Source organism: Amblyomma americanum, chromosome 1 (assembly GCF_052857255.1).
Source record: "Amblyomma americanum isolate KBUSLIRL-KWMA chromosome 1, ASM5285725v1, whole genome shotgun sequence".
Taxonomy (NCBI): Eukaryota; Metazoa; Arthropoda; class Arachnida; order Ixodida; family Ixodidae; genus Amblyomma; species Amblyomma americanum.
Window position 1 is genome coordinate 270,806,933 of NC_135497.1, and position 71,419 is coordinate 270,878,351.

General features: G+C 50.1%; 1 protein-coding gene and 3 long non-coding RNA genes across 4 annotated transcripts; 3 read left to right on the forward strand and 1 right to left on the reverse strand.

The window, feature by feature from the left end:
• Window positions 1-30,614: 30,614 nt before the first annotated feature.
• LOC144115070 (uncharacterized) lies at window positions 30,615-31,625 on the forward strand. The gene is made up of 3 exons (XR_013311232.1): window positions 30,615-30,832; window positions 31,008-31,164; window positions 31,310-31,625. It is a non-coding gene; the product is annotated as an uncharacterized LOC144115070 (long non-coding RNA).
• Window positions 31,626-32,016: 391 nt separating this feature from the next.
• Window positions 32,017-34,462, forward strand: LOC144117722 (uncharacterized). Its single transcript, XM_077651249.1, has 4 exons — window positions 32,017-32,405; window positions 32,508-32,750; window positions 33,956-34,127; window positions 34,456-34,462. Exons 1-4 carry the CDS (start codon window positions 32,246-32,248, stop codon window positions 34,460-34,462), a joined length of 582 nt encoding a protein of 193 aa, XP_077507375.1. The 5' UTR covers window positions 32,017-32,245.
• A 264-nt stretch (window positions 34,463-34,726) lies between these two features.
• LOC144115072 (uncharacterized) lies at window positions 34,727-36,368 on the forward strand. Its single transcript, XR_013311234.1, has 3 exons — window positions 34,727-34,829; window positions 34,909-35,107; window positions 35,600-36,368. It is a non-coding gene; the product is annotated as an uncharacterized LOC144115072 (long non-coding RNA).
• Window positions 34,899-38,637, reverse strand: LOC144115071 (uncharacterized). Its single transcript, XR_013311233.1, has 4 exons — window positions 38,138-38,637; window positions 36,739-36,951; window positions 36,515-36,681; window positions 34,899-35,036 (listed from the first exon to the last, which is right to left on the reverse strand). It is a non-coding gene; the product is annotated as an uncharacterized LOC144115071 (long non-coding RNA).
• Window positions 38,638-71,419: the final 32,782 nt, after the last annotated feature.

The following is a 71,419-nucleotide window of genomic DNA, read 5'->3' on the forward strand; positions in this document are numbered from 1 at the left end:
TAGAACCACCGAATCAATTTTTACTAGCAACAAAAATTGAATGGAGTGTTCTTCGGCGACTCTTTAAGACTGGTCTGTATTGAGAAAGGTATCTAATGGAAAAAGGAACAGCACCGCAGTAGTTCCTGTATGTCAAGCTGTTAGACGTGCTCTTTAGATGGCAAAAACAATAATGGGACGAAAGGAATTCCGCTATCGTATTCTTTTCTTTTTTGAAGCATAGAGCATATCTAAGGCGAATGCGATCACCGTCGCTTACCGTCAAGAATTCAACCACCTTCACTGCTTGAAAAAGACTCCTTGGATTGGATTGAAAGATTGGAAGAAGTTGGATTGCTTTAGCTGAGAGCACACACTAATACGAATGACACGCTTTAATGCGTCGAACGGTGAAGTTGCATCGGTCAACGATGAACAAAGTGCGGGCGCATTTCTTTCGCTTCGACGACTTGACTAGCTTACACGAAACAAGAATAGCGTTCACCAAAATGGCGTAAAAAGTTAATAAATAACAAATAAGTGAAATAAAGGTTCCATGTCATTTTTTCTCAACAAAGCGTAATGCCGAGCTGGACATTACTCAATTAAAAGCGGCAGGGGGCACTCCGCCTTAGGGCTATGGCGCGATAGCTCTAATAGGTTAATGCCAACATGTGCGGAAATAAATCGTTCTCTATTTTACTTTCATAGATCACTGGGAGTCATACCGCTCCTAGCTGTCACAGTGGTCCAGCGGTGAAGCGGTGCGTCACTGCCCAGGCAAGTGGCTGTTTCAAGCAGCCATCGGTGGGGCTTGTGAGGCCCAGGTTGCTCGTCCTGAGTAACCTCTCGCGACCAATAATTAATTTAACTGCCACAGGCCACGGTGGGCAGGTTGTGATGACGTCACAGGGTCACGTGTGCCAACTGTCGACTGCACTGCGTTGGTTGTCTGCGGATTTTTCGTGTATATTTCGCGCACCGCCAGCAGCGACGACGCCGGTTTTTGTGCGACACGGGTCCCCTAACACTACCGCGTTAAAATTCGACACTATGCAGCGAATTGGCGCCAACTCAAAGGCTTGCTCTCAATCAGCAAAAAAAAAAAAAAGAGAGGAACCCGACATAACCGCATTGCATACATGTTTACAAGGCGTACTGCGGCGTGCTTGTAAACCCGCATTTTGATGAGTAAAGGCAATTATTATTTACGAACAGCATGCGCGTTTCATTGGTGTTGCAGGAACTTTCTCTGTTACCAACGTTTATTCTGCTGGTCTAGCAAGTAACGGCTGGTCTCCTATTCAACGCTCGTGAGCTCGATCCCTGGCAGATGCGCCGTTCTATAAATGCCCTTTTGTGATGGATATCATATTGCCAAAGGAGGAGGAGGTTCTGAAGAAAGAGGAGGCCCGGCACTGTTGTCCCTTTGAGTGGACACCCAAGCCGTGCTGTGAGAGAAAACGTGAAGGGGTGAAACAGGAGAGAGAGGAACAAGTGTAGGCACACACGGTGTCAAAAATGCACCGGGCAAGCAAGTCGCTCAAAATCTGGTATTTCCGTCAAGCAAAGGCGAAAAGCCTGAAAATGGGAAGCACCTTGCATGCCCCATTCCCGCACTGTAGCCCAGCATGCTTCGATTTCAGGTTACATGCGATGGCTGGTACAAAATTTCATTCTATAGTTACTCGCGTGCCCCTTAAACTCTTGACGCTGGTGTACACGCACAACGTAAGGCCTTGGGAATGCGGCGGTACCCACACATGCTGTCGACTGTGGCGTCGCAAATCACGATTCTGTGGACTCTGTCGACGCTCCTGCGGGCTGATATTCCATCTCGCAATTTCTTGCAGTGAAGAGGAGGCTACGAACCCGCAACGTGGTTTTCAGGCCTGTATGTGGTTAGCTCGGGTTTGCGTGAGAATAACACACCTGGGGAAGCCGTTGCGGCTTCTACTCTACCACTGGAAGTAGTGACATAAAATAATCATATAGCCGAAATAATAGGGTCAACCTTCGATCATGCCTCCGATGTGGAACACATTGATATCCTGTGCACATTAACGGTAACTTAAATGCATAGCGTTAGTATAGTGCATGTGAAAGCAGGGCTGAAAGGCTAAAGAACAAAGCTCAAAGCTATCAAGGACTCTTAGAGAGCTCGGGACTGTTTAATGAGCATGCGTACGGTGTCTCACATTTAAATACGTGTATATCAGTAGTGGACTGCATGAAGGACTGGACCAAAAACGGTTCAATATGGCGTTCAACGCGTAATTTCAGTAAGAGAAGTTGTGCCGTACGCGGCTGCAGGTGGTCATTACTGCGCTAAAGTAAAGGGCTGATTTACCCAGCTTGAGTCTAGCTCATTACTCACCAAAGATAATTAGCGTCACCGATCACAGAACTCCTTTCGCGTTTCTTTTCAGGCGCGCTTCAGGCAAAGGGAGGCTTGACAAATGAAATGTTTCTCAGCAGAGACAGGTGCCGGCAAAGCAAGACTCTCAGAGCTCGGATTGCACGGCGCTCTTTGATTTATGATTTGTTTGCAAACACTGTGCAAACAGCGGGACGCCTGCAACATCCGTACTCGACCAAAAACGAGGCGACACTACTCCTGAACAAGCGCAGGCTTGAGACACGCTTTGGGGCTTCCAGCCCTCCAGAGACGAAGCCAAAATGCAACTAAGAGAGATCAGGCCTGTAGAGGATTTTCACACTATACGCTGCTTATAATACCGATATAAAATTGTTCTAAAATAGTGATATATACTACACCAAAGCACAGTGTTGCTGCGTGGTCCGAATGCCGGTTTAGAAAATGTTTTTCAAATTTTTTCTTGCTGCATTTTCAGGAGCTGCTCGGTGAAGGTAGTGCTCATGCACAGTTGTACTACAGAAATTGCTTGAAGTAATTTTTTTTTTATCGACGTAAATGTATTGCCAAGGCATGATCTCCTGAATAACTGCATTGTTTTTCGTTCACTGAAGCTGGCAACAGCGGAATATTAATTTGTATATTTGTAGATGTTAGAAAAAATACATGACCTGGCGGCGTGTAAAAGGGAGAGGTACTGAATAGTTAGTTGTGTCTAATAGCTGTCATCTATTAACTTCGAGCCAACTTATTGCGCACTGGTTTCGCCGTCACCCAACGCTGCTGGCCTTCTACGCCTCGAGTAGAATGCGAATGCTGCAGGATGAAGCCCCGCATGTTCTCGTCTTTGGCTTGACCTTGAAGTCAAAGCGAGTTAGTCGTAGTACGTGAGTAAGACGCATATATATATATATATATATATATATATATATATATATATATATATATATATATATATATATATATATATATATATATATATATATATATATAATCAATTGCGCCATTGATGGCACATTTAATAAATCCTCTCCCCTTCTCGGCCTTCCTTTCCTTCCTGAGTAGGCACTTTTTGACCCGCGGCCGTTTACAGTAACGACCGATTCCGAATTCGATTTAATTCGGCCGTGACGTGAGTGTGCGAAAGCAGCAGCAGGCAGGAAAGCAAGTGGCCAATCGCAGGCACAGCCGGTCTGGTCGGAGCGCCGCTGCTAGCCAGCCTCGTGCATTCAGTCCGCGGCCGAGCCACACCGACAAGGATGCGCCAATTCGCACCACAAAAGACGCCCAGTTTCTTTGCCGAGACTGTTCAGTCACTCGCGGGCGTCGGCGCCAGTCGGCCAATGCTGCACAGTCTTGAGACCCGTTTATTCAAGCAAGGAGCGCCACGGCCATGTTTCTGTCAGGACCAGCGTGGCATCTGCTCTAACGCCCTACGGCATTGGGAGCAGCGGCCAATGGGAGAAGTCCAAACTAAATGGAAAGGAAACGGATCGTTACAGAATGCGACCCCTGGTCTGATGGACGCTGCGTGCAGGAAGATGTAAGTGCAGCTATGTCCAAGCTGGACATTGCAGGGACCCCTCCAACCATCCTGCGGTATGTTCCCGCGTGATTGGCTTTCCCCAACGAGCTGTCTTCGGCTCGTGCGATTGGCCGGCGCGTCAGCTGTCATGACGACGGCCAATCGCGCGAGCCGAAGCCAACTGGTTGGGGAAAGACAACCACTCGAGAATCCGGCCCTGCTGACTCCACGCTGTTGTTCAACAATTATGTACGCAAACCTGAAACTTATCCGCTATGCCATTTGCTTCCTCTTTTTTGTTTCTGGGGTATGGCACTGGATTTTCATAACGCGAGGGCAGCTTGGCCAAAGATCGTCATGTCACAAGGTCTTTTTTTTTTCTACATAAGATGGGTGAGAGACACAGTTTCTGAGCATTTCATCCCAGAGAGGAGGAGCACCTGGCTAGCGGAAAAGGTTGTAAGATCTCGAGATTTCTTTGACTTTGTTGCTAAACCCAAGCAATCTTCGAAATGATGTGATTTTCAAGAATGTAGCTGAGAAGAATTGCGGCGAAGTAAATGCATGCTTTGTCCGCTGAAAGCCTTTCCAGAATCAGAGAAACGCTGGAGAACGCTGCATGGCCTTAATCAGAGGTAAAGTGCTTCGAAAAGTGAAGCGACAGAAATATGCTCGCAGAAACTCTTTCTTTATCTACGATCCCTCGTAAACATAGAGCGCACATCGACATTTGAACGAAATATTGAAATGGACTGCTTGAATTTACATTTTCATTTACATTTTTCTGTTTACTGAGAAGTTCATTCTAGTGATTGTTCTCCGTCTACTGAGGAACCTGTTACTCCGCTTTCGAAGCTAGGCTGTAAATACCGAAGCTCATATAGCAACTGCAGTGATAGAGAATGAATGAGAATAAAGAGTGATGGAAAGATTCCACCACACCCAGAAAGGAAAGCCAAGCGATCAGGGCCATCGTTGGGCGCATATTCGAACGAAGATGCACACTTTCTCTTGTGGTTGGCTTCTTGAGGTGCTTTCCTCTTGTTTAATTCATGTGGTCGTGATATGTACATCTTGAACATTTTTTTCTATTATTGCAGAGGGTTTAAAACAGTGATCTGGATTTGTGTATCGCCGCAGTACTGACGGGTTCATTGCTGTTTCTCATTTGGGTTTTGGCGTAATGCTGGCAACTGTTTCATGTTCTCGAAATAAATTTATGAATTCCCCGGGTGGAAAAGTGTCATGGATTCAGAGATTATTGATGCCTTCTCTACTCTAAATTAGAAAACAGTCACTTCGGGCTACCGGCGCGGAAATGACTCATGCGAGCCTGACTTCGCTCTATGGTGCGAAGGCAACTTGCGCACTACCGCACTGACGTATGCCGTTCACCACCATCTGCGCTCCATTAATGCCGGGGACCGCTGAAGGGCAGGCGCCCACAATTATGGCGCGCGTTGGACGTGTAACGAAACGCAATTTCTAGAAAGGTGCATTGGCCTGTCAGCACCATCTCAGGTGCGCTGAAAGATGCGGCGCTAAACACACGCTTGGAGCAGGCGCTTGCAGAACCTAAATCGCGTCAAGAACGCGGTGGACGTCATGTTTGCGATAAGGAACGTGACGGCGCTTCATTTCAGAGGACGGCAGCTGCCAATCGCGAAGGACAGTGCTGAATACTCGTCGGGATCGCGCAAATAAAAACGGGTACGCAAACAAGTCAACCAAGGCGCGTTGCATGCCCACTTGCTCGGGCCGCCCATAGTCGTCAGGGGGCTCCAAAATGGGGACTAAACGCGCAGGTGACCGCGCGAGTGGCGGCCGTGAAAACAGGACAGCTTTGAAAGACGGATCAACCGATTTAAAACAAAAAAAAAAGGAATGAACAGTGACGTCGAAAACGCGATGTGAGCCAAAGATGAAACAGGCATCTGCGAAAGATGGGGAAAAAACGACGAAAAACTAAACATTCGAAAGTGTGTGCGTGCGCGCGCCCGCGTCTGGGCGGCGAAAATGGACAACTGATGCATGCCCGGCTGTGTCGGCAGCACTGGACAGGTCACCGCAGCAGAGCGCGGTTTTTACGTCACGCATGCGGCTGCCGGAAAGAGAGGGGAAAAAAAAAAGAGAAGCCTGCGGACAGCCTCTTCTGACCTGCGAAAATAACACACCACCGCTGTCCGGCGAAGGTCGGTGCAGTGTGCAGCGAAGAGCTGACGGCGCGCCCGCAGGAGCGGAGAAATCTTTATAGGGGCAAGCCACAGAGAACACGCCCGCGTTGTCAGGGGCGTCACTCGGGCCGACAGGAACCTGCTGAAGACGATAATTACGGCGCCAACCGAAACGTCGCTAGCTTTCTAGTCGCCTGCCCTGACGGCTGACACATAGGGAGCGCCCGCGTCGCGGCCGCCGCTTTGCACTCGGGATGACGGCGCGGCCTGTGCAGCAGCGCGGAGGGGGTACGTCAGTCTCCACTCGCGACCCCCCTCCCCCTTCCCACCCTGTATACGCGACGCTCAAGAGCCGAGAGAGAGGAGGGCGTATGGTTAGCTGCGCGGTGACCGGTGGTCGTTGGGTTATGAGCTGTGTGCGCGATGGACATGCGGTTCCTCCGCCGAGGCGCGGCATACTCTAGCAGCCACGCTGATGGCGACACGCTGGCGTTAAAAGCGCACGAACGTGTTGTTCAGGCTTCTGACGAGGCTGGCTGCCGCACCTATAGGATTGCGGCCATGTCGAACGAACGGGTGCTTTTCCTGTACCTCGCGCCAGCAGCAGTGAAAGATGGAAAAGGAGCCATTCCGAAGGAGGTCGCTTTGTCGCACGGGAAGCGCTTGCCATACGTACTGCGAAAGCTTCCAGTGAGCTGGTGACAGAGCTGTCCTCCTTGCAAGGATTGCCTGGTAAAACAAGGCTTAAATTTAACAAATGAAGGAAAAGCGACACACGTGCAATACTGCGGAGCATGGCCACCGACGCCATCTGAAATGTTCTAACATGCACTTTCTGCTTCTCGCCGGCTTTATCCATAGGTTCTCATTTGAAATGGAACGCATTTTGTACAAAAGAAGAAAATAGTCACCCATGCTCATTAACAGTGCAGCAATTACGCGACGGATCCACCGGCACCTGTTTGCAACAGCTGACAGTAACGCCTCCCGCATCCCGATTTGCAGCGGCCACTCGTCAGCACGTGAAAGGCAGGATGAGCTGCTGCGATTTGGACACGTGGAGCATAGAAGATTATCAGTGAACTAATTTATTCTCAAGTCTCGAAATCAAACGCAGAACAAACAGTTTGATAATGGAGCCGGAGCCTGCTCAGGTTCCTGCATGAGAATAGCCTGCACGAATAGTGTATCGCTGGTGTTGGTGTGTGGGGTTTAACGCCCCGAAGCAGCACATGGGTTTGAGGGACGCCGCAGTGGGTGGCTCCGCATTAATTTAATCTCCCTGAAATTCTTTAACGTGCGTTGACATAGCGCAGCACACGGCCGCTTTTTGTACTTAGTCTCCATCGAAATAGTGCGATCGCGGCTGGTGTCGAACCAGTTACTTTGGGATCACCAGATGAAGGCCCAGGCCACTCAGCAATCGCGGCGGGCTCTCGTATATCGCGAGGCCCAGCTTACGTTATATGGCAAACGTAACAGAAATTGGTAAAATCCTCAACTTCGCGACAGAGTAAACTTACGCACATCTAGTGATATGGCGTTGCAACAGTTAAAAAAACGTGGTCCCATAAGGCTTGCTCGCACAAAAGACAGCGACCGGAAACGCTATGCAAAAACAGTGCCCAGCACTGAAACTACACCAGTACGTGAACTTCGCCGCTCAATAACAAAGGGGCTCAGCGCGATACGGATGATGACAGCCGTACAACATCGTTATCGCTTAATTCGGCTGCAACAATATTTCTCAGAGAAGCGAAACCGCTCAAGCGCTGTGCTCATGACCAATGCGTTCTGCGTTTTACTTCAGGAGCGGGCACAATGTTGGGAGAAGCCGCCGCCAGTGGCACCAAGCTGTCAAGAGCACGATGCCACGGCAGATGTCAGGAGCAGCACTACTTCCGATTCCGCCCTGGGTGCTGTGATTTCGGATGCGCATCGCCGCATGCACTTTTCTTCCTCGATTCAGGCACCGCACAGTTGCCTGCTGTCCAAAAGGTATGCGGGAAAACGAAGCTGTCTCGTGAGGGAGGCGCAAAGCTAGAAATTTAAAGCGCGCACAAGGCGACGTACTACTCTCGACGGAGAGGCGGGGGGGGGGGGGGGGGAGCGACGGGCAGGCAGAGACAGCAGAAAGCAATTGAAGCTAGCTCGATCGTCTTGGTTCGACAGCGGGGCCAATGCAAAGATGACGGAGCCGGCTCCGACATCTTTCCCCGCCGCGTCCTCTCTCGGCAGCGAGCGCTCCTACCGCGCCCAGCCAGTTTCCCTATTTGTTTCCATTCGCTTCTCGCTCGTGTATTTGGTGCGCAGAAGAATGCACGCCGTTAAGTACAAGTAGCGCCACTCTCGCAGGGCGTTTCTGGAAAGGCAAATAACGATCCGATAAGCTCGGGCTGCCAAACAGGGCTCCAGCGCAGAGAGAGAGAGAGAGAGAGAGCGGGGCAACGCGCGTATGACGGGCAGCGCAATAAAGGCGAGCCAACGAGCCTGACAAGACGGCTTGCGATGACAGCCGAAGTATACACGCGTGCCGTGGGAGCGCCGCCACAGCCGCTGCTTCGAGTGCGGATAGGTGCTGGGTGGGTAGAGGCGCTTTCAGCCACGCGCCCCAGCGCGGTTATGTGTGCGTCTGTGAGCGCGTTGTTTGATGCGGTAGGCGAGGGCTTCGCCTGGCCAAGCGTTGCATGCGAGCCTTGCGGTGCGCGCGCGAATGTGTGTGTGTGTGTGTGTGTGTGTGTGTGTGTGTGTGTGTGTGTGTGTGTGTGTGTGTGTGTGTGTGTGTGTGTAGGAAAAAAAGAGGGAGGGAAGAAGAGAGAGAGGTACGAGAGGCTCGTCAGCTAGGAAGCCTTTACGGCACGCGCTTTGCCGGCAGCCTCGTCCTTTGAGAACGACGCCCGCGCTTTCGAGATTCACGTGACGGGGCCAACCTCCCATTTTCGCTTCGTTTCGCTCCTCGCGCGTACGAGGCCTTCGCTCTCCTTGATGCCTGTCACGGTGCGACGGGTGCCTGCAACGAGCAGCCGCGTCACTGGGCGAGAGACCGCCGCGTTCCCTCCGGAGGGCGCTGCCTTGCGCACCTGCTCCAGAGGAGCGATTTCGGAGGCACGCTGTTCAATGGCTCTGATGCTGTAGCTCTCTTTTGAAGACCACGACGTCGTGGGTTCGACCCGCGGCGGTCGCGTTTCATCCCCGGTGAGATGGAAGAGTCATGTGTTTTTGGATGCCGGCGCACACTGATGGAACCCGGGTTGAAGTGCGAGGGACGTAATCTTCATCAGAGTGACTCCACTGCATAAGAAAGACCTCTCGCATCGACCTTCAAGAATCATGTTTTAAAGGATCAGTTTAGTTGCATGAAGAGAGGGGTAGGAGGATGTGGACAACAACTGGAGAACCAAGGTTAAAACCTGTAGAGGGTTAAATCGTGCGGCGTCCTGTCCTGATAAATGTTAGCCAGATCGTGTTCTGGTCAAGCAGTGCTTTTCTTGTTTCCCAAAGAAACTTTTTTTTTCCGGGTTTGATTAGCACACCCTCCCTGGTCCTCGGAGTTCCGAAACTGTGCTGCACCCGAGTCATGGTCTTAAAATGTGGAACGCTTCACGATTTTCCGTACATCGGTGCACGTTGCAGAACGCCAAAAACATAGTCGGCCTCCTTGTCGTAGGTGTCATGCAGCCGCACCCACAGGCCCTCCTCATAGACGAGCATACCGTTATAAGCTAAATGGTGGCACAAAGCAATTCCGCCAAAACAACTACCGTATCCTTATTGAGAGCGATGGCATTCATTGGCTCGTAACGGGCCGCTGTGGCACAGTGGCTATGACGTTCGGCTGCTGATCCCATGGAGGTGGATCGAATACCGGCTGCGGCGGCCGCATTTGTAGGGAGGCGAAATGCAAATACGCCCATGTGCTCTGCGATGATAGTGCACGTTAAAGAAACCCAGGTGTGGCCGAAATAACCGTGAGCCCTACACTACGACGCCCCATAGCCCATGAGCAGCTTCGGGCCCCGGGCATAAACACCGCATACAATGCCATTTATTGACTCTTCGCGGGGCATGGTTAAGGTGCGAACGTTAATGCTATGGCCCGAGAATGTGCTCCATGATCTTTATCCGGTAAGTTAAACGGCCTACTGCTAACGGTAAGCAGACAAACTGGCGCTGGTCGGCTGCCATTTTCTTGATCACGCGAAAAGGGCCAACGTCGGTCCTGGGTCTGCTGCCACATGTTGGCTAAACGTCGGCCAACGACGATCAAGCAACGGTTGGCACAATCCTCAGGTGCTGCAAGGGAATGCGGAAAAGATTACAGTGGCCACTCGCTCGCGCTGCACCTAGAGTTGCCGCTCTTTATTGTAACCATCTTTTGCTGTCGCTGCATCAGTGATATATTGACTATATCACATTGTTAGTGTGCAGTTTTCTCTCCTTCGATCTTACAGGGCTGCGGCACGTTACCGTCTGGCCCATTGCGACTCGGGTTACGGGGGCTCTAATTGTCCAAAGGGCGGAGCAGCGCCTGGGAAGCGGGTGACGAAGAGAGAAAAAAATATATTTTTCACTCTGCTTACGTTCACGAGCAGCAGGAGATGACAGAGATCCAGTCTGGAGTACTGTGGCCAGAACTCTGAGAGCCCACCGAAACATCCCCCTGGTTAACCTTCCCGCCTTCCATTTTCTATTTTTCTCTCCATCTCTGACAGCGGTACTGATTTCACTCTTTCGTAGCGCCTGAAAACAACCCCTGTTGTCCACACTCTCAAGCCGTGTTCTCAAGATGGAACTTGCTACACCATCCGAAACCCACGTGACAAGACCTTGGTATGCCTTCTGTGGTTGACCAGATCAAGGCCGGTGCTGCTAATTAGGGAAAAGATGAAGAGTGTAGGGGGCTAAGCGGCCTGGGTGGCAGGGTGTGGCGCCCCTGTCGCGGGACTTGCGTACTGGTTTGGTGCACGCGGGACCGGAAATTTGTTCTCCAGGCTAGGTCGCACGGAGGGATGGTCTACTGGAGCGACGACCTTCATGGTTGGCGGACACTGGAACTACTTCCGAGGTGGCACTACGGGTGAGGGGTGCAGTAGAAGCCACCTAGCTTGCTTTCGATAGTGGTGTGGCTGTTTCCTCAAAAGGACAAAATTCTCCAAGTTCTTCTCAACAACACGCAAGAGAGTACTAGCCCAGAGCAGGGCGTGGATAAACATGGCTACAGAGCGTTTGTCTGTAAGTTCAACGAGAGAAACAACCCAAAGGTTGTAACACTAAAAGTAATTCTGTGGAAAATATCTTTAGATACAGAGTTCGCAACGAGAAAGGGCTTTCGCAGCGAGGCACGTCTGTGGCGTCTGAACGATTCATCCCTTTAAACAAGATCCGGAAAGCTGTGCGTTAGCCGACGCCTGCCGGGAGCGCAGAAAATGTTAGAGTCAGTGTAGTGTCGCAGAATTTTTTTTTTAAATTGGCATATTCTGGCAAATTTTGTGATGATAGAAATGAATGCAGAGTTGGTGGTTTTATCATGATCTTATATCTTAAATTAGCGGAGACAGCAAGTCCAGAACTGACGGTTGCGGTTTGCTGTGGTCAACTTTGATGCTGTGCTGCTAGGCAAGTTATACATTTCTTTAAGTTAATACAGTGAAATACGACTTCGACGAACGCCACCTGAACGAAACTCTGCAAAATCCCTCGGCTAAACGTCACTGCATCTAATGCGAATGGGTTTTAGTTGAACGAATTTCAGCAGTATGCAACTTACAGGGCAGCGAACACTGTTTTCGGTGGTTCAGAATCATCATTTTTCAAGACGTGCAGGAGACTTCGCCCGCGGACATCCTGTCACTGTAAGTAACAAACTAAGCTGCGCCACACTGTCGCTATCGAAAGTGCGGGCTGTCCTATACGCTTGAAGTTGGTAAATACGACGACACAGCACACTTGTGGCCTGCATGAGCAGCAACCGCACAAAATTTGTTTAGTGCGCCTGTTTTTTAGTCGTATCCAGTTAGCAATCGAGTTTCTTGGAGCGGTGCAATGACCTTCAGGTTGGGAACAGCAGACTATTTAGGCTGCTTTTATTTGGAGATGTAGTGCGGGGAATAACGCGACGAGTATAGTTGGCTAATAACGTGTGGCTGCCGTGGATTCCAGGCAACAGAGGTATACTCAAGTAGACCTCACAAACGATCTGGAGAAATTATCCTTAGAACCTTCATCTTTGTTATTTTCGTTCAGGGGACGTATATGCATTCGTTAAATACTGACTAGTGCAGTTACTTACATGAAGAAGGCAAAACAAGTCGACCGGATCGACTTACAAAATCTTGATTATAGCGGACAAGAAAAAGTTATTGTGTGTGATGCAGACATCATCATTTTGTGTAAACAGAATGTTAGCTTGACAGAAGCGCATAGCGGTGATAAATAAGCGATGTTTCACCTTCAATTCACTGAGACATAGCGATATTTACGATGTGAAAGGCAACATCAGTACATGGAAAGGAGGGAATGGTGTGTGAACAACCTGAATGTGAAATCTTGTAGCGTGTTTCGTTTAGGAGGTGGCTTCATCGCGCAAATCTATGCCCTGTTGAATATTCTCAACTCCAGCATTTTTGGACGTCAATTTTAATTCTGAGGTAACTGTGATATATTGTAAGGTATTGTTAATGGTCCATTCTTCCTATGCGTAGCAAAATGTTTCTTTTAATGGTTTTCCATGCATCGCTCGCATCAAGCAGTGAATACTGCCGTAGAAAACCAATGGGGAACGTTTTTGACGACAGTAAAATCGTTAATAGCAAAGAAAATGCAAGTCTGCCGAGAAAATATCTGCGGATATATTTATTATTATAGTAGAATATTACGACATATGAAAAAATTGCTTTCATAAACAACTTCCAGTTGAAAACTGAGCTTGTCCAGAATTTCTGGCTTTGTGCGCATTTATTGCACAAGTCCATACTCCAGGAATGGATGCAGGACGTCTATTTGCACTTTGATATTAATTTACTCCGGAAAGCATTTTGCTTTGAAATGAATATAAGTGCATAAAGCAAGAAAATAAGGGTGCGATGCAAACGCTATGCGCCAGGCAAGACGTACTGGGGCATATTTTTCCTCCCAGTATTTTATAGAAGAGAGGAAAGCTGCCTTGTTGACTGCAAAAAAAAAGGGGGGGGGGGGGAGGAACAAAAGACAGGAGAGGATAAGTGAGAGGGATATATACATGCAGGCAAGCATATCAAAACAAATGATGGTCCTTGTTTTTCGTAGTGTCTGGTGCAGGGAAGAATGTGCTTACACTCCAGGTTTGTTATTTACCACTAGTGTCGACTGACCACGTGCAGCACTTGTCATGCATTATTCAGCGTCTCTCGGGACTCTGTCTCCGTCCGGCTTTCGGCATCACATTTTCCATTTGCTCCGTCAGCGTCATTAAGTGGCGGCCAATCAGACTTTCTCACTTTGCATAGCACGTGCATGGGCGAAAAAGGAAAGGGAGAAAATAAATGACACCGAAGAAAGGCGTCTAGGCTTGTGTCGGCTGTTCAGCGAGTATTTCGCCGCCCAACTTCGTGCTTACCTTGGCTGGGCCAAATCAACTTTGGGCTGATTAGCTGGCGGCACCTAACGAGTCACGGGAGAAATTGAATCCTGTTTCTTTTTCTTCTTTCTTTTTTTTGCGTTGCAAGGAGAAAAGATAAAACCGCGGCGGCAAAGTGGACGTGTTACAGATATGCGCTAAAAACTAAGGCGCTAACGAGATAAAGAAAGCCGAAAGAGACGGGAGCAAGCTTCGCGCTTTGACAGTGAGCCGAGAAACCGAATGAGAGCAAAGATGAGGATGCAAATCGTATTAGATGGCCACACTTAGGTGCTTCGTTTAGAATTCAGCCGTCGAACCCGAGCTCGAGATACGTGGTAACTTCATTAGCAGGGTAAATATTGAACAGCTGGTTGAGCTCCGCTCGGCGCGAACAGAGCGTGTGTACACTGAGAGCATCTGCTGGACCCGGCTACTCGACTCGGCAATTTTTGCTTCCGTTACTTTTCCCGTACACCTCGAGATAAGTTTGGGGATTTCGATGTGGCCGTAAGAGGGGCAGATGAAAACTGAGCGCCTTCAGCATAATCTCCAGGACAAAAGCAAACACCTTGACTTTTTGAAACCAGGTGCTCCTGGAGGCAGGGTGAACGGAGTGACGAAACAGTGCCCTGATTCGTATACTATAACATGGGCGTGTCATCGAGCCGCTAACAGAGAAACTGCGAGAAAAACCAACCTGAACTTTTGCTATGCAACTAGGCAGGTAATTTCAGAGAATTGCCATTTTTCATGTTTTTTTTTCTACCTATGGTGCTTGTTAAGCACACACGTTTTCTTTTAGCAAGCAGATATATCCTAGAAAAAACAAACAAAATTGGTCTTCTCGAACGTAGCGTAGTTCGCTGCTATGGCTTTTGCGTGATGAGTGGGGCTGAGAAGCGACACAAGATTTTCACAAACACAAATGCATGAGCCAACAAAGATGTGAGAACTGAAAGGGAAAATAAAGTGGCCGAGCGGGACGAGTGGAAAGTTCAAAAGTGCCGCTGCAGACACTGATCCGACGCTACACGCACGCACCAGCATAAGAGAGAGTTGTAAAGCGCGCGAGGGGAGCGACGGAGGCGGCGCTGCCTAATGTCCTCGTGGCACGCACATGCACGCCCACAGAAACAAAGGTCGCGCAGCGGAAGCAATGACGCTTTGGATCCGCTCCGGCTGACAGTCGTCTAGTCGCGTGATGCGTCTCGAGGACGCACGCACCGTTCGAGCGTTTCCTCCGCCGTTTCGCGCAAGGCGCACCGGATGCACGCAGCGCCACGGCAAGGCAGCGAACCCGCGAAAATCGTGGCTCTACTACGCCTCGCCGTAGTTTCAGAACAGCGCTACAGACTAGCCGTAGTCTCTCACTCGGCAGCGCCCTTACAGCTCGCAAGAAAGGATAACGACGATCTGGAACCGGTATCGATCTGATTTAGAGACAGAGGGCGTGCAGGACGGCAGACAACACATTGTTGGGAACGGTACCGGCATCCCCGTAGTTTTCGCCGCGCTGTGGCGAATGTAAGCTACTCGCGTTGTCTAAGCTGTCGCAGACGCATAACGTAGCCCACTACTGCATGTACGCACTGGGACACGGAGCGCTGAGAACGACAACGCGGCGGCGCAGAATGATGTACAAGAAGTCGTATACGCTTGCCGCCGCCCCGTTGCGTGGCCCGCAGAGACCGATGGGCGGACCGATGGGCGGCAGCAATCAAGACTTCTCCTTCGTGGAGGGTCCCGCCGTGGATGCGGCCTTGATGGATCACTAATTGTTATCGTTCCGAAGTCACCTGTCCTCGGCGCTGTCCAGGGAGACGCATGCCGCCGAGTGTCGCTGAGGCACCCCGCGGAGAGCCGCCGCTCGCAGGAGGAGTCACTCCATTTCAGGGCGCATGCCTCGCGCGGAAAGAACGGGCGCCCGTTCGCTTGCGTGCGCGCAGGTGCAAGCGGCCACCGTGCGCACCCCGTCGCGGTGCTAGGTGCAGCGGCAGCTACGTCCCATCCATCCCAGAAGAGAGACACCTAATTACCGCGCATTTTCGTGCGTTGCGATTATACGTCCGGCTGGTCCAGCGCCCCGCTCGGAATATACAGCACCCAGCGGGCACAGCGGCAATGCTTCCAGAAAGGAAGGCTACACGTATTCGGAATCGGGCAGGTCGATACGCGCCGCAACTCGGGAAGTGGAACAGAAGAAAAATCAACCCCTTTCGCAGATACAGGTTCGACAGTCGTGCACAGCCGCCCCACCATAGTGTTTTCTGCCGACCAGGTCAGCGTCGATAGAAGGGCTCTTTCCATATATCCATTATTTCGCCTCTCTGCCTTTAGTCAGCTATCTCTTTGATACGAGAGCCCACGTTACTCATTGCATCCTGCAGGGTATGGGGTATGGATGTATACATAAGATATGCTGAAGAAAGGCCATTCATCGAGGTTCCATCACCATTTTCCGCTTTGAATGAAATTCTTATATGCCATGGGCTAATGTGTTCGCAGAAAGGAATAAACATTATGCTTGGCAAGAAACACTGCTGTTTTTTACGGAAAATAGCAGTATATCACAAGGGGTGCAATTAAACGACGCTTTTGCTAAGAGGTGCAGCATTTTTTGCAAAACCTGTAGCCCCAATTTGTATTGAAGATAAAGCAAGAAATGGTCATGGTACCTTGGTCACTGTCCTTGTTTTATCGCATACAAGGACGCGCGCGTGCGTGTGCGTGTTCGTGCGTGTGCGTGTGTGTATGTGCGTGCGTGTGTGTGTGTGTGTGTGTGCGTGCGCGTGCGTGCTTGTTTGTGTGTGTGTGCACGTGTGCGTGTGTGTGCGCGTGTGTGCGCGTGTGTGTGTACGTGTGCGTGTGTGCATGCGTGTGCGTGCGTGTGTGTGCGTGTGTGTGCGTGTGTGTGTGTGCGTGCGTGTGTGTGCGTGTGTGTATGTGTGTGTGCGCGCGCGCGTGTGTGTATGTGTGTGCGTGTGTGTATGTGTGCGTGTGTGCATGCGTGTGCGTGCGTGCGTGTGTGTGTGTGTGTGTGTGTGTGTGTGTGCGCGCGCGCGCGTGTGTGTGTGCGTGCGTGTGTGTGTGTGCGTGTGTGCGTGCGTGCGTGCGTGCGTGTGCGTGTGTGTGTGTGTGCACGTGCGTGCGTGCGTGTGCGTGTGTATGTGTGTGTGTGTATGTGTGTGTGTGTGTGCGTGTGTATGTGTGTGCGTGTGTGTGTGTGTGTGCGCACGCGCGTGTGTGTGTGCGTGTGTGTATGTGTCGGCGTGTGTGCGTGTGTGAGTGTGTGTGTGTGTGCATGTGTGTGCGTGTGCGTGTACGAGTGTGCGTGTGCGTGTGTGTGCGTGTGTGCGTGCGTGTACGTGTGCGTGTGTGTGTGTGTGTGTGTGTGTGTGAGAGAGAGAGAGAGAGAGAGAGAGAGAGAGAGGGGGGGGGGGGGGGGACTACCGCTCCTCGCTTTACATAGGAGGAGCCACGCAACTGTGGCCGCACTACTGCTTCTGTTGATTTTCTTCACCGACTTTGTCCACCTGCTGGTTTCAGCTTGATAATTACTGTCACATTTAATTCGCGCTGAGGGATGTAAGCCAGTTACGAGAGGTCATTTACACCCTTATATTTAGCACTAACGGCAAAGTCAGAGAGTTAGGAGTTTGGAGCGATTAATTCAGGAATTTTCCTTAATAGGAGGGCTACCTGCGACGAAGGAAAGACCATACTTGAAAAGTTAATGGGAGAGTCCTTTGTCCTAGAGTAAACGTAGGACAAGGGTCTTCCAGGAAGGGGAAGCTGTAAAATTGGTCGTTATCGATTACCAATCTAATAGCGAGTGAACCACTGTTTCGGGCCACAAATGGCAACACGTTTCGGAGCACTTCAAGTGGAGATTCGCCTGTAGCAAAAAGGTCAACATGCGAAACTTTCACAACTTTTCTTTCTTTTTTAAAGTAATAATATGGGAACCCAGTGTAAATAATCGGCGGAATGTGCAAGAAAACTACACAGGACAAACGACGACGTGTACGTGGCCACTTTCCGTTCTTTTTTTTTTGTTGTTCACGCATGTGAACTTGGCGCCAACTTCAGTCGTGTTTATAAAAAAAAAGCTTTCCTAGAATGAGACACGGTGATAGTCCTTCAGCAGCAACCCCGGCTTGTTGTGGCTGACCAATGATTAATCACCTTCACTCGCTGCAAATAAATGAAAAACATTCAATTAGCAAGTTTTTGGGCGTCACATAGTCACCGTCCAGCAGAGCGCACCAGGCAACAAAATTTCAGGGGACACTTAAGCTCTGCCTTATGGGTATGACGCGATAGCGTTAAAGGGTCCCTTCAGCAGCCTGGCGTCCTCTTCTTCGCAGACACGTACACCTTTCTTTTTTTAAATCTTTTTCTTGTTGTATTTTCTTTATTTACTTTGATATATTTTTTATTTAACACAAGACCTCCCTTCAACCAAGTCGAACGAGCGTTCCTCAGTGGTCTAGGGGTAGCGCACGTCCGGCTCGCGAGCCAAGGGGCAGCGGCCCGAGTGCTCGACCTTTTTTTCTTTTGAGCGCAGCTGCTTTTGTTTCTTCAGCTTCATTACGTAATGGTGGTTGAATGACGTCATGATCCTGTAGACTAATGAGAAATTGTGTAGTTTCGTCATCGCTGTTGTAATGTGTGATCGTTGGGGGGTGTTTAATAACCATGCGAGGTGATGTTGTTCTGACGTCATGACCCTCTCGGCCAATCACGATTTACTCGACTCGCCAAGAACCACGGCGGTTCCTAAAACGAAACTATACAACAACAGCCCATGATTCTCGGGCAAAATGCACGTGCCCTCATTGCTTGTCGGGTCTATGTGGTGCTACCTCCGCCTAATCGTTGTTTCTAGAACCTAGCAGATGTGGCGAGGCGTCGCTTTATTGGCAGGGAAGTGCAGCACTCGAATGCTCTACACAAGGGTTAGGCAGATTGTGCGTAATGGGTAGCAAGCACCTTTTCTGAAACAGCGACGCTATCCTGACAGTTTCTACAGTCTCGAATTACACATCGCCTGAAATGCTGGTGTAGCTAGAGACGAGGACGCACTCGCGCTATACTGTGGATGCCTGTATTTGGGCGCTCCTAGGCAGTTATTATCAATGAGACATACACGTCATCAAGAATTGGATTCTCGTGCCATAAGCGCAATAAATGCAGTTTGCACATTTCTGAATTCATGCGTGTGCTTTTGCAAAAACAAAAATCATAAATTTCGCGCCAAGACAATACTAGCGGTTTGCAAATTCTGCTTCTAGCCTCTCTGCTGTTCTTACGCGCCCTTCAACTAATGTTGTTGTTTCATTATGTGTTTACTTGTCAGAAATACGCCTCCTTCTATGATGCAATTTAAGTCAATAATGGCTTCTGTGGCGCGGCTTCAGCTGCATGTATCTATGCAGTCACTAAGCCCTCAGAGCTTCACCTTTGCTCGGGCGCCAGTTAGCTGTCATACAGGGTCGATGACAGCAACAAGCCATGACAGAAGACGTGTTGCACTACGCTGTGGCTGCTGTTGGCCTGTGCAGACGTGGCTGTGGAGTTTAGAGGAGCAGCACGCGTGCGTCACGGCGGTGCTCGCGTGTCCCTCCAGGGCTGAGGAGGGCGTTGGGCGGAGGACTTAGTCAGCGGCAGCGTCTATCTGGGGGGATCGGGACAGGCTCGGCGGCAGCAGAACAGTGATGAACGAGCACGAGCACGCCCTTCTCGCTTTCATCGCGTCCGGACCCCACAGGGAGATCGCACGCCTCCGAGGTGCCTCCCCTCGGCGCCTGCGTGCCCGCTCCGCCGAACGGCCGACGCGACCGATGCTGCCTACACTCCGGGCTTACAAACAGTCGGTCAGCAGCTGCTGCCCTCGTCGTACAGCCACTCCTCGATCGTGCCCCACTTTTTGCGACGCCCCTAGTTTCCAGGAGCCTGCTCGCTCGGCCCCACTTTCGGGAAGGAACATTTTTCTCACCCAGAAAGCGTTCGTGGCTCTTCAGGCGAAGTATGGCGGAGTCCCTTTAAGCTTACGCTATACCTTTCCAAGCTCGACGAAATATGTTCTTTAGGCGGATTGATAAAATGATGGCTTGCAATGAAGGGATAAATCTGGCAGTTAATACCAGTTGTTACTAACATCTGCCGGTGCATATAGCCTGCAGATGAGGGCGACTTAGGAATGATTACAGTACAGGATCTGCGCTGCAAAGCAATGTGTGCGCTGACGAAGCCATGCATGTAGCTGACGCTGCACCGAAAGTAATGGAAAAGTTCGTTGAATGTTTTCAACTGGCATACGCTGTTCAAATGTTACACGTTTGGAGAGCAACTCTTTCTCAGTACAAAAGTACTATTGAATGTAACCTCCATCGCAAGCGTTCTGCATCTGCGCCAACATTCAACGTAACTTTCAAATCCTCTGGGAAAAAATTCAGGTGTGCACTGTTGTACCCATTTGTTCAAAGCAACTTTCACCTCGTCAGTATCATCAGATCACTATACCCGATGACTGCCTTTCACTAGACCAAACAGATAGAAGTTGGAGGGCTCCAGATCCGGCCTGCGCGGTATGTGGGGACCACCGATCAGGCTAATATGCCGATCGCCTAATTTGTTGCAATGTGTGTGGTGGTGCATTGTGATGGTGAATGCGGATCTTGTTGGATCTCTTATGTCTTTTCTAAGCTCTTCAAGGGTTTTAACGTACTGCTCACTCGTCACGGTACGGCCGCATTCCAGAAAATAAAGGAGAATGACATCCTTGTCATCAAAAAAAAAAAACAATCAACATAATTTTCTCTGCTAATTGCTGACTCTTGAACTTCTCAGGCCTTGGAGAAGAGATGTGATGCCATTCTGGGGATTGTTTATTCGTTTCCGGATCATAAAGATAATGCCATGTTTCATCCCATGTCACCAGGACGGAAAAAAAAAAAAACATGTCTTCGCTGGCTTCAAACGCTTCCAGCTGATCACAGAAGATTTGCGCACTCCTCTCCATGCACTCTTCTGTTTAATAGCCGAGATACACACTTTGCACACACTTTTCGATACCTTAAGTCTTCCAACATCTTCTGCATGACACTGTGACCGCAATACAGTTCTGCAGCAAGCTCTCGGACTGTGACTCGTCTTTCCGTGCGAATCACATCGTCCACTCGCTGACGATTCGTGTCACGGCTTCCAGTTGATGATCTCCCACTGGGCGGTTCGTCTTCAATGGTAGTTTATCTTTCTTTAAAATTCTTCACACATTTCCACACAACGCTTTTTTCAGTGGTATCATCTCCGTAATCTAGCTCTCCGTGGTTGTCGGAAAGCCTGCACCCTTCCTTCGTCAAATACTCAAAGCCACCGTGGTTGCTCAGTGGTTACGGTGCTCGGCTGCTGGCTCGAAAGGCACGGGTTCGATCGCTGCCGCGTCGGCCACATTTCGATATAGGCGAAATGCTTGAGACCCGTGTGAAGTGCAATGTTAGCACACGTTTAAGAACCCCTGGTGGTAGAAATTATCCGGAGCACTCCATTACGGCGTCCCTCATAGTCTAAAATCGCTTTGGGACGTAAACCCCATAAAGCGAACCAAACAAAATCTCAACGACGGCCAATTGCTTCTGCTTGGAGTTCGTGAGTTAACTGTAGTGAAGAATTTGAGCGATGTATGTCAGTTGATGAATAAATCAAGTCCAGCTTTCTCGGGCAAAAATTTTGAAAACTGGAAAATTGTATGGCACTCTTATGGAAATATTGAAGCTAATGGTTTATTATTCGGTTATGTAGCAAAATCTTTCCTTTAAAGTGTTTCCAGCGATTGAATCGAACAGTTAAGGCTGCCATAGAAAACCAATGGGGAAAGATTTTGACGATAGCAAAAACGCGAATAAAAAAAATACAAGACTGCTGTCGGGTGATCTGCGGGTATATTGATTGTTACAGTAAACTCCTACATTACACGAAAAAATTGCGTTCATAAACGGTTTCCCGCTCAAAAATGTTTTTGTCAGGAATTGCTGGGTATGCTTGGTAAAACCTATAAAATCCTCAGTGCCACACCATAAAGAAGCCGTAAGGAGCAAGACACCGAACAAGATCCACATTCACCATCACGATGCACCACCACACAAATCTTCACAAAATTAGGCGATCGGGATATTAGGCTTATCGGTGGTCCCCATACGCAGCACAGCCCGGATGTGGAGCCCGGCTACTTCTATCTGTTCGGTCTAGTGAAAGACAGTCTTCGGAGACAGCGATCTGATGATACTGACGAGGTGAAAGTGACTGTGAAGAAGTGTGTACTCCGGTGCACGCCTGAATTATTTCAAAGAGATTGCGGTTGTGATCAACTATAGGCGACTCGGAGTGCATGTAGGACAACTTCCATGCAGCCGTGCCACAGGGTGAAGGGTCCTAGCTGACCTTTCCATTCGTGTCGGAAGATGGGACTACCCGAGTGAAGCGTTCCTTTCCAGGGTGGGGACTTCTCAGTTTTGGGGCGCGGACTTATTTAGCCATACCAAAATATTTTTTTCGGAAATCGGCGTTTTCGCGATCGTTGGCACATGGGAGAGTCCAATACTGCATCCAGACATCGAAGCCTTATTTAATATTAAATTTTCGAAGCTCTCTCTCCATTGTTAGGGTCGGCGCAATTCTTATGCCTCAAAATGGCATGTCCCAATCGAACAATGGGCGTGACCATCCTGTAGATGAAGCTGCGTCGAGGCACGGCAGGCTGGTAGCAGAGAAGAAGGAAGCAGTTCTGCTGGAGAGGTGTAGTAGAAAAGATGTGCCTCATGACGGTGGATGACCAAGCAGGGACATACAAGGACACGAAAACAGAAACACACTGGTGCCGCGCTTTTCCGTATGTGTGCTTTATTAAACCTGCGGTACGAGACGTTGGCGCACACAGCAGGCGCCGGCTACTCCTCTTCGCTCCGCGAGTACCGCAAAATTTTGCCAATACAGACGTGACTAGCATCACAGGGAGGGAGGAAAGAAAGCGCTGGAGAGCAAAGCTAGCTCCTAGTTCACAAAAGGCTGCTTCTATAGTTCCTAGTTCACAAAACCAGCACCAAAACGCCCTCGGGGAGTTTGTGTGATCTGGCGCCGTGAAATCATTGGGAAATCCTGAATCATTGAAAACACAGAGGACGTTACTGTTCACTTATAGCGGTCGCTATTTTCCACATGAAAGTCAAAACCATGGTTGCGTCCTCAGGTATATATTTACGCTTTGATTCTTCTTCTGCGTCCTAGTGTTTTTCATGCACGTGGCGTCAAACTTACGCTTTACCGCTGAATCTGATCTTCCATGGTGGAGAGAGAGAGAGAAAGGAGAAAAGGCGAGAACAAGAGTGGGATGGCCAAGATAGGGTTCGGAGTACGTCTTGGAGCAGAAAAAATATGCTTTTGCTGGAGTAGTTGTGGAGGAGAAATGCTATCATTTTGGAGCAGTAACATCAGCATTTTGGAGCACCCTAAGAGCACGAATACAGTGAAAGTTCCTTAAACGAGTTCATATTTTTCGCAATATCGGTGCGGTGATGAAATCTTCATTCCGTGCAATCAACTGTAATATGTGCAGCGTTTGTCTACGCTTACATCGAAATATTTCCGTTCCGAAATTCGGATACATCGACATCGTAGATCGAACCTGTGGAAATTCGAAAAAAAAAGTGTCATCAGCTAGAGCTGTTCGTGCTGCCCGCTGGTCACATTGTGTACTATATATCATCAACCAACGTCTGCGGTCACTAGCACGGTGCTTCACACCTTTCTGATCGACGCGCGCCTCAAGCATTCCCAGTTGTGAAGCTAGGCGAGGACAGTGCTTCCAAGGGGAAGTACGGCTGGGCACGTTGTGAGATGGGAAATGCGGAATAGGGCGCGCCTGTGCCGAATGAGTCAGTTTAGTTCTTTCAGGGCAAAAACCTTGCTGTCTGCGAATAAAAAATATCCGGTTGCAAATCGAATATCTTTCAATAACTGCGAATATACATAGAGATGGCTTAAATCTAAAAATGTAAATACTTTTCACAAAACACAGCCGTGAAAAGGAACACGTGCTGCGCACAAAATCATAATTTATGCCCTTAATGGCAACAGAAGAGGGGAGGGGCAAGCAGAGTTGTAGTATTGAACTTTATTTTGCAGGTTTACAGTTTGAACGCAATTTATAGCATACTATTACTTTGTCCAGTGAAGAACTTCAAAAAGATATATTCGATTTAACATGACAAAGGAGCTTATGGAACGCTGCTATGAAGTCTGCTAAGCTGCTGTTATGCACTGAATGGTGAAGCGTTCTATGACAGCCAGATATCTCCTCACCGGCGCAGGGACGTCGGAGGTTGCTATCGGAGTGGGACGGCACAGTGCACTGCTGACAAAATTCAAGAAGGTTCGGGAAAGAAAGAGTGGCAACATGTGCTGCAAAACACGCGGGACGATCCCTTTTCTGCGTGCTTGTATCTGTTTTACGAGGGAAGTGCGAGTTAACGGATGTAACAAATGCGAGATGCTCTAACTAGTGAGCACCGTAAGGAAACTCTGCAATGGTTGGCAGCTAGTTCAGAACAAGAGAAAATTCCGCAATTTACGAATATTCAGAAGGGTTGAATACTTCGGACGACAAAAGTACGGTGCCATTCGAATTGAATAGCGAACATACACTTTTCGAAGAGTATCAAACTCACCTAACCTATACGAGAACCAAAGAAAAAAAAGAAGAAAATTTACAGATGATTACGATAGCCGGTAATGCGAAATTTGAGCGCACCTCTTCACGGCTTGCAGGTGGCGTGTTACGCTGCTATCCACCCTCCGGGATATACCCGTGGCAGCCACCTTCCGGGCCTGTGGCGTTTCGCCCTGCTACTCGGACAACCGGTTACACCGTTACACCGACTACGCCGACAACGACTACGACGCGGAAGCCAGGAACGGGAGCTTAAGAGCTGCGCTCTAAAAATGCTTGTTAGGGCGCGTGGCCTTTGGCGCAGTTTGACGTAATTTCGGACAATTTTTTTTTTGCTTTCGTAGCAGCAATGCGTAGAAAATCGCGTTTGTATTAAAATGGAGCATTTGGTGCAGCTATCCCACCCCTGCCGGGGAAGGCTATATTTTTGGCCGGACAACAGAGATCGGACGTCATATATTCCAAAGCATACCATACTTTCGGCTACAAGAACGAATCATAAAAGAAAAACACTGAAAAGTATGTTCCTCGCTCGCGTTCTCGGGTTCGCCTCTAGCCTAACAATGCAATTTAGATGCTTCCCTTTGAAACCATATACCTAGGCGGCTTGTTAAGCCGCCTTAAGGCCTTAAAAGACTTCTCGAGAAAAAAAAAACAATTGTATGTCGTAAAATTCGCTCATTGGCTGGAGGGTAGTGGCGTCACCCAACCGGAAGTGACGTTCATTGACTGGAGGGACGTGGCGTCACAAAACCGGAAGTGACGCCACTTCCGGTAAGGGCATCAACCGCTTTCAATGCTATCGCATTGTCAGCCAATTAGGTAATTAAATGTACTTACCTGCGAAGTTTTGGTGGAAATAACCCAGCAGAAATGTGATGGCCGGAGAATGATTCGTACTTCCAGCAGCGTGTCGCAGTGTCAATGCTGGCTTAGTTTAGGGCAGCGAATCATTGACAACTATTATATGGAAGTGAACAAGCTGAAGAGACGATAGGTTTAGGCTTTCACTACTCATGTTGTATAGCAGCGCGCGCAGTAGTTGTGGTGGGAAAAAATTAAATTGAAGAAAGAGACAGGCAGAAGCACGGTATACCACCGTGGGTGCTCCATTCATCGTACTCCGTTTATTAGTTGTACGGGCTGCTCTGTCGCTTATTCGGTTTCCCTGCCCCGAACCCCCTCTCCCTCTTTGGCTGCTGGAAGGCACCGCGTGACGGAAAGAAACAGATCGCACGGTGGCGGGAGAAGAAACAGGAGCACAAGAGGAAGGTGGCAATCTGCAACGGAATGGGCCCAGAAGAAGCATTAATCAGGGAGTTCACCCCAATAACAAAGTGGCACATCGAGCCCGGCAACCGCAAGCCCCGTCGTTGTGTCCTCTCGCGCACTTCCGGAGGTCGCGAGGATAGAAGAGAGCGCGATCGAGAGACCGCGTTCCGCGCCCGGCACGTCACCCAGTTGCCTGATAAATGACGCGGTCCCCATCGCCCCACCGCCGCTTGTCGGGTTCGGCTGTCGAGCCCTTCGTCGAGGCCGTTAATAAAGATGCTGCGGGAGCCGACAGCACGCTCGCAACCCTCGGATCATCGCAATGAATAGGCGCGACAAAGCCCCGCCGCGGTGCGCTGCAGGGCAACACGCTCCCTGTGCCGCGGGCTCGCTCTTCCAGACCCGCGCAGTGATTGCGGCCTGCTCGCTCAGGCAGTGCTATAGCCGCTCGCAGGGCACTCGAATCGCGCGCTCTTGCACTGCTGCAAGGTTAGGGAATCGAAGCGAATACCGACACTTGAATGTTAAAAATTTGTTAGCTGTTTATCTTACTGTACCCGATGGCGCGCGCACGTACAGACGCACACACAGCGGGTGAATTGATTCCGAGGAAGCGAAGGGCAAAGTCAGCCTAAGCCAGAGAGTTATATCCTAGTACTGTGCCCTGATAAACAAAATGTCGGACATGCTTTATAAAAAAGTCGCCTCTTTGTGGGCCATTATCATATCGCAGTATGCTTCTATGCACAATAGCAGAGAGCACAAATGTGCGGTCACAGTCAGTGTGCCTAACTAATGCTAGAATGGCGCCGATGATACAGCGAGAGCATTCCGCCGGAGTCAAACGATTGGCAGCTCTTCCCGCTGTGTTTCAGCTGTTGGCAAGGTCTGCTACGCCAGTCCAGCGAGGAAATTGTTCTTCATTAAAGTGGCAAACGAGACAAGAATGCATTTATGATTGGCTTTTTTTCTTTTACTACAGTATGCGAAAGCTAAAAGGGTGGATAGCTGAGCTATAGTTGGTGCATTCTTCAACGCGATAGCATTACGGCTCCCAATCTGCAGAAAATCCGGGGTCGTCGTCGTTGTCTCCGTTGTGAGCGAGAGAGAGAGAGAAAAAAAACTTTATTTGGTCCATTAAGTGTTTAGCGTTCGGTCTTCATCTTCATCGCTGCAGACTCTTGACCGGAGAAGCAACCTAGGTAGGCCACCTAGGTCACGTGGCCTGGTGGCGTCCTCGCAACCTGCCCACCAGAATATGAGCAAACTGACCACCGTGGCAGGTGGCATTTAAATTAATGATTGTTCGGTCAGGAAGAGCAACTTGGGTCTCACAAGCCCCACCGGTGGCAGCACCTGCTATCTCAGGGCAGTGGCGCATCGCTTAACCGCTGCACCACTGTTTCAGGAGTGGTATAAGTATTCGCAGCGATCTATGCATGTAGAGAATGACCAAGTCCGCATGTATGGGCATTTATCTATTAACACTGTCGCGTCGTACCCTTAAGGCGGAGCTTAGGTGCCGCTTCTAATTTTTTTGTATAGTGCATGCAGACAGAAAACAAAGACCAAAAAAGAGACCACAGATGAGGACGATGACGATGAGTTTTCAGTGCAGCAGGGTCCTCGTCTGCTGTCATTTCTTTGTCTTGGATTCTTGCTGCAGTATTGAAAAAAAAAAACAACAAATGGCCTGCATAGCTTTATTCCGAAGTTTAGCGAACAAAGTTGAACCTGCTGCTTAGTATGCTAAATCAGTGACGGTGATCTCTTCGTCTTCAAGATTTGACGACGGCACATCATACGCCGTTGTTGTTGAGACTTGTACTTTGGTTCAACAGCAGATACGATACTCAGAAAATGGACATTGACGGGGATCTAACGGGGATCTATTTCCATGTATACGCCTATGTAAATGTCTGTGCCTATGTGCCTGTGTGTTTGTCTGTATGTGCCTATGTCAATGTCAATGGCCATATTCGTTCTGCGTGTGGGGTTTATTCAGCTGGTTTTTGCGCACGAATATGGATGATTAACAGGCCCCACAACATACCTTTCTTCCATTTCTCTACCGGAAGAACTTCTGTAATTTTTCGTCGCTAAATTTACGAGTTTCACTCTCTAACTTAAAGCCATTACCACATCTTCTGCACTTATGAACTTGCTTGAACGCCGCAGTGTCATTGCAATCGTTGACATCTCGAAGTCGGAGCAGAGGGCGCTGCAAACAGCAGCCTTTAATAAGCGAAAGCTTTGCTCAAATACCGTCATTACATCTCATCTCATCTACGTTATAAAGCTCTCCTTTTCAATGTATGCAGATGAAATTCAAAGTAGCTAGTGTCATTTTTAGTGAACAATTTTTTATACCCTGTAGTGACCAGGCAATGAAAACTCCAGGCAAAAGGTGGCAGAATTTGTCAACTTTCGGCATTCTTCCATCATATTGTAGAAACGCGAAAAACTGGCGCATTTGCTAACAATAAATATGATACTGTTTAAATAAAAATAAAAATTATGGCGATTCCTGAACGTCTAAGAACGATAAAACTCTGCACACGTACTCAGGCATGCAGAATAAATCAGTATCAAAATTCAAACTAATTCCATCGTCTTCGAATGCAGCAGTGAGCCCGCTGAATTGTTAGGTTGTTTTGTGGTTAGCGTAGCAAGTTCAGGCGAAAATTGTTCGCATTTTTAGTCTGTATTGCAAGCGGCACTCCAGACATTACACTTGTTAAACATGTCAAGCAGAAAATACCTTACTCACTATATACAGGACAATTAGCATCTGAACAGCACTGAGTAGGTTTGCACGAAATACCACTCTCGTGAAGCCACAATAAACATACCGCGCTGCGAGGGTGCTATTACCCTGTAGACACTAAATAAATTATGTAAGGTGAAATACAAGCATTCCTGATGATCCATAATCGATTCGGCATCTAGTGATTTCGCTAATTCGTCCTCACGAGGCTCTGTCTCACAGTTGAACGCTATTAGCGACAGAGAAAACGAAACATGCATGCGTGCTCATGGCGGCCTTAAAGGGAGACTGAGGCGGTTTTCAAATCTGCTAACCTACTAGGCTTTTGAAGTATACTCATTGTTGACCATGTCTGTGAAGTTATTTTTTCAATTGTTGCAAAAGCACCGGCGCAATCACAGATTGAAATCACGCCGTTCAAATCTCCCGCGTCCCTAGAGAGCGCAGGAGAGGGAAACAGCGGAGAGGAGAACCGCCTCCTTGTCGGCCCGTGTGACGTCATTATGAGGAGTCGGAGACTCTCCCTAGTCGCCGGACTGTGCTTTCAGTGCGCGTTGTTCCTCGTGTTGGCCGCGCTGTGGACGTACTCACAAAGTGTTCCAGCCAAGTTTTGAGCACCCGACCCCGTGCAGGCGATCGAACATGAGGTACTGCTGTGCATTCGGGTGTACGAGCACCTACGGCCGCGACGATGTCGTCTTCCACACTTTCCCGAAAGATCAAAAGCTCGCAGCGCAGTGGGTCGTGGCTGTGAAGAGGAAGAATTTCAAGCCGACCAAAGCAAGCGTACTTTGCTCGAAGCACTTTCGTGACAGCGACTACGCGCAGAGCTTGTCCCTAATGCGATCGCTAGGGATTTCTGTCAGAGGGGCAAGGCTGAACCATGACGCGGTTCCTTCAGTATTTTCGCACAAAAAAAGCATGTCGCCACCGCCAAGAAGTGCATTTGCTAAAAGAAGGAAACAAGAGGTGAGTGCTTCTACTTCCGATTTTAAATTCATTACTTCGCGGAAATTCAGGTCTCATTTTTGTGTGGAGCGTGGCATGAAGCGTTGACTGTGATTCGCCCACGTGGAGAGCGATCCCGCGATGGTAGGGCACAGCTGCATGCGCCGCGCGCGGCTGTACTGGCGAGTTTCCTTTTCTCGCGCAAGGGGATATGCTATAGAGACCCCTGTGCTAAACGTTAATTAATCAACGAAACACCGCTGGTGATTCTTCGCGTGCAGACGGGACAGGCAATTGAAGAAAGCCCACTGCTGTGCCTGACATGCTCGGGAAGCCCCTGCGGAGCAGTGGCACTGCCAGGTTGGCCAGGTCTTGGGGCGCGCTGAGCGAGGTTTGGTCCGACGCGTCGAAGCAAACAAATGTCGAAGCTGTTCACATGCGGCGTCGTGATTTCCCACCCGTTGCTGCTTCGCCTTGAATCATTAGCTACGCAATCTGAAACGGAAATACTCGACAGAGCCTGGGCGAGTTGAAGCTTGGCTTTGAAACACAGGTGCGCGGCGTCGGACTTATTCTGGCAGCGGCGGGACGCAGAACGGACTAGAAGTTAATAGAGACATTTAGAATAGGGTGAAGCTGCCGATTAGGGTCACAGGGGAATAGCGAGGAGCCACAGCGCAGGCGCAGGACAATAGCACCACTCTGGTAACTGCCCTGCGAATGCGCACTGGCGCCTCGCTATTCCCCTATGACCCTAACCGCTAGCTTCACACTTTTTTAAATCTGTCCAATTCCGATGTGGTTATGCAAATGCGATAAGTCGGCAGGCGTCATGCTATTCTTACGAGGTAAACATCCATTTCGATGATCACCTAACAGCCGAGAACGACATCACATACGCGGCTTTCTTGCTTTCATAGAAAAATTTTCAGTGAAGAGCAATTCAGTGGTCCAGTACACTTTTTATCCTTTCAGGTCCTTGCAGAACTGCTTGGAGAAGGATCAAGCGTGCAAACACTTGATCCAAAATTGGGCAGTTCCTCTGATAACTCAACAAGTAATGACGCTACATTCAGTCTGAACATTTAGTTATGCATGGATCTCGTGTGCATCAAATCATGTCTCAGCCTCTGTTGCAGATGTCACAACAGAAGCTGCAGCAGATCTCTGTGCAATGCCACAAGAAAACTGTGCAATGCAATTAAGTATCCTCGCTCTTACTGGTAATGACCAATCTTGACCAAGCAGAGTAATACAAGGCATTACATGATAACCTGCTCATTATTTCAGATGCAGCACAGGATGTGCCGCCGGAGGTCAAACTGACAGAGTCTTGTGAGGGGGGAAGACACAAGTCTGTCCAAGCAACAGTGTGGCCATCAACACAAAGCAAAGCTGTACAGGCATGTGTGAAAAGAAGCACAGCATCACGCCACTCTCAGACAAAACCGCATACTGTATCTATTGGTATGTGCCTCCACAATCAGCATACATTTTCGATTCATGCATTTGTATAATATTAATGGGGAAGGGGGCAAAGCGCTATAGAGGTTTTCAATTGTACAAAAATTTCCGCATATTCTACATTGAATCCAGTGGTAACAACTACTAAATGCAGGTGCACATGTCGCATGACTTTTAGGCATTCAGGTTGGTAGTCCCATGATAGACGCAGCTACTCAAACGACCATGCCAATCCAGAGAGAGGCGATTGAAAATGAGAACACCACAGAAGACGAAGGTGGAGATGAGAACTACGATGATGAGGACTACAGCCCATGTGAAGAATTTGAAGAGAAGTATGTGATTTGTAAATAGTATGATAAACACCTGTTTACCCTTCTTTTACTCTGGTGCCATAAACATTCACTCCTAATTTTTTTCATGCGAGGTAGCGTGTTTAGGCCGTCCAGTGCAATTGAAAATTTGCCCATTCTCTTCCAGGCAGGGATGTGTTGGAAACTCCACAGATGACTCCGGCAACAAAATTTTTTTGGTACAGGAGAAGTACCTTTGGAAACTTTTCCAGCTGTGCACAGAATGCCTCGCTCCTCGGGCAGTCAGATTTGAGTGTGAAGGCACACTTCTAAAAGTCTATGGGGAGTGCGCATCGGGCCACTTGTTGTACTGGTGTAATCAGGACATCAAAAAACAGCAGCCGATGCTCAACGTGCAGCTTTGCGCAGCAGTTCTCTTCTCTGGAAGCAATCCAACAGCTACACTGAGAATGCTGGCTTCAATTGGTGTACCAGTTGTGAGCAACAGGACGTTTTTTACAATCCAGCGTTCATATTTGTGGCCTGCAATTGACAGAATAAGGAGTCATGAAGAAGTTTCCAGCTTTTTTTGCATGATCAAGGTTCAATGCACACTGATTTTTTTTTTCAGGTTTGGAAAGAAGAGCAGAAAAGTCTGCTCCAAGAGCTGCAAGGTCAACAGGTGAACCTTGCTGGAGATGGACGATCTGATTCGCCAGGATTTAGTGCCAAATATGGCACGTATACTCTGATGGACGTTGAACGCCACAAAGTCTTGCATTTTGAAGTCATGCAGGTGCGTTTCCACTGTGCTACAGCAACATTCTGTAAATGTTTATAGCTCACTAATGCTGCCAAATGAACTAACGCAACACTTAAATATGGTGACTTCTTTCTACAGCACATGCATTGCCATGGGTTTATCCTTGAATCCCCATCAGCATAGCACTACCATTGTTAGAAATACAAAGATGTATTCTCGTAAAAATACTTAAACACCTGGGAAGGAGAGACCTCAACACATGCAGTCTTTTTTTTTAACTGATAGACACGCAGCGCATCAAACTCAATATCCTTTGCCATTATCATTCCACAGTCCAATGATGCTGGCGGCAGCTGTCGCATGGAGTTGGAAGGCCTGAAACAAGGCCTTGCTTTTCTGGAGAGTGCGAACATCAAAGTAGCAGTGCTGGTGACTGACCGTCATACACAGATCAAGTGCTTTCTCCGCAACAACAAAGCTGCAATCACCCACGAGTTTGACGTGTGGCACATGGCAAAAGGTATCTAGCAGCTGCTGCTTTACAGTGGCTGATAAAATGTTATTTTTAGCGTATTTATGGAATATATTACATTAGTTCTATTTTTTCTAATATGCATTTTAGGTATCACCAAGAAGCTGCACACAGCTGCAAAACAAAATAGCTGCAAGGAACTTGCACCCTGGATCAAGTCTGTGTGCAACCACCTGTATTGGGCGGCAGCATCCAGCGAAGGCAAAGCACAACTCATTGTGCCTAAATGGTTGTCACTTCTCAACCACATAAGGGACATCCACACACACGACCAGGCATTGTTCCCCATGTGCTTGCATGGTGACATCGAACCAAAGCAGTGGCTCAGAGAAGGTATATTATTACATTTTGTAATGAAAATATGTGAAAGGCCCTAGCAAAGCATAATAAGGCACATCTAACTATGATATATAAAGTAATAATTTCCAATAAGAGAGGGTTTCAGGTAGGGAGACACAATCTCTAGAGTACTATTCACTGTATGTTTACAGAAGGTAATCACTGACCTCAAATGAGAAGAACTGGCGATAAGAGTTAATGCAATTTGGTGATGACGTTGCCTTGCTAAAGAACTCGAAACTCCAGAAGAGTGGCGGATCGGGCTAGCTGGTGCACGTTTGTCATTTTTCGAAAGTGCTAAAACAACATGGACAAAAAGGAACAGACGGGGATGAGTGCTTGTCCATGTCTGTTCCTTCTTTGTCCGTTTTGTTTTAGCGCTTTCGAAAAATGATTTCTGAACAAACTGCAAAGCATGATCGATGACCTTGACGGGCAAAGCAGAACAGTGGGTCTAAAAACTTTATGCAGAGAACTTAAGCAATGTCCAAGTCTCTGAAGCGAGCAGTGGTTTGTGATAAGCAGTGAAACTTTAAAAGCGCGAAGGGAAGAGATCTTATTAGTGTGTAATGACTGCACATCCAGACCATGAGAGTGAAAGAAATAGGATAATAAGAATAAGGAGCAGTGCATTTGGCAGGTATGCTGAAATCATGAATGGTAATTTACCAGTATCCCTCAAGAGCAAATTGTACAAAAGCTGTATCTTACCAGTACTCACTATTATGGTGCAGAAACAAAATTAGCAAAAAAGGTTGAACTTAGATTGAGTACAATGCTGCAAGCTGTGGAAAGTGAAAAGTGCAACGTTACGATATGAATGAGTTAATGACATCCTAGCAGAAATCAAGAGGAAATGGCAGGGAATGGAATGGAGGGCTGGACAACCTATCGTTGTCGAGTGTAATAGACGGGATTCCAAAATTTTGAGCAACCTGTGCGGTGCAGCAGGATTTACATGAAAAGCTTCATGAGCTAGTTAAATAATGGCTGTTTAAATTTCTTCCATACCATTTATTACAGTGCACCTCAAATGCCAATGTTTATTAAAACTATCGAAACTTATAAGTGGCTCATTACTGAACAGAAGTTTATTTACAGGTGCACTGAAATATTTTTTAACTGGTTGATGCAGGAGCATACAGCAAGCCGCACGCTTAGAGCTATACAAAGAGATGATAATAGCCGTTTCCTTTTAGAATCAGAAGCTTTCCAGAAGCTAGAAGACATTGCAAAGTCTAAGGCCCTTCTGCAAGACATGCCACGGCTATCCACCAGACATCAAACATATGGATTAGAGGCTTTTCATAGCCTTCTAGTCCATTTTACACCGAAGACCTACCATTATTCGTATTCAGGAATGAGGGCCAGGTAAGCTGTTGTCTTCTATACTCTATTTTCACAGTGAGAAACCATCGATATCACAAAACAATTGTGTTAAACAAAACAAATGTTAAACGCATCTATAGAAAAGTGAAAGGCATGTAGGCACGTGCCAGAACTATATGAAAAGGTGCCCATCTTAAATTACACTTACTGAAATTGTCAATAGCTGCATCATTTCTTACGTCATCTAAACAGAAATTAAAAACAGAGTCGAGCAAATCGGAAGGGATTTTACGTGCCGACACTTTGTGAGCATTTAGTTTTGGCTGTGTTTACCATACAAGAACTGCATTTTCATTTTCAATTTGCCCAGCAACTGAGGCGATGCATTGTTCTGTTCGCTCTTCAAAAGTAGTTCTTTGCTTCTTCAGTATTTTCATCATGCGTGCTCATGGTGCTTTTAAGCACTAATTGCTAACATGGTGCTGTGCTTAACATCCATCAGTGACCTTCTTTTGTTGCATGATCTTTACGGTTGGACTTTTTATATATGTTACACGTTTACACGTTTTCACACGGTCCTGTGCAACTTTTTCAGGACCCAACTTGCTGCACTTCATTACAATGAGAAGAGTGGACGTGGTCAGGCACGCACAAAGGATGGCACACTTCGATGGTGCGTGCGTTACCCAAAGGCAGCAGGTGGTGACCCAACAGCTTGTCCAGTAAAGGAGCCACCCACTCATGGTAAGCTTGCACCACCTAGTTTATTTGGTCATGAAGAAAGTGAATATTGCACAATCTACAAAATGAAATGCTCACACAGGCTACGTCAAATGCCTCCTCGACAAGGTTGTGGCCATGGCTGAGAGCACGCAGCCCCAGGAAAGGAAAACTGCCCCAGAATCTCGCCCACCACTCAGCAGCAGTTTTCCAAAGGTCCCAAAGGAGAAGCTGGTCGAGAAAAGAAAGTCAAGATTCAATAGGCAATGATCAGCCTCTCATGATCTGCAGAGAAAATGCTGGTAAGTAGTATGGGGGTTTACCACATGTCCCAAATCTGAACGTGGGTTGAGCAGCCAAAGCCCTTGATAGCCATTGTGACAGGTAAAAATGTACAGCAAAGGATGTGATGACATGCACCGTGTAGTTTAATTAGGGAGTACTAGTTACTAAAATGTTTAGTTTGTAAAAAAAATGAAAAACAGATATCACTAAACACAAGAAGGCAGAGTAGGCGAAATCATGCAGCCACTAAAAAGTACGTATACCACTTTGCACTATATGCTGGGGATTGCATAGATTACAAGGAAAAAGAATGCAACCTTGACAACCACTTTAAGGCCTCTATTCTTTCCTTCGTGGCATTTTTTTGCTCCCTTAGCTGTTTTTCTTTTATTGTTTTATTGCCGTTGTTCATTTAGATTCTGTTGCATTTTTTTTGGAAAAAGGGGGGTCTGTTCTTGCATTCTTTTCAACTCAGTATGGTTACTAACCCGCTTCTCTCCTACCTGTAGGTGACAGCCTCCATGGCTAGACAAGAGCTGTTTGAAGACTAAGCGCGCCACCTTCCCACCCTCCTCACTCCACTCCCCACCGTAACCCCAGTCCATCCTCCTTAGAGTGAAGGGCCTATATAACCCCTGCCAATGATGACCGCACTTGACCTGACAAAGACAAGTCCTCTTGTTGGAACGCTGGTCGCTAGACTGAGGCTCTCTCTTCACTTTATTTTTTTAAGATTTCAATCTGCTGTACTTCATATCTGCCATTATGAAAGAGGAACCAATGCACTACTGCCACATATTTAGCAGCCATTGCTGTCTTCCAAAAAATATTAGTAGCGACAGACTGTGGTGAACACACCATAAATTATAAGACAGTATCTGCATGATCCTAAAAGCTTTATCCTTCTGCATTTCTCGACAATTTGTAGGTTAGCATAAATAGACAAAGTCCAACGGTCTCACCGAACGGTTTAACCGGACATTTGTTGACATGCTCACCATGTATATCAGTCCTGACCATTCCAACTGGGACCTTGTCCTTCCTTTCGTCACCTACGCATATAATACTGCCGTCCAGTCCACCACCAGATATTCTCCATTCTTCTTTTCTTTTATTACTATTTCAAATGGAGTGAAATTGTAATTTCATTCCCATGCTCCTCATTCTGTAGCATGGTCTCTACCGCCCACTTGATTCACATTCTTACTGGCGAGATGTATGCTGACTTGCAGAAGCTTCGCAAATAAATTACTTTTTTGAAAGCATCTGTGTGTTTTTATCTCTGGTTTTGCCAACCATGAATGAAAATTTATTTCATGAATGTTCTAGGCATTTGCACAAACTCTGGAAGGAGGTAAAAATAACTGCACATTAGAGGAATGACTTGTGTGCTTAGCTATTTAGGCTTTATAATGCGTACTCACCTCAGCAAGTATAAGGGTGCTTGAATCCTGTATAACTGCCATCAGCAGAAAGATATTTTTTTCTTACAGCACTGAGCACGCAGCTCGGCAGGATTTCTCTCTTGTGCCTGCCCAGTCTTTTCCACACAAGGTAGACAAATTGTCGATATGCAGCATACCTCATCCTCCTAAAATAAAGAATGCATGTCAATAAAACTGACCCAGCTACCACATGTGCTCCTCACTTGTTCACAGAGCCCCTGTCGTTTCTTGATGCCCTGGATTCCTGCCGTGCCAGTGCAACTTCAAGGACTGCTTTGTTGAGGCATACATCTTTGAATTTTTTTGTTGTTGTGATGCACCGCGCCCGCTTCTGCTTTCCAGTAATTTCGGGGACCTCTTGACAACATAGGCAGTCTTCTTTTTCAGTCATTACTGCGCAGTGTTTGCAGGAACACCTGAAGAGGAAGGTAAAACGCTTCGGTAATGCTTCAGTGCCAAGCCTGTAGGCAAGAAGTCTAAAATCGTACTATGCATTAGTAAAGTTTGCCGGTGGTTTTCAAAACTGAATGCACCGCTTGAAAGCACCTCGATGAATGCGACTTGCAGGCGAAGCGATTTAGTGAGAAACGAAGAACTTTTATACAGGCTATTTACAAATGGGTACAAGAGTCAGTATACGGCCACAACTGCCCGCGGCCGACTTAGTCTATCGCCTGCACAGAGGCGAGGGACACCGCGTCCCAACAGTCGAACTGGCGCGCCTTGCACCAGCTCTCAAGCGGTCGCTGCCTCCGCGCTCGGCCAGACCGAGCGCCTGCCTGCTAGGAGTAGCTAGAGACAACCTGCCACGAGCGCAGCCCCCTTCGCCGGTCCACCCTCAAGATGTCCGCGCCCCTTTTCACGCGTGAAAATAAATTGCTAACTGCAGCTCGTCAGTTTGAACGAGTCGGAAAGCTCAAAACTGATGTCAACGTCTTTCCCTTATACCAGAATTCCTCCCCAGGCGGCTGCACCGTCCCTCGCCCAGGGGACGGGCCCAAGGTCGAGGCCGGCAGAGAGCCCCGCCGTCTGGGGTGGCGAGGGAAGCCGCAAGCGCGAACGGGGAGATAGACCTAAGTGCATGGAAGCTCAAACTGGTCCTCCCCTTCTAACGACGTGCAGCAAAGCAAAATAAAACAGGACGCGCAGCATAGGTCACTGCCCCGTCGCGGAGTGTTCGCAACAGATGTGCCAAAAAGATGCGCCAGCGCGCCGAAACCTACAGCATTACTCTGAAGATATGAAAAACAAACGTGCACATGCTGAATAATTTGCGTATACTGGAAGAATGCATGTTAAAAACGGACTGTCGCACGCCGATCAGGCTATCGTACAGCACGCACAAATACTGCGGTAGCAGCCTGTTCCTTGAATTTATTTGTCGATAAATTGCATTTACAACCGGGATAATGTGTTCTGCCAGCGCGCTCAAACACTGACCGTGTTCTATACCTACACTACACCTGCGTATTCCTCGCGACCAAATGCAATAAAGAAATGCCGCACTGAGCCACTCGCGCTGTAGGGCCTCGTCAGCAGCAACGCCGCATCAACAAACAGCATCTATATGCGCGGGAACCGATTAGCAATCGAGATACTTACCAGTTCACATTTCCCACGCGTAAAAATGCCTCGTCGCTTTCGCTGGCGGCCAACGACGAACTGTCGCTCGACGGGGGCGCAGTAGAACTCCCTTGCGGGGATGCGTCAGGCTCAAAAAGGTAAGGAGAAGTACCGAGCTGAACTGTGGAATGAAAGCCTTCCATAAGGATAACCCCGATGTTCACGTGAGAGCCAAAAGTGTCTTGTAATCGCTTATACAACACCGCGAAGAGCTGCAATCGGCACGCAACGCAGCCTACGCAGCACTGCAGCCATATCGGCCGCTTCGCCGGTCCTCGAAGTGTCGTCACGTCTTCTTGGCCAATCAGAGGCGGCGGCGCGACCCGCGATGTGCCCCGAGGCGCCGGCTGCGTATTTCTGCTAAAAACGACAACTAGCGCTTGTTTTTACCAAATTTCAGTTCTCTATTCGAGTTCGCAGCATCAAAAACTGTAAGGTGCCGCCGCAAGCCCGATTTTTGCAAAAAGTGCTTCAGTCTCCCTTTAAGTGGTTGGCCAAACCTAATCCAAATGACTATCCATCTTTCTGCCATCTGCATATCCGAAATGAAACGAGTGTCCAGTGTCCACCGGCACTGATGGCTGCACAGCCCTTCATTCCTGCTGGAAGGAAAGATCAGCGTATAGGAAAACGCTCAGGCGCACCTTCCTGCTACTTTTCAACTCCTTTTCCAAGGGTCGATAGCCCAGGTACCGAAGTTTATGTATGATTAAACTCTCGGGGACCACTTAACAATGATTCTATTTGCGATGCAGTATTTTTTTTTCCTATATATGCCGTTGGTAGCTGTCGCATGTGACATCAGGGGTAATAGCTCCCAAGCACTGCTAGTCACCGGCTCCGTTCTCAAAAAGCCGAGGCTGAATAGTGGCAGACAGACAAAAGAATGCATAGAGAAAAGTATCTTTTCAGGGCAAGGGCCCTGTTAATGCCAAATTAGTCACGAGGAGCAGGCTCTAACTATGTAAGGATCACTCTGCATCTTTCGATGCTCGAATGTCTGCTCGATACTTCACGTTTCCTCCCGTGCAGTGAGGTGCTGTGGCAAAATACGTCAGCTGATCGCGAACTCGAGAGCCGCGGCGAGCACTGCGCCGCTTCCGTGCCCACAACATGCCGAGGCTGGGAGAGCACTGCGCTGGGGTTGCGAGCGAAGGGCCGTTCCCGGCGCGGACGCGCGGTAACGTGAGTCGCCACTCTACCCGCCCTGCCCCAGTGCAGCGCAAAAAGGGGCTGCCATGCATGGGTCAGCGTCTCGCAGCGGCGGCGAGAGGCTCCCACGCACGCCCGCGGCGCTTTGGGGACGGCACGTAAATCAGGAGCGCATGCGAGCAACGGTGTCAACGCGCGCCTCTGCGCGCTTCGTCGCCGGCGTCGTTGGCCCGTCGCGCCCCAGGCCTCGCCGACGCAGAGGCGAGGAGCGGCGCATGGGCAAAGAGCGAGAAATGGCCTCGCATTTCAGTGTTCCCCTTGTCAGGGAGCTTTACGACCGGCCCGCTGGCCGTAAACTAAGGTTCGGGCAGAGAGGACGACAGAGGCGGCCACGCGGAACGCGTAAATCTTGGCCGCGCGCGCAGCCAGCAACAAGCGCGCGGAAACCGCCGTCGCTTGAGGACGTCTCCCTGGCGGACTTCGTAAATTCCCCTTGGTCGGCCTCCTTCCTCCATTCGCTATCTCGCTCCCAGCCCTTTCTGCGCGTTCTCCGGAGGAGGAGGCTGTCGCTTACCTGCGCGCCCGGAAGCCGGGTGAGTCAGGACACTGCGCATTATCTCTCTTGCGCGCCTCATCTCATATGTAAAGGGACGTTATAAAACCTGCTCAGGCGGTGGTGTCACTGCGAACAGCGCCACTACTTTGCGGGGGCCCGGTTTTGTGGTGTTGGACCAGTACTGATGGCGCCTAATCTGCAAAAAGAAAAAAAAAAACTTAAGGCAGTGTACCTTGGTACGCGAACTCCAAAATAACGTTGGTGCAAGATAAGGGCAAATATACACACCAATTGATGGAGGAGGCGGGGAGGGGGGGGGGGGCAGTTTAGACTTTATAGGTAAATGCGGGGAAGCGTGCGAAATTTGGGAAGGAAGTCTTTTTAGCATCATTTTGCACATTTTATGCTATATACACACTGGGACTTTCGTTAGCATGCATGACGCTCGTCTTCAACGACATATGCAGCAGTTGTTCTTTTATATTGAGAAGACAAACTGAGGGTATTACAAGACAAAGCTAACCTTTGGAAGATATGCTGGGCGAGGTGATTTTATTATAGAATATTTGATTGCAGCGCAATAGACGGCGCTTCAACGTGTCGTAATATATTGCCACCAAATAGGCTGACAGCAAGCAGCATGTGATGGAATAAAGTACACGTAGTCAAATGGTACTAATCTGCACAGATCTCTGCAAATTCTCATGAAATATTGCATCCATAACACCACACCGTCTGCCAGCGCACAATAGATGATGCCGGCAAAGCAGCCCTTTCTTTTACCATACCGCTGCAAGGCACGTAAATTACACGTGCTGCTGCGGTGTCTCTGCCGTCGCAGAAAAATGCCCTGCGTAAACCTGGGATTCACTTTTCTCGAACAGGATACGCGGCTCGTACCTAAAACCCATCAACTACTCACACCGCAACCGTATCCGGTTGTATCAACCCTGAAATGCTTTGAAATAGCAGCTAGGGGCACAGTTTGTGCTGCTGCTCGTCGACAATAACTGCGATACACCGGTGCATAATACACGCGACGAAGAGATGAACCGTGCCGTATGTAGCTGTGATTTTTTTTTCTTTTGTTACAGCCAGGAACCGACAACCGGAACGACACGCTTCGCAGTACTGCGTTCAACTTTCCATGTGCAAGTCACCGTCCTCGAGATAAACGTGCGCATAGAACTGCGATTTTTTTTTTCTTCCCCGCCTTTGAAACACATCATTATTTGTTACCGGATGATTTCGTGCACGTTTTTTACCATAAATTTAAAACACAGATCAGTTCACTGTTACACGGTTCAGCCCCAAATATTGTTCAGAAGTCGGACGCTATAATTATTTCTACGCGGATCAAGTGATCGCTAAAAATATCAGATCAGTTTTATTCTCGCAGTATATAAGGACTATCCTCGTTTAAAACCTCGCACACATATACTGGCGTTACGCATCGCGTGCAATGTACGCGTCTGTAATACGAAGCTGCGCGATCTTTGCGACTTCTTGTCGCCGTGTAAGTCCGCTTGTGTCTTCGTCCGCAACCAACTACCCCGCGCCTCTACCTCGGTAAGCTTGGTAAAGAAGCGTGTCAGGAAAAAGAGACGACTTTGGATTCTAGCACGGATTAGTCGCCTCCGAGTGGCGAGGTCTTCGCAGGGCGAGTTTAAGAGCAGAAAAAAAAAAGTCATTTCGAGGTCCACGCTGGTGCTAAAGAAAGTCAGTGCGGATGACGTATGCCTGTGCTGTAAATAATTATGGATGATAACTGTGCATAACGTGCCGAAACAAAAAAAAAAGCTTGTCGCTTAATGTGCATGCGTAAGCAATGAGCAGTGAGCATTTCATGCCTATAATAAACCCTATCTTGGAAACGACAGACGCGGTAAAGCTACTCCCTTCTTCTTTGCAGCGCTCACTCCTCCGCAGAGCGGCTTCACTGCCGGCACCAAAAGGGCAGTCGGCCTTCGGCAACGCTCCTTGAAGCCCCGCGGATGACGGGGATGTTCCGTGCCAGGATCATCCCGCAGTGGTGCCATAAGCCGCGGCCCTTAGTCGCCCGTATGCCCTGCGGCGGAAACAATTAAATGTGCGCCATCAATCTGTGGAGAAACAAACCATGGGGGTACTATACAGCGCGCGCGTGTCCCGATGTAAAGCACTGCCGCTTCATCCGCACTAATGAGGGCCTGTCACAGCGCAGCCCGGAGTCATCATTTTGCAGAGCAGATTCCCATTAGAGAATCACGGGCTCGGCCACCAGCCTGCCGCACAGAATGCGTCCAGTTGGCTGCGGCGAAAAGATCGTTGGTTCCTTGGCGCTCCACCGTATATGCCAGCAGTGGCCGTGTCTGTTCATCCTGGGGCGCAATGCGTTTGCAGGACGCATGAATATTTTGCACCTATACCGCTTCGACAACAAGCGCAGCCACGTAATAACGCGTAAACGCGAAGCCGGGACAGCACGCCCTCGAAATTTGGCGCAGTTTCTCTCGTTTGCCCGCTTCTTCGGAGCGCTTTAATACCTTTAGCGGCCGGTCTATGTCACCTTTCACGAGGCTTCATTGTAATCGCTTTGGAGAGCAGAGCCGGCGACTGAAAAAGGTTAGTCACCCAAGCAATAAACATGTTCTCCTTTCTATGTTGCGTGCATATATATAGCACTGTACGCCCGGACACATAATTGAGTTTACCGCGGAATAAAATCGCAGTTTTAAACGCTATACGCCAGTGGTCGGTTTCATGTTACAGCCGTTTTAAGTAAACAAATAACTCTCGCGCTCTGAATAAGACACGCGCTGATGTAGAGTCAATGAAACGCAATTATGAGGCTGTGTGCCCATTGGCAAACCCTGCGCCGGGTGAAGCGCGTTCAGGGGCCAGGCCCAAGAACTTGCGAGTGTAGCACAAGCAGCCACAGCCTTCATTCGAAGGCAGTTTACCGCAACGCAACGCTGTCAGAACTCGCAAGACTGTGCGTGTTTGGAGCATTGCACTTTATTCGTTGGCTTTTTTAGCTGCATATCTTCTTGCGCATTCTCTATTATCCCCCCCCCCCCCCCCCCGACACGCACATATACGCACACGCACATACGGGCATACGCACGCATAGACAAAGAAATTACGTATTCTCGCGGTGCCCCTGGACCGAGAAGTGTCAGTGCGAGCTGTAGCAGAATACCATTGCGTATGTTGCGCAAGTCGTGCACTCCGCACCCAGCCGACGCTAACGCACCGTGAAAATTTTTGTGCTCGACAGTGTACATTATGCGCGATTTTTGTCATGCCGAAATGATATTGGAGACGCCACGCAGAGCTCTGAGAACCATTGCTAACTTCCATTCGGGGTTGCCCGGCAAGCACGGGGCGACTGGTCGCAATAGACAATGCGAAGGCAGCGAGTGCGCTGACCAATCGCGGTCCGAGCTTGGTCTCGAAAAGCTTCGCATATGACACATCTGATCCACTTGTGAAGCAGCGGCTACCTTCACTTCTGTTATCTCATGTTCTGTCAGAACTTAATTCCAATCGCATAAACTCCGTCGTTTTATGGCTTATATTATTCTCGCTAATACGCAGATTGAATGCCGTGGATTAATTAATGTTGCTCAGAATACCTTCCTTCTTTCCCTCTCGCTGTGTTTCCACGCAGTCTTCACTGGATACTTTGCACCTTCACTGATCATTTCTTACTCCTCGGAGGCATTTGCACTGATGGTGAGCCAAGAATGGGAGTTTTGCATTCCCGCACGCGCTTTCATACCGAAGCTCGCACCATAGGTGGGCTAGGACAAAAACGAAGTGTCCGGACGTTTCTTTTCACACCAGCCGTCTTGTTCATATATACCATAGTTTTGACTAAATTTTTGAAATCCTGGAACAAGCAACGCCGGATGCGTTTTAATTTTATCTACATGTTCGCTGCTAAACTACCTGCATCTCTGAAGCGAAACACGTATAAGAGCGTTAAATTTAAGACACTGGCGATTGAGCAACGCAATTTCACTGTCTGGCAACCTCGACAGAGTGTTTTACATAACTGTATTGGTCGGCGTAATGGGGTGACGTGATCAAAATAGGTAAAAACACTTGCGCTTCCTTGTGGCTTTTACAGGACGGGATTCACGGGCATCTCTAAGGGGTCCTGATGGAAACGGGTAGAGGTAGACACATATGCGCAGTGCATTTTTAGAAGTTTACTCGTTGAAAAAAAAAAGGGAGGGGGAGGGAGTTAGTGTTGTTTTTTAATTTATAACGCCGTGGGTGACCAGGAAGCGGTCGAACTTTTCCCTACCCGCTCTTGAACTCACGCATGGTCTCATACGAAGCACTATTCGCCGAAGCGCGCACGGGCAACGCTCCAGGCCGAACAGTGTTCTTGAAAGGCGGCGTTCATAATCCTGCGCAAAAGTGTTTGCAGCTCCAGTTGTGGGGCGTTTGCAATAAAGTGCTTAACGCACATTATCTCGCACTCCTTACCTGTACGCGGTGTTGCCTCGGTGTTGCCTTCGGACTGCACCATTTTCCCTCCTTTTTCGGGATCGTGTTGGGCAACAAACAAGCCGGTCGTCGCAATAGAGAAACACCAATCAACGTCCTCGGCACAGCGGTAAACGAAAGCAGCGCTCGTGTGTACACGTCGAGGTACCGCGAACTGGGTGCCTTATTCATCACCCGCGGGGATCCATTACGCCACACGAGCTCCCAGAAAAAGACGCCTCGGACCTCACGCCCGCGGCTTCGTTCGGGGCTGTCATCAGTCTCCCAGAGAAGAGCGAAGAGGAACAACGTTTTCCTTGCGCCCGGGAAGACAGACTGACCCTCCGCCACGAAGAGGGCGAAGCCGCCGCGCGGCGGAGGTCAGAGTGATGGTGAGAGCTCCTTCGGCGTCGGCGGGGCTAGGGCGGACCTTCGAGCACCCATCCGTGTGGTCATCGAGAGCCGCTTACGCACTTTGGATCGCAAAGAAAGCGGAGAGGGAAAGAAGACGCACTGGCAAGGGCTCAGAATGGGACTGCTGCCGGCTTAACAGTCTATTGCGTGCAGCGCAGTCGATGCTTAGCAGGCCAAGGGACGAGCCGGCAACTGAGCTGCTACGCGAGGTAACGTATCTGGGCTAGGAGCACAGCAAGAGGGTACTTTGTTTTGCTGAGTGGCGTGGCGCAAAACAGAGCTTGCATAGAAACTAGACACAACGCAAAGACTGACACGCGTTAGTGGAGCAGTGTTCAAATTCGCTCGCTTGGCCGATTGTCTAAGCCTCGACCGCGACATCCACCGTGCTGCCCAGAACGGCAGACTCACGTAGCGTAAGAGATTCCTCCGGCCAGCAGGCTGAACGAGAAATCAGGAGCAGCGGCAGCTTTCGACAGTTAAGCCTTCCCCTCGTTCTTGGGCAAAGCGTGAGCGATGAAGCTGCGCCCGAGGAAAGGGAAGCCCCGGCCGTGCGCTCAGGTCTTCTTCCGCCGCTTCGGGGATAAAAATCTATCACGCACGCAGAGCGGTGCGAGAGTCATAATGGGCAGCGGGAGCAAGCCTCGAAGCGCGCCCCATTCATCAGGGGCCGGCCGGCCGCCGCTGACCGCCGCGGTTGACTGCGAGGACCACACACGTGGCCGCCGCGCCCCGCGGCACCGGTCGTGTGTGCGGCGACCGAGGCGGCGGCGACTCCGCCACCACGGCCCGTCGCTGGCAGCGGCGGGCGTGCCGTTGCCGGAGACCGCTCGTTGCGCGACCTTCGGGGCTATCCCCTTCCCGAGACGACGGCGTGGAAAACCGCGTCCGGTCCCCGAACACCGGGACTGTGCATGCATTTGCATAACGCCGCCGGGGCGGGTATATCGGCTAAATGCTGTCAAGTTGAGCGCGGTTCACGCGTGCGGATAGACACACGAGGCTGCACTCACGTAACTTGCGACACGTAATAGCACTGTGCAATTGTACGGCCCAGGACTCTTTGCAGGCCGTCAGGTCCAGCTAGGAAGGGGCCGGCCAGTCACGAACCACACTAACGCCGTGAAAGTATTGTGGCTCTTGTCTATGGTATTTCGATCGCCACGTACCGCTACCTCCCCGAACGTGGCTGAGGAAAAATGGAATAGTTAGTGTTCCTGGAGTAATTTGTCATGGTGCCTAGCTAGCGGGTGGAAGCAGAGGTGAGGGTGAGGCATGGGTGGATTTATGGTCCACACTTGGGGGGGGGGGGCCCAATGGGGCATGGGGGGTATGGGGGGGGGGGGGGGGGGGGTTGATGAGGTTTGTCATGGTTTTCCTATGTAAAATTTCTCGTTTGGAGGAAGGGGGGCAGGCGACCGTCCATCCCACCCCATAAATCCTCGCTGAGGTGAGGGAACAGCCTAAGAGCGTTAAGATTGTTCTGCCAGCTGTGTTATGATGCTGTACAAATCACAGAAGGGACACCTTATTTCGCAGAATATTTCACAGTTGTTTCCCCATGGGCACGTGCGCATGTGCGGCAATGCGCACTTCCACAGAGTGACACAAAATCTACAGCTTGGAGGCTTTAGCAAACAGCTATACTGACAACATGCGTCCCACTAGAAGCGGTAGGGTCATGCCGTTTGGTGTAGTACAGGGATTCCGCGACGGATTGTCTCCGAACTTTGCGTCGGAGCTGCAGAGCCACCTGCACAACATTCCAGGTCCAAGCTCACTCGGATAACAACAAGAATCGCCGATGTTTTTCAAAGAGTGCATTGCCCACGTGCCCACTCATAGCGAACACTGCATACATGGCTTCGTAGGTAGGAGTAGATAGGCTATCCGTGTTATCCAGCTAGAGGTATAAATAATAGGAAGAGGGAGTAGTAGCCGAAGAGGATTGTTTTTGTTCGCCGTCGGTGAGAATGCATTTCTGCGTCAGTTACATCCAGAGTTCTGCGTGTGTTCCTGTAATATGTAGGGTGATTTTTTTTTTAACCTGTGCCGATTTTTGATTTTTAACAACTGTGAGAGATACGTCGGTCCGGTCTGCTGAGCTTGATTTTACAGAAAGGCGGACATTATGCACTTATATGGATCAATAATTGTAAAATCAATTACCTTAAATTAGCTAATGAATTTCTTTTTTGACTTTAGGGGCCAAAGTGACATTGCGAAATTGATGGCCGTAAACATCGCAAGTGCGCTCTGTTTTTAAATCTTCTTAATCGGCAATGTGGTTCTAAATCTCGAACGTCAGCAATATGGATTTGAAAGCTCGTTGAGCTGGCTGTTACGCATTACCTATTTATGAAGTGGCGTCGCTGCGCGCGGTATTGTCGCTGAAATCATGATAACTTCCTCTACGTCATCAAATACACCAACTCTACCTGCATCTGGTGCGTAGGAAGTGCGAAAAACGCCATTTTATAAATAATAATAATGCGGGAAAGCCAACTCAGCGAGCTTTCAAATACGTATATTTGTCGATCGTTATTTCGAACCACATTGCCGACTAAGAAAATTTAAAAACGCAGCTCACCTTTAACCTCGACGGCCATCAATTTCACAATATAACCTTGCCACCTAAAATAAAAAGTAAGAAGTTCTTTAATTAATTCTATCTAATTAGTCGTTTAATTGGCGATTTATATGATGTACAAAATTTCCGCCTTACTGTACAGTCCAGCTAAACAGACCACACCGACGTATCTCTCATATTTTTTAAAATAAAAATCTGCAAAGATGAAAAAAACGCCCTGTTTATTTTCTTTATTTCACAGTGCTGGCTGAAATATCCCTTAGCGCACGCATCCTGCTACTTGGGTGGGCAAGAGTAAATAGGAAAGAAACGTCTTTGGCCAATGCCACCGTGAGTGTTCTACTGGCCGTCGATCAATACAGCAGCATCATAATGAGAATAAGAAGGTGTAAGCTGATATGGGGAAGGCTAGTGAGTGGGAAGGGCACGTAGGTCAGCGATTAGGTGCAGCCAAGCGAATGAAATAGCACCACGCCCACAATATCGAGTACCTTCAGGGGCCAGTTGAAGTCTAGCGGCCTACACTGCTTATTGCATGCTCGTGTAACGCTGCGTGGTAGTGCGTGGCTCCTAGCTCTCCGAACCACCCCATTAGGTAGCTATTTCAAACAGATAAACGTACAGTACATGCTATACGAGCGCGACTTCTAGGCGCCCAGTTAGTTTCTACGGCTGCCAAGCAACCTAAATACGCTGCAAGGTGAAAACGAAGGTTATTATGATCTTGGCTATTTATCATTGCGAAACACACCAAAAGAACACTTCAGAATCGTCCACAATTATCGCATAAATATTATGCCTGAAAGACACGTTATACCTTATAGGCTGGCTGCCCGCTATCGTATGGTTGTGGTAGCAGAAAACTGCTGATCACAAGGCCAGCCAGGGGGTCCGCTATAGGCTTAATTTCCACAAATCTGCATTTGCTACCGATATATTTTAGGATGGGTAGTGTGAAGGGTAAAAAAAGAGTAAAAAGTGTGTCCGTCTCGCTGGAACGATGCAAAAGTCACGAAAATGAAGATAACCAAAGCAGGAAGGAACAGAAACAACCCCGCACGCGCTTCTTCCTGTTGTGCTCGTCCTTATTTGCTCAGATTTCATATCGCTTCGACATGAACGACCGTCTGCTCCAAGCCACGGACATTGTGGTGCAAACTTCGTCTCCACTGGGCACTTTCCTGTCTTTACCAGAACTGCGCTTTCAGTGCCTGCGGTACAGACTTTATAAAAAAAAAAAACGTTTCAGGTCACTGCGGTAACTCGCATTGGAGGAATGCGAAAGCATTGACTCTTCCTCGTTTCTCTTTGCCTCTCTTTGCTTCACTCGTCGCCACTCTTTGCTTTACTTGTCCCTTCTATTCACATAAGCACCGATGAAAATCCATCTCATTTCCCAATTACCACAATTAATTGTCTTACTTAATCAAGTTCCATCAATTGCCCATTCTGAGTATTCAAACTTGGCGCCACACTTCGTTTTCAAAATTTGGCGTCACACGTTGCCCTGGTTTCGCCCACTTTTGGCTCTAATTAATTAACTAATGAACTTATCAGCATAATTCTTTTTTCGACATCAACCTCACATCATCCTCTTTCGATTACAACCATTCGTTTGGCGCTACATTTTCTAAGTTCCTCACAACTCCTGCAGACACGTTTTGCGGACACGTTTTGCGCACACGACCTTGTCGACAAAGCCTGGCAATGCTTTCGCATTAAAAAGAGCCCAAAGGGCTTCCGTCTCGTCCACGCTGCGTGGCTAATATTGAAGGTGAGATTCGATCTCCTCCTCACGCATGTGAAACTTATGAATTCAGCGGATGCTACAAGAGGACTACTAAGCAAACCAAATGGGCTCTAAACTTTTGCCAAAGGCTGTACATATCAGATTCTTCCTGTTGTGCTTGCTCTTATACGCGCGGCTTTAGGCACGCTTCCAAGGAACCGCATAGCGCGAAGCGTGGTCGTTTTTGGCGCGTGTACCAACCCGTGAAATTTTCCTTCCTGCAGCACATTGCACAAGAAAAAAATATTAGAAAGCAAAATAAACTGCATTGACAAGCGGCAACTGATCGATCTCAGACAGGTGCCACAGCTGTATAATAGCTATCAATATATTCTCCTAGCCCCGTCTTGCATAGCAGAGTGACATTGCGTAAGAGCAAATCGTTTGCGCTAAGTTGAAGGAACGACGGCTCCCCCTTACCCTCGACTCTTTGATCGATTGTTTGTTTGTTTCTTGCGGAAAGCTTTAATAAGCGATGCACAAAGTGACGAGGTAATAGATATGTTTTCTTAAGGGCCGCGATACCTTTTTATCAGCGCATCTATCCCGCAAACATGGGGAAGGCACGAAATGCATAATTTTTTTTTAATTCCTCCACTCGATCAGCAGCTTTGCTTAGTGTTCGACGGGATCGAGAGAGCGCCGTCTTAGTGGCGCTCACAAGCGTAAAATGCGAGCAGTATAAACAGGCATTGTTATTACGGCAAAGTCAGTCGCATTTTTTTTTCTTGCACTGAGATCATCATTTCAATTTCGCTATTTTAGACGAAGGTGATGGTAAAGCAAAAAAGCGACTCTGAACAAAAAGCTCGTCCAGGTTCATAAGGCCACATAAGAAGCATTGCCTACCTCTCAGTTAGCACACTTCCACGTGCGAAGCATCTGGGTATCATGCACTTTCTTTGCCCCGTTTTTAACAATTCCTTCTTTTCCCTAAAATCGGAAAGTCGAGGGCGGAAGGCCTACACTGCTGATATTGTCTTGTTTTTGTTCGAGTGCGCCTACAAAGCGGCTGGCTGTTTATATGGTATATTTTCTAGGCGACAGCAAATTGTCCAGCGTTCCTTCACTAGCGCTCCAACGCCGTCGCGCAAACTTTTCCCGTACCGTGTGGCTGGAAACACCCATTCTGTCTTATGCCTTTCCATGTGTTCCAGCTTGTGAAACTGCTTGTTGTTCCCAGAGTCCCTGGTAGTCCCGTTATTGACACAGGCCAGGTGCGTTCATGTAGATCTACACATCGTCGTTAAGGTGTGGCTTGATTTTCAACACAGCCAAACGCGCGCGTGCAAAGTTGTGAGATATTCGGAAATAACGGCGGAACTCCGCGTCAAGTTCGTTGACTTGGCAACGCATGTAGACAAGGTAGCTTTCTTTTGTGCCAATGAAAGAAGCCAGCAGCCACAGAAAACCAGGAAAATATGGAAGCATGGGGACCTATGCTCTTGGGTTTCTGTTGCTGTTAGCTTCTTTCTTATTTATTTATTTATTTGCAAATACTTTTGGCTGTGGGCGGTTACAGTGATGGGGCGTGACACTTGAGGAGTAACATGTTCTCAAGTGATTATACAAAAATACAAAGTTCATCTTCATCTACACAATCCCGTTAATTGCAGCGTAATGATTTTGTTTTACAGAAGCAGTGTTAATAGATATTCACTTTAAAAACAGTTATTTCACGCAGAAAAGGAGAAAAGGAAGAACGTTTCTACATTTCCGGTCTTCCCCTTAGGCGAGATGCAATAACCAAGTGGTTAGGCGTATGGCATTGCTGAAACCTTTCAGTGCGAAAACGAGCCCCTCATTTCCCTACCCTTTTGTGTCAGTGGTTCGTTTTCGTCTTGAAACCGAACGGTCCAATGGCCGACGAAGTGAAAATGCATAACAGTATTCTCTTATCATATGACGTATAGATCTTGCTGGGACAGAACCTGTGTCGCACATTTTGTGGGCTTCTTCCAAAGCCATTTTAATAATGCCTAGATGTCAGGACTTTTTACCCATCTTACCCGACTACTAAACTTACATTAGCTTGCCGTGCTTGCCGATCAATTCAGATTTTTCAGATATAAAAATTGCAGGCTCTTCGGCAGCGCTCGTCTGGATGGTACAAGCGAGCGATAGCTTTTTGACATAGGAAAGAAAGCGATATAGAGTTCGTGATGTTTTCAATGCAGCAACAAAACATGGGTATGAAAGCTTGTCTATCGCTTGTACATAATTTTACTAGTTATCGATTCTATTTGTTGTAGATAATGCTTCAAAATATTTAACTCAGGGTTAAAAAAAATGCGCGTCCGCGCGCGCGCGCGTGTATGTTTGTGTCGGGGAGGATCCCGCCCACTACGGCCGGATCCCTCGAGCTTGGGCTTAGCAGCCGAGCGCAATAACTTGTGAACGGGTCATGAAAGAAAGGACTGACGCCGCCTAATAAAGTGATTCTGTGTTGTTTCCCTTATTCTAAATCGAAACCGTAATAATCGTTCTCTGTTATTATAAATTGAAATAGGTTATCACCTTTATATTTTGGCCCCAGAATATGACGCAGTCATGTCGGTTATAATTAAAGACGTAACCAGCATGTTCAGCCTTACGCAATAGTAATCTCGCGCATGGAGTCAAAACAACGGCTTTTCCTCCATCGGCAGAGTGTTAAAAGAGATTTTTTTTTGTTCGTTTTCCCTAACCGAACTCCATCGCGCCAAGCGAAGAAGCGGGCGGGACCAGGCGGCGCGCCAAATGAATCTCGCACCGCACCGGTTCCAAGCACCCGGCAAGTCCGCTCGTCCGCACGACGCGGAGCAGCGAATGCGGACGCGCTCAAAAGAGCGTCCGTCAACTTAACCGATCGCACCGGAGGCGGACGCCATCGATCACGTCGTGGCCGGAGTTCCCCCTCCCACACCCGAGCCGCCTAGCTGCGGGCCCCTATCCGGCGGCCTGGCACTACACAGATATGTGCCACTGGCGCGCACTCCAACAGCGAGCCTCTGTTAGTTCGCGCGCGCCGTTGCTGTTGCGCCTAGTCGTGACCTATGGTTTGGCACATAACGGATAGCGCGTCACACGGGCGCAGATAGCATCTCTCGCGTGGCGGGCGGTTTCCCAGCTACCGCACGCTGCAGCTCGCGCGCGTGCATGCGCCGCCGGTGGACACTAATCGTCGTTGGGCGCCCATACATTATCCCCGGACGCAACGACAGCTTCGATCCTATCTCGCCCACGAAATCCTTAATCTCCGGGCCGCGACCCACCGCAGCGCGGGGCGAGGCGGGGGAGGACGGCCACGCGGAGCCAGCCAAGCAGCGCGCACGCCAAATGGCGATCCTCTTTTAGCGCTCGCCACGAGCAGCGCTCGCCGCGCGGCAAACTTCTGTTCGTGTCCGAGCAGGCCTACAATCAGCGCTGCGCCCGGCTTGCCTGAGTTTTATGGCCAAACGAACCGCGTGAGGTGGCAGCACGGGGATGTATAATGCAAACGAACAGCCATCCTGCTCGCTCAGCGCCGTTTCGCAGCGTACGTAGTGCGTGGAAGAAGATGCTTGCTTTTCCTCGGGAGAGAAACGGAGACCCCCTTTGAACTCGCTGATCGTCGCCAAATAAATCAGCGAGTGGCGCTATAAACCCGTTCCTGGAGCTTTCTCCGTGAACAATTTTCGCCAGCTATAGTTCTGACCGCTTTCTCCGCAGCAGTTCCCGAGAGGTGGAGCGCACGCAGACAAACCAGCCGTGGGTCAACGCGGCGACCCTTTAAGTTAAATTGCGCCTTTCACTGCCCCACTTGCTTTCGAATGGCTATTCCAGTCTTCGCTATCGCAGCGGGTCGTCCTATGGGCTTGCGATTTTTTAATCGCTGCTTTTTTTTTGTAGTTTACTTACAAACAAAAACATGCAAGCGTGGAGCAATCGCCTGATAGTCTTGTTCAACGGTTCAGTGCTCATAGCTCCTATTCTCAACGATCTGGTTCTAAAGCCGCTCCTAAATAGTCTTCGAAGCCTAATCTGGAACAGTGTGTACTGCTGTGAAACGAGCGTGTGCTTTTTTTGCCTCTTTTGCGGTGTCCTATTTGGGAACGCGCGCAGTTTGCGGGCAGGGCAAAGCATTGGGGATTGAACTTCATGTCAAAGATATGTGTTCAAATGTTTGCGCAGCGGGCTCTCCCCGTCAATCTCGCTGTGATTCCCCCCGTTTCCTTTGAAGCTTAAGAGTAACTGCGAATGAAAGTGCATGACCAAATAAATAATGCCCGTGCGCTGTAAACAGCACAGGCAGTGAAATAGTAACCATAGGTATAGCCTTAATATACTGTGACAGCGTACAAGCTAAACTCTTTCAGGCCGGAGGCTTTGGAATAAATTTCGAGTTTTTTAACCCGCTCTTGCTTCCCGTACCCCGTGCAGAGTACACAAGGCCATAGAATCCCTTAGACCGACCTCAGTGCCTGTCTATGTAAGCAACCAGTAACCCTGTCTATCTCGCTCTCTCTCTGCAGTGTTTTATAAGCGTGTTCACGACAGCTACAACTTCGGTTCCTTGGAAGAACACGGGTCGAGTTCAGATTTCGTGCACCCCTCAAAAAAGCGCGTCGGCTCTCTGGACGCCTGGCGCACCGGTAGGGGCGTCCTGCTTGGCCGGCAGCTGCTGTGCCCGTCCCATGCAGACTTCAGCTTTGACACCACAAGTCGGAAGGGAATAGGAATGAACGGGGGCTCATGTATGTAGCAGAGAAACACCTTGTTGACAAATGCCTGCAACGAAACAAGCACGTCTACACCGATTTTCCAAGGCAAGGTCAGCTGCTACAGTTTGATTTGCTTTGCTGGTAAGAAATAGAGGAAGATAGCAACGACAGGAAAAAGGTGTGAATCTGAAAACTGTTTCTGAAGATGCGCTTCAGGACGGTAGGGTATACGAAAACCTGTTACGGTGAATACCTCGTGTACTCTGCAAGGGCTATACCATCTGAGCTTGCGGTCGAGGAGGAATGAAAGGGCGCAATAGGTGGTAAAAAAACGTCAAAGCATTTGTTTTCAGCACACTGAAGCAAAACTCGCATTTCAGAGAATACAGGAGGCTGAATACACAATAAATTACTTCATTTGATTGAATTGATTGAAACCCTTTATAGATGCGGGAGGTCACATGCGGCGCTCGACGCCGGTAGCGCTCATTAAGGCCCGCAAGGATTGGAGAGCGTCTTTAGCGCCAGCAGAGTTGCCGGGCATAATCCAATACTGTAGGCAGCGGATATCCGGGGTAATGTTCTGGGCGCAGATTCGTTGTAGTCCGACAAACTGCCATAAAAGGTGATAGATGATTCGCCTCGCATCTGTACGTGCCGCATGTAGAACAAGGACATTTGTGGTGAATGCGAGGCATCATGATGCGCATCAGACAGTCGCCCTCTCTTGGCAGTGCGGTTTTTCCACTATATTTCACTAGACAGGTCCATGAAATTCCAATATTTCAGCAGCCGACTAGCACACGCTTTTTGCAAAATTTCATCTGAGGATATTATATTTATATCCCGGAGAACCAGTGCGAAAACGTGAGACGAACTGCAAGGCAGCGCTCGTTTTACGGTGAGTTCTGTAGTTCGTAGTGCCCGTTTCCGCGCTGTGTCTTCAGCCTCCATATAATGAGCCAAACAGCCGGAACCAGAATTCTTTTTGATACCATTATTGCGAATGACTGTCCCTCGGCTCCGAACGTCGTCGGCGGCAAGCGGCAACAGCCTCCAAGTCCATGTCTTTACACGTGTATGCACGCTGCGTCTTCACTGCGGGTGACAAAGGCTTTTATTTTTAGGCTTCAGTTACTACTGCATAGTTGCCGCGAGGAGCGATCGATAACCAGCGCCCACGCGATTCACGCCTTCCATGCGTTCACTCACTCCGCCGCTACACGACACAAGAGTAGTGCCGCATTAGTAAGGAATATGCCCGATGCACCACACAGGCGCCCGCCTCCTTTGCATTCGGGAAAAATAAAGAGCTTCAGCGAAAACAAAAACAAAAACGGAACAATTTTCGCTTACATGCTAAGCACGCTCTCACGCCACTCAGTACTCTGCAGGAGCGCGCTGCGCGGAGGGACCCTATCGAAGAATCCTTTTCTGGCTGCTTGGCTGCAAATCACCGCCTCTAACGCGGAGAAATTATATGTAAAAAAAAGGCACCGCACCAGCGATGGCCGGCCAATGTCACGGAAGGCGCGATGATGGTGAAATCACGTGTCCCCACGTGCGCGGAACAGCCCAGTCCCATACCAGCTGCGGGCGTTTCGGCACTGGGTGGTCGTGCTCAACGCAACAAGATGCTAAGATTTGGGCTTTCGCCGGGCTTTCTCATCCACACATGCATGACGAGCCTCGGCAACGGCCTGGAAAAAGACGAACGCTGCAGGTCGCGCATGCGACGCGGCCAGCGCAGTTTCACACGCACGCATTTCCGTAGATCGGTATAGCGTCGTCCTCGTCGCGAATTGTGCGCATTTGCGAGGAGTTCAAGTAGAACTTGTTGCTGGGCGATTTGGTGCATATTATTCTGAACGTTAACGCAACATAAAACAATCACGTGAAAGCAAGACAGGGGTGTTAGTGTAGAGACGGAACTTAGTCGATATCAGTAAACTTGTTGCTTTTCTTTTTTACATATAAGTCAGCGAAAGGAGTCGAACACGCGCGGAAGTAAACAAGACCGGCTTCCTGCCTTGCTGAGCACCGGCATTGGGCTGTTTGTTTTCCGCTGCAGCCTGCCATTTTCCCAAATTTTCCACATGATCCGATCTTCTCGCATGTATACATACAGGTTAACCTCGCTGCGTGCCTGAGAATTTTCCCAAATTTTCCACATGATCCGATCTTCTCGCATGTATACATACAGGTTAACCTCGCTGCGTGCCTGAGAATTCATGCTCCCCATTACCGTTGTCATTGAAACTAAAGGTTTGCTAATATTGTACCTTCCCAAATAACTATTTCCCGTGCTCATGGCCGCGTACTTAACTATAAACGTGGAACTAATCGCTTTGATAGCACAGCGTTTGGTTTAAAAAAAAAAAAACTGGGCAAAACAAAAAAAAACTGCAAATCCTGTAGTTTATGCACCGTGGTTACGACATAGCTAGAAAACGGCTGCTAAGAGTTTGGTGCAAGTGCTTTTGATACAACGTTCAGTATCAAAGAGGTGGTGCGATTGCTCGCAGGGTATGTGGAGCGAAGGATGTAAGGCAACGCCCCCTGCCCTGCGCCGCTCCTCTACGTGAAATAACCCGGCACGTGGTGTCTTCTACAGGTGCAAAGACCCTATAATCTATGTTATTGCGAGAGCATTATAGTTCACGCCAGAGGGAAAATTTGCTGTGCGATGTCACGAAATTCGCTGATTGGTCGAGAGGTCATGTGGCCTTGTAACGTCATCACAACCTGACTACCTGGTTGTGAGCAGCCTAGTTTTAGATACGAACCTAGATAGCATTACTGTTAACGTCAGGAGTCCACGTTTGGTATTACCGAATTCGCTGATTGATCGCGAGAGGTGCGTTGGAACAGGGTCACGTGGCCCATAATCAACATATCCCAGGGTGGATGAACTAACTGCCTGAGTTCAACAATGCACAAAAAAATCGATATCAAAGATCAGCAAACAATGTTATATTGTCACGGTTTGCTTGAAGTAGAGCCCGGCGGCGAGCACAGGTGGTGATAGCAGGAGCACAAGAGAACAGGAACAGGCAGGTCCGCCAGCAGCAGCGTCGTCGGCACGCGGCAATCGCGCTTCAACTTCCACCAAATGTCGCGGCTTGCTTGACGTAGAGGCCGGCGGCGAGCACAGGTGGTGATAGCAGGAGCACAAGAACACAGGAACAGGCAGGTCCGCCAACATCGTCGTCGTCGTCGGCACGCGGCAATCGCGCTTCAACTTCCACCAAATGTCGCGGCTTGCTTGACGTAGAGGCCGGCGGCGAGCACAGATGGTGATAGCAGGAGCACAAGAACACAGGAACAGGCAGGTCCACCAGCAGCACCGTCGTCGTCGGCACGCGGCAATCGCGCTTCAACTTCCACCAAATGTCGCGGCTTGCTTGACGTAGAGGCCGGCGGCGAGCACAGGTGGTGATAGCAGGAGCACAAGAACACAGGAACAGGCAGGTCCGCCAGCAGCACCGTCGTCGTCGGCACGCGGCAATCGCGCTTCAACTTCCACCAAATGTCGCGGCTTGCTTGACGTAGAGGCCGGCGGCGAGCACAGGTGGTGATAGCAGGAGCACAAGAACACAGGAACAGGCAGGTCCGCCAGCAGCACCGTCGTCGTCGGCACGCGGCAATCGCGCTTCAACTTCCACCAAATGTCGCGGCTTGCTTGACGTAGAGGCCGGCGGCGAGCACAGGTGGTGATAGCAGGAGCACAAGAACACAGGAACAGGCAGGTCCGCCAACATCGTCGTCGTCGTCGGCACGCGGCAATCGCGCTTCAACTTCCACCAAATGTCGCGGCTTGCTTGACGTAGAGGCCGGCGGCGAGCACAGGTGGTGATAGCAGGAGCACAAGAACACAGGAACAGGCAGGTTCGCCAACATCGTCGTCGTCGTCGGCACGCGGCAATCGCGCTTCAACTTCCACCAAATGTCGCGGCTTGCTTGACGTAGAGTCCGGCGGCGAGCACAGGTGGTGATAGCAGGAGCACAAGAACACAGGAACAGGCAGGTCCGCCAACATCGTCGTCGTCGTCGGAACGCGGCAATCGCGCTTCAACTTCCACCAAATGTCGCGGCTTGCTTGACGTAGAGGCCGGCGGCGAGCACAGGTGGTGATAGCAGGAGCACAAGAACACAGGAACAGGCAGGTCCGCCAGCAGCACCGTCGTCGGCGGCACGCGGCAGTCGTGCTTCGACTTCCACCAAATGTCGCGGCTTGATTGACGTAGAGGCCGGCGGCGAGCACAGGTGGTGATAGCAGGAGCACAAGAACACAGGAACAGGCAGGTCAGCCAACATCGTCGTCGTCGTCGGCACGCGGCAATCGCGCTTCAACTTCCACCAAATGTCGCGGCTTGCTTGACGTAGAGGCCGGCGGCGAGCACAGGTGGTGATAGCAGGAGCACAAGAACACATGAACGGGCAGGTCCGCCAGCAGCACCGTCGTCGGCGGCACGCGGCAGTCGTGCTTCGACTTCCACCAAATGTCACGGCTTGCTTGACGTAGAGGCCGGCGGCGAGCACAGGTGGTGACAGCAGGAGCACAAGAACACAGGAACAGGCAGGTCCGCCCGCAGCAGCGTCGTCGTCGGCACGCGGCAGTCGTGCTTCGACTTCCACCAAATGTCACGGCTTGCTTGACGTAGAGGCCGGCGGCGAGCACAGGTGGTGACAGCAGGAGCACAAGAACACAGGAACAGGCAGGTCCGCCAGCAGCACCGTCGTCGGCGGCACGCGGCAGTCGTGCTTCGACTTCCACCAAATGTCACGGCTTGCTTGACGTAGAGGCCGGCGGCGAGCACAGGTGGTGACAGCAGGAGCACAAGAACACAGGAACAGGCAGGTCCGCCAGCAGCAGCGTCGTCGTCGGCACGCGGCAGTCGTGCTTCGACTTCCACCAAATGTCACGGCTTGCTTGACGTAGAGGCCGGCGGCGAGCACAGGTGGTGACAGCAGGAGCACAAGAACACAGGAACAGGCAGGTCCGCCAGCAGCACCGTCGTCGTCGGCACGCGGCAGTCGTGCTTCGACTTCCACCAAATGTCACGGCTTGCTTGACGTAGAGGCCGGCGGCGAGCACAGGTGGTGACAGCAGGAGCACAAGAACACAGGAACAGGCAGGTCCGCCAGCAGCACCGTCGTCGGCGGCACGCGGCAGTCGTGCTTCGACTTCCACCAAATGTCACGGCTTGCTTGACGTAGAGGCCGGCGGCGAGCACAGGTGGTGACAGCAGGAGCACAAGAACACAGGAACAGGCAGGTCCGCCCGCAGCAGCGTCGTCGTCGGCACGCGGCAGTCGTGCTTCGACTTCCACCAAATGTCACGGCTTGCTTGACGTAGAGGCCGGCGGCGAGCACAGGTGGTGACAGCAGGAGCACAAGAACACAGGAACAGGCAGGTCCGCCAGCAGCACCGTCGTCGGCGGCACGCGGCAGTCGTGCTTCGACTTCCACCAAATGTCACGGCTTGCTTGACGTAGAGGCCGGCGGCGAGCACAGGTGGTGATAGCAGGAGCACAAGAACACAGGAACAGGCAGGTCCGCCAGCAGCACCGTCGTCGTCGGCGGCACGCGGCAGTCGTGCTTCGACTTCCACCAAATGTCACGGCTTGCTTGACGTAGAGGCCGGCGGCGAGCACAGGTGGTGACAGCAGGAGCACAAAAACACAGGAACAGGCAGGTCCGCCAGCAGCACCGTCGTCGGCGGCACGCGGCAGTCGCGGTTCGACTTCCACCAAATGTCACGGCTTGCTTGACGTAGAGTTCGGCGGCGAGCACAGGTTGTGACAGCAGGAGCACACAGGAACAGGCAGGTCCGCCAGCAGCAGCGTCGTCGTCGGCACGCGGCAATCGCGGTTCGACTTCCACCAAATGTCACGGCTTGCTTGACGTAGAGTCCGGCGGCGAGCACAGGTTGTGACAGCAGGAGCACAGGAACAGGCAGGTCCGCCAGCAGCAGCGTCGTCGTCGGCACGCGGCAATCGCGGTTCGACTTCCACCAAATGTCACGGCTTGCTTGACGTAGAGGCCGGCGGCAAGCACAGGTGGTGATAGCAGGAGCACAAGAACACAGGAACAGGCAGGTCCGCCAGCAGCACCGTGGTCGTCGGCACGCGGCAATCGCGGTTCGACTTCCACCAAATGTCACGGCTTGCTTGACGTAGAGTCCGGCGGCGAGCACAGGTTGTGACAGCAGGAGCACACAGGAACAGGCATGTCCGCCAGCAGCAGCGTCGTCGTCGGCACGCGGCAATCGCGCTTCAACTTCCACCAAATGTCGCGGCTTGCTTGACGTAGAGGCCGGCGGCGAGCACAGGTGGTGATAGCAGGAGCACAAGAACACAGGAACAGGCAGGTCCGCCAGCAGCACCGTCGTCGTCGGCACGCGGCAATCGCGCTTCAACTTCCACCAAATGTCGCGGCTTGCTTGACGTAGAGGCCGGCGGCGAGCACAGGTGGTGATAGCAGGAGCACAAGAACACAGGAACAGGCAGGTCCGCCAACATCGTCGTCGTCGTCGGCACGCGGCAATCGCGCTTCAACTTCCACCAAATGTCGCGGCTTGCTTGACGTAGAGGCCGGCGGCGAGCACAGGTGGTGATAGCAGGAGCACAAGAACACAGGAACAGGCAGGTTCGCCAACATCGTCGTCGTCGTCGGCACGCGGCAATCGCGCTTCAACTTCCACCAAATGTCGCGGCTTGCTTGACGTAGAGTCCGGCGGCGAGCACAGGTGGTGATAGCAGGAGCACAAGAACACAGGAACAGGCAGGTCCGCCAGCAGCACCGTCGTCGTCGGCACGCGGCAATCGCGCTTCAACTTCCACCAAATGTCGCGGCTTGCTTGACGTAGAGGCCGGCGGCGAGCACAGGTGGTGATAGCAGGAGCACAAGAACACAGGAACAGGCAGGTCCGCCAGCAGCAGCGTCGTCGTCGGCACGCGGCAATCGCGGTTCGACTTCCACCAAATGTCACGGCTTGCTTGACGTAGAGTCCGGCGGCGAGCACAGGTTGTGACAGCAGGAGCACACAGGAACAGGCATGTCCGCCAGCAGCAGCGTCGTCGTCGGCACGCGGCAATCGCGGTTCGACTTCCACCAAATGTCACGGCTTGCTTGACGTAGAGTCCGGCGGCGAGCACAGGTTGTGACAGCAGGAGCACAGGAACAGGCAGGTCCGCCAGCAGCAGCGTCGTCGTCGGCACGCGGCAATCGCGGTTCGACTTCCACCAAATGTCACGGCTTGCTTGACGTAGAGGCCGGCGGCGAGCACAGGTGGTGATAGCAGGAGCACAAGAACACAGGAACAGGCAGGTCCGCCAGCAGCACCGTCGTCGTCGGCACGCGGCAATCGCGGTTCGACTTCCACCAAATGTCACGGCTTGCTTGACGTAGAGGCCGGCGGCGAGCACAGGTGGTGATAGCAGGAGCACAAGAACACAGGAACATGCAGGTCCGCCAGCAGCACCGTCGTCGGCGGCACGCGGCAATCGTGCTTCGACTTCCACCAAATGTCACGGCTTGCTTGTCGTAGAGGCCGGCGGCAAGCACAGGTGGTGACAGAAGGAGCACAAGAACACAGGAACAGGCAGGTCCGCCAGCAGCAGCGTCGTCGTCGGCAATCGCGGTTCGACTTTCTCTTCCGCTATCCTTCGTAAGGCGGTAAAGTGGCGCTGCGATCTGGGCGAAGTTGCGAACGAAACGTCTGAAGTACGTGCAGAGTCCAAGAAAGCTGCGGACAGTCTTCTTGTCGGATGATGGAGGGAAGGATTCTACGGCAGCCGTTTTCTCTGGACCTGGCTTCACATCCATTTGGCTGACGATATGGCCTAGGAAATTCAGCTCACTGTTTGCGAAGCGGGACTTCGAAGGCTTAAACGTGAGTCCGGCGGTCAGGAGAGCTTGAAGAACCGCTTCAAGGCGCACAAGATGGTCAGCGAAAGTGCTGGAGAAGATGACAACGTCATCCAGATACACGAGGCACGTCTTCCACTTCAGTCCGGCGAGCACAGTATCCATGACTCGTTGAAATGTCGCGGGCGCTGTACGCAGGCCAAACGGGATGACCTTAAACTCGTAGAGTCCATCCGGTGTTATAAATGCGGTCTTCTCGCGGTCGCGCTCATCCACTCCAATCTGCCAGTATCCACTCAAGTCGATGGACGAAAAATAGCGGGCATGACGGAGATGGTCGAGAGTGTCGTTGATGCCAGGTAGTGGATATACGTCCTTCTTGGTCACCTTACTGAGTCGCATATAGTCGATGCAAAATCGAAGGGTCCCGTCTTTTTTCTGGACCAGTACTACGGGGGCGGCCCACGGACTGTTGGATGGCTGGATGACGTCGTCGTTAATCATTTCGCGCACTTGCTCTTGTATGGTTTCCCTCTCCTTCAAGGAAACGCGGTATGGCGGTTGGCGAATCGGGGGCGTCGCGGTGTCGACAATAATTCTATGCTTGGCGACGGGCGTCTGGCGAACTCGGGATGTCGTCGCGAAACTGTCGTAATACCTGCGCAATAGAGAGAGCAGTTCGCGTGTGTGGGAAGGCTCAAGCTTGGAATCGATGTCCAGCGGAAACGTTGTAGGGTAACTTGACTCGGGCGGGGCCTCCTTCCCTGGCAGTGCAACAGCTTCGTGAACGTCACTAAGTTCGTCCAGTTGGGCTATAACTACCCCTTTCGTCATGTGCTGCGGCTCGTTCCTGAAGTTGGTCACGAAAATGTTGGCATGCCCACGTTGAACATTGGCGATCCCTCGCGCTACATCAATGCCCCGCGTAAGTAGCATCTGGGCACTTCCTTCGAGAACGCCTTCGCCACATTCGGTTGTATCGGCTCGGACCGGCAGGAAAACTGTCGACAACGGCGGCAAGTGAATATGGTCGGCATCAACTTTCATCGCAGCGCGGGGGGCCCGAGGAGGTATTGCCGATGAAGAACGTGCGCGGAGGGTCAATTTGTTCCTCCCTACGTCGATGACAGCGCCGTACTCACGGAGAAAGTTCATGCCAAGAATAACATCTTTGGAGCAATTCTTCAAGATCACGAATGTGGCTGGGCACGTTTCACCGTGAATCTCAACGCGGGCAGTGCACTTCCCAACAGGGTTTACGAGGTGACCTCCCGCAGTATTTATGGGCGGGCCGTTCCACTGGGTGGTAACCTTGCGAAGACGCCGAGAGAAGCTGCCGCTGAAGACCGAGTAATCGGCACCGGTGTCGACAAGCGCCGTTACGTCACGACCGTCGATGTTTACATTGCTAGAGGCCACAGAACAGTCTTCGCTTCCAAGGGTGCCATCGGTCCAGCGGGGACATTCCAATGTAGGCGGAGGTTCTTTACTGCGTGCAACACCGGCAACGCCACCTCCTGGCGTCGCCGTACTTAGTTTTCCCGAAGTGGCGAAAGGCTCTCACGGCGAGATCCGCGAGAAGGGGGTGATGATCGGCGAGACGGCGGCGACCGGGAGGTGCGAGATGGAGCTCACACTGGCGATGGAGAGCGTCGAAGGTAGTCCTGTATGTAGCCGGGATGTTCACTGTGGCGGGGGCACGGTTCAGCCCGGTTGATACCTCGAAGGCCGAGTTCGCGGTACGGACAGTAGCGGCACATGTGGTCAGGCTCACCGCAGTGGAAACACAGCAGCCTCCGGTCTGCAGTCCACCAGATGTCGGTTTTCCTGCGGCCCAGCGGTTCCAGGCGTGCATCAGATGAGGGCACGAACTCGTATACTCGGTTGCCATGTTGAATTGACGAAAGGAGCTGCTAAAGGTAGGCCAGGGGCTACCTTTGCCAACGCGCCCTTTTCGAGGCCGAAAGGGCGGCTAAAGGTGCAATTTAAGGGCAAGGGTATACGATCGACGACCGCTTTTCCGATTTATCAAGTTCACGGAGTTGATGGAAGAAATCGATCAGGTGCCCCATCGTGCGAAGCAGGCACGGCGAGTGCTGAGGGATCGCCAGTACCCGATGGAGCTTTTCGACGATGAGCTTCTCGCGAGGTACCGCCTTTCGAAGCCTGCCGTGCTGGAACTCATGCCTGTGCTGCCGCTGCACCGCTGGCCTAACGGACGAGGTTGCCCCGTGCCGCTGCTGCTGCGACTGCTCACGAAAATTCGATTTTACGGTGCGGGAACTTTCCAAGTTGTCGCCGGCTACCCTGCCGATGTATCCTTACCGGTGGTATCGATTGTATCTGCCGTAATCCGGCAATGGTCCAGTTTCCCTAAACCGAACATATGCAAAAACTAAAGCAGGAGAGACATGTGCGAAAACTTCGTCGGTGCGCCGCGCTGGTCGCCGCTTGCGAACTGCCGCCCCACTGCAAGCAGGGAAACACCGAAGTTCGCACCGGAAAAGGCAAAATATCTATGTTATCAGAAAGACTGCCTGCTATCGTCGAGCAGCGACAAAGCATGCCTGTGCAAGTAGCGAGCTTTCGGCTACAGCACCACCCGCAAGAACGCCGCGCTACGAACTGCGCCCGGCTGCCCTGGTCGCCGCTAGGCCTATAGCCTGTTTCGCATTGATGCAGCAGCGCACAGCGCTTCAGAAGTCGCCTGCGCTGTAATAATGGCGCACTATTGATATCACTGTGCTGTCAACAGCTACATCTCGCAATAAACTAAAAATATGGTCGATTTGCACGACGGCTTCGGCACCGGAGCTGGCGGACGCCAAGCGAGCCGGACCGCAACGGCGGGCCAACAGAAGCTGCGAGGTGGTTCTCGCAAGTAATTTGCTCGCATCACAGTTGTCACTTTTACCAGCAACTCAGTATTGGCCAGTACTCCACAAAAATGATATATTTTTCACATTTTTCTATCCCATGTTTTACTATTTACGTCAAAAACAATCTTCAGCTCATTTTTTGACGCCGGCGCACGGGATTCAGCTAGGCCGGCGGGCCAGCTGGCTTGGTGTACTTCACGTTCGCACCAGAAAAAACAAAACAGCCTTGCTATCAAAAAGTCTGTCTGCAATATTCGAGCAATGACAGCATACCTGCGCAAGAGCCCACCTTCCGGCAGCGACACCGCCTGCGGGCGCGCCGGGCGACGGACTACGCTGCTTCCTGACTGCCCTGCTCGTCGCTAAGCCTAGCTAGTTTCGCATCGATGCAGCAGCTGAGGGCGCTTCGGAACAGGCCAGCGCTATAATAAAAATACTACTGTCGTCACCCCTTTCACTGTGAGCCTGTCCCATAATAAAATAAAGATGTGCCCGATTTCCGCGACACCTTCAGCAGTGGATATTGCGAAAGCCAAGGCCGAGCCGCACAAGGCTATGGGATGAAATTTCCTTGTATCGCAGTTGTCTCTTCTACCAGCATCTCCGTATTGGTCAACAATCCTCAGAAAAGGTACACTCTTGACGTTCAGCGCAAAACGGCAAACGCGCACAAGCACAACACACCACGATCGAGGCACACGAAAATAAACAAACACCGACGTCGACTCAACAAAGCGTCTTGTAGCGACGGCTGTCTGTCACTGTGGCTAGACCAAGAGGAAAGATGCGTAAAAATTTGAGCCAGGCTAGTTAATTTGGTCTACTGAATGATTATGACAGCTCCAGTATAAGTTTAACCGCTTTCTAGAGTATACAAAACAAGTTATCAGTACATCCACTGATGCGACAAGCATTAATATTTCTTTAGCCTCGTTACCATACCTCTTACTTCTGTGGGCAAGGGCGCTTTCCGTAAGGCTGCCGAAAGGTGGATTTCTGAAACACAGCTTGGCCTTTCCCTCACCTTTCACTTTCAGTGACCTTTCTGAAAGTCGCCCTTCGCGTTAAAGTAAGGTAAAGGTAAGGCCAGTTTGTGAATACGGGGGTAAGACGCAGTACGTCTTCGACGAAACTTCTCACGCTCTCGGTGGGAGCCTGGATACGAGCGTGGAGCAGATCTTCAGCATGCTGTCGCCGGTGCTGGTTTGCGAATGTGCGTACCAGCTCGGTCTTGCACGTCTCCCATGATGCTAGCGAAGCCTCGCTGTTCTCGAATCAGTATTTCGCGGTGGCATTTAAGGAGAAGTACAGGTTCTGCAGACATTGGTCGGGTGTCCACCCATTATGTCGAGCTACCCGTTCATAGTGCTGAACCCAGTCTTCAACATCAAGGCCATCGCCATGGAACGGGGTGACAGATCTTGGGGTGACAGGCACGCAGACAATCCTTGGCGCAATCGCGGAGTCGGTTTGTTGTGACTGGGACGGCCTGGTGGCGTTGGTCCTAGATGTCCTCGATCCCTCGGAGAAGAGTCCGAATTCCGGCGCTTGGCCTTGCTGACGTCGGTTAGCGCGAGCCTCTGTTTCTCCCGAGGGCTCCAGGAAAACCCGACGGCCAGGACTTAGTACCGGGCTCGAATTGCGAGGCGGGGTGCGTTGCATGAGATGCGTTACCCAGCACCTGCACAAAATGTCACGGCTTGCTTGACGTAGAGGCCGGCGGCGAGAACAGGTGGTGATAGCAGGAGCACAGGAGCACGGGAACAGGCAGGTCCGCCAGCAGCAGCGTCGTCGTCGGCACGCTGCAATCGCGCTTCGACTTTCTCTTCGCCACAATATATGCAAACGTCGGCAGCGTAATAGTATGTCGGTTTCCTGCTACTGCAGCTGTTGATGTCCGAATATGGCGGCTGGTGGACCGACAGTTGCAAAGAAACTTACGCAAACACACAAAGAACTTGCAACAGAAGTTGCGACAAATGTGAAATCTAATTTTATCAGATTCCCTTCTTAGACTTAAGCGTCCCCGTAGTTTCTTTTTGGTACGCTGAATATTGCGACTACATGCGTGAAGCTCCTGCAAGCAGATGACGGAACTTACATTTCATTCTTTCCTTGTTCTTTCTTTTTCTGAGACTTCCATGACAATATTTTCCTCGCTGCGGATCGGTGACGAGGGACACGAGATGACGTCTGTTGAGGACAAGAACCCCGCCTGTGGTGCCTGGCAGCGCCTCCATCGCTCAAGGCTCAGTGCTTTTTTTTTTGCAGCTCGATGACGTCTGTCACCGAAACCCTTTGAACTCGCGGCGACTCTGGGGCTTCAGGACTCTGTAGCCCATGGCTGTGGCTCGACCGCCTATAGCTGCTTCCCTTTTCGAGGTCGACTGCTTTGTCGAATTACTCTGACCATAAGTTTTCGAACCGTCCTGGCCAGAACCGGGCCAAAGCCAGTTGAAGGCGGTGTGTCCCGGTAAACTTGAGAACACCTTATAGCTCTCACATCGCGTCCCTTTTGCTGTGAGCACTTCAAGCTCAGCTTCATTTCATGTGGGAATGTCATACTGTTGGCGCAGTGAAAAAAGCCGTTTCCAATGCAAGCTCGGCAACCTTGCGCGCAGAACACTGTGCCTGTTTTCGCCACACAACCCATCAAGTATACTTAAGCGGACAAAGACATTTTATCGCGATGAATATGCTCTCAGCTAGAAACAGTGCATCGGCTGTTAGCCGAAGTCCTGCAACTTTTGACATTATCATGAGGACACTTACAAGGTTGTCCTGCCCCGTCTCCTGTCCGGTGATGCTGTGCTCAACATTGTATTTTTGCATGATGACCTAAATGGCCGTCCGCACTGAGCTCATGACTTCAGGGCGCTTTGGACCTTCGTGATATCGTTTACATTGAACAATATCAAATGAGCCCTGTTTGGATGGTTACTTGTGAGAACTGTGTATCAAAACAGAAGCTCGTTGACGTGGTAGAGCTGCGCGTTAAAGGGCTGAAATGCGTGATATTTGGTCCAGAAACCAGGAACATCAGGTTGAAGCTGTTCTGGCACCCACGCCACATGGAGCATTGCCGGATTGAAGAAGCCTTGGAGCCATATATGACACTGTCCAATCAGTGGAGCGCGAAAAGTGGCGCTGCCCAGGGACGGAACACATGCATGGAAACAGCAAACCGCGAAGTTTCGATCGTGGTGAAGATGGGGTTCCATCTTCAAATATTCCCCATATCTTGAATGTATTTGGCATTCAGGCCTTCGTGGTTATACCGGGCACGCCTCCATTATGTCTTCGGTGCGGCAGGGTTGGTCACACCCGGCGGCAGTGTACGCCAAGATGCACTCAGTGTTGTCGCTTTGGGCACACATTGGATAGGCGTGTCATGACCTCTGTCGATAGGTTGCGTCAAGGCCACTAGTCCAAGGAAGACGATGTAGAGTTAGAGCCTATCATGGATATTTCGGGCGTTTTGGAAGCTTCTGGGGACATCAGCATCGCGGTTCCATGCGAAGAAATGCCCACTGCCCATTCAAAAGACATCAAGTCGCTACCTTCCGAACCTCCCGAGCCCAAGCCTCCAGACTCACCTGATCTTGAACTGGCTGGACAGCGGCGTTCTATCGTGGATGGAGCTCAAGTCCCGGCACCAGAGACTGTCAAGAAGTCAGTGGACGTGCGTCCAGGCTGCTACCTCGATGATCGGTAGCTGCAGTGCAGCCACTGACGTCTGCAAAGAACTGTTGGCCGACTTTAAAGCTGTAAATAATGTGGTGCTCCAGACCTCATGGTCGGAGGTCTCCATAGACAGCAGCGCGCCTCTGAAGCGTCCCGAGGATGAGGAGCCGGGTGTCAGGGGATATCCGTGCAAAGTATCCGACGCAGAGAACAAAAGAAGGCAGGATGGGTTCTAAAAAGCGGGCACTAACTGCCCTAAAGGCCGCAAATTTACAGGCTGCTCTCCCCACCTCGGCGGATGGCGTTTTATAAGACACTGAGAAAAAATGGCGGGCTGACAACTTTTGAAGTCGCTGCCTTAAACGTTAGATGGTTACAGAATCAACAGCGGCAGTATACCAGTTAAGTACCTATTTGAAAGATGTAGCGTGACTGTAGCTGCTGTTCAGGAAACTAAACTAGCTGCATGATGAGAGTGAAACTGCTCTTGATAAGTTTGTACCTGAGCATAATATTATCATTAGCCATTCGAAAGGCTTGTTTCGAGGGCGCATGCTATTTTTGAGTAATACACTGGTTATGATTGACCTGCCGTATTGCACTGATGATGAGGGGTGGCTCATATGTTGTGACCTCACTATTTCGGGTCAGCAGTGGCAAGTCATTTGTGTTCATGCGCCTGTAAAGCAGCGAGATTTAAAATTGTTCTTCCTATCATTGGCAAACCTCCTGCGCACGCATCTGGAAATTTTACTGCTGGAAGATTTCAGTTGCGTTTGTAACAATGAGGATCGATCAATGTATCACGGGCGTTACGACCGCCGTTCTGCTGTCCGAGCTGACTTAGTTTGTGAACACAATCTTGCTGACATCGGCCAACTAAAACGTGATAGTACACATTTCATGCATTTCCAATCATTTTCGAATCCTCGACATTACAGGATCTACGTTCCTACTGGCACATTAATCAGTGTGGATGGCTATTAGGGGAGGCCGATGTCTTACAGCTACCACAGCATGGTGCCTGATATATGATAGGAACGTACACTACGCGTCTGCTCCAACCCCGGTGGGAGCTATGGAAACTAAATAATTCTCCCCTCTCAGAGGAAAATTTTCAGCCCTGTATCTGGTTGCTTCAAATATACGTGGGCATGTACAAGTCTATGTCTTTCAAAGGTGCAATCTATTTAAGCAGAAGGTTGAGAATTTGGCTATTGAAGCATCATCACGGATCTAATTCCTGAAGCGTCTTCACCTTTGTGAATTTGTGACCAACCTCCTGTGTGGCGGCCTTTACTCTATGCATGTGTGTCTCCCGGGCTTCGGATGTACGGCAGAGGGATACAGGCATGCTGGTGACACTATGTATGAAGGGTTCGCGTGATGCGGCCTGGTTAAGTAGGGCTAGAAGCCTCTCAGTGTTGTACTCATATTCAATAAGGAAATAATACTGTGGCGATTTAGTAGTGGTCTAATGCTGTGTCCAACGAAGCTGATCTGTTCGCGCCACCGCGGGTTCGCATCCCACTCGTGGATATAGAAGTTTTGTTTATTATTTACTTGCTACATCATCCGCCCGCTTGACACTCGACACCCCCTGATACGCTTGCCCTCTCCCTCTCCGGTGCGACGCCGATGCTGTCCCAGCCTCACAGCTGCTTCGGCGGGGATGGATTTTCAAATTTGGTGGCGCGCTCTGATTGGTCCTTGGTGGTCTCGTGTGACCTATGACGTCATCACTGTCTCGACCATTCAGGAAATTTTTGAGAGCGCCTCAGTTGCGCATAGTGTTCCTACGGAAACTAATGCCGCATCGATGGGCTATTTATGCAGTCGTGGTGTATGTGCGGGATTGAAAACTACGTCCGTGAACCCTATTCTAGTTACAGCTCTGGACAGTTGTTTAAATGACATTTTTATCTGTGTGTGTGCGCGCGTGCGTGTGTGTGTTTGCATGCGTACGTGCGTGCGTGTGTGTGTGTGTGCGCGCGCGTGTGTGCGTGTGTGTTTGCATGCGTACGTGCGTGCGTGTGTGCGTACGCACGCACGCGTGCATCTGTGCTTACGTTCGTGCGTGTGTGTGTACGCACGCGTGCGTGCATGTGTGCTTGCGTTCGTGCGTGTGCGTGCGCGCGTGTGTGAGAGAGAATCGCAATATGCATATTTTTGTTAATGCTCGCTCAGAAAAGGGCACATTATTTTTTTACACGGAGCGGCCGTGCTGCCAGCTGCTGCCATTGTTTGCTATCGAACGCGATTTAATGCCACTGGAAGTTTTATCCACTGCTGTAGGAGGTTACTGGTATTTAGAAGAGCGTGCTTTGTTATTTTCTCATTATCAAATGTGAAGGCAGTTCACAGCATACGACACGGTTGTTCTGATTGAGCCCCGAATAAATTTTCTCCTCCCGCTAATACATGCTTGTGCGAACTGTAAAATTCGCAGCTGCGTCAAAGATTGCGTTTTCGCTGTTGCAATTCTTGTTAGCTGCCAAGCTCTTTCTTTTGCGTATGCGTGATCGAGTGGAGGGAGCTGTTTACAGCACATGAGCAATGACATTCTACAGAACAATGCATCGCTGCCGTTTTGAAACAACATATGCTTTTCCCGAAAGAGCGGAACGAAAACACTTCCAGGAAGGCTCTGCAACCACTTCGAGAATCCTGGCTTAGCGCCTTATTCGTCCAAAGGCCGCTGCATATGCAACGTACGCCACGTGCGCCACGTGCATAGAGAGAGAGAGAGAGAGAAAAGAATGCTCATTTTATACGCGCGTTTCTTTCCGCTGAATTGCTCTTTTTTTTCTTGTAATACTCCGAAGTCCTTAGATGTGGGCTAAAATGGCTTATGTATAGTCGCTACATTGATGGTAACTTTTTCAGGGGTGTGTGAATTGTGGGGGAGTTGCAGTGGGCCAGCGCTGCAACTGGCCCTTTTTCGTTACGAAAGCGATTTTTATCTTCTATTATATTGCAGTATAGTACAACACTACGCAGCGCTCGACGCATGGTTGCAGGTGATAAGATCTCAAAGGGAATTTTTTATAATTTATTGCGGCATTCTTTCGTAGTGTGCCCGGCTTGCGTTTTTCGTTTAATAGAAACGACGCTAAAATTTCTAAGCGAGGTAGAAGCAAACGTGTACTATCGGGGACAAAAGT

Excerpts from the sequence above, each read along its gene's own strand:
- LOC144117722 (XM_077651249.1), top strand. The coding sequence starts at position 32,246 with ATGGAGTTGGAAGGCCTGAAACAAGGCCTTGCTTTTCTGGAGAGTGCG. Across the intron at positions 32,406-32,507 it reads CGTGTGGCACATGGCAAAAG|GTATCACCAAGAAGCTGCAC; the intron begins GTATCTAGCAGC and ends TATGCATTTTAG. Across the intron at positions 32,751-33,955 it reads AAAGCAGTGGCTCAGAGAAG|AATCAGAAGCTTTCCAGAAG; the intron begins GTATATTATTAC and ends GTTTCCTTTTAG.